Raw genomic sequence first — 72089 nt, forward strand, 5'->3', positions numbered from 1 at the left:
GACCCGGCTACGCGATTCAGTTCACCAGGAGCCTGCCCCGGTTCAGTGGCGTCTGCTTCACTTCGGTGAGGGGCGAGAGATCACAACCCTTCTGCGCAAGGGTGTGATAGAGCCTGTCCCTCCAGCCGAGATGAAGAAAGGGTTTTACAGCCCTTACTTCATCGTACTGAAGAAAGGCAGTGGGTTGCGGCCAATCTTGGACCAGCGAGTTCTGAACCGGGCCACGCACAGACTCCTGTTCAAAATGCTGACGCCAAAGCACATTTTGCCGTGTGTCCGGCATCAAGATTGATTCATGGTGGTAGACCTGAAGGACGCGTATTTTCACGTCTCGGTTCTACCTCAACACAGACCCTTCCTTCGGTTTGCTTTCGACGGCCGGGCGTATCAGTACAAGGTCCTCCCCTTCGGCCTGTCCTGTCCCCTCACATCTTCACGAAAGTCGTAGAGGCAGCTCTTGCCTCGTTAAGGGAAGTGGGTGTCCGCATACTCAACTATCTCAATGACTGGCTGATTCTAGCTCACTCTCGAGAGTTGCTATGCACACACAGGGACCTCATGCTCAGGCACCTCAGCTGGCTAGGGCTTCGGGTCAACTGGGAAAAGAGCAAGCTCTCCCCGGTTTAGAGCATCTCTTTTCGTGGCATGGAGTTAGACTCAGTCTCGATGATAGCGCGGCAGGTCGGTGCTGAACTGCCTGAAGTCGTTCAATCAGAGAACAGCGGTTCCACTGAAACACTTTCAGAGGCTCCTGGGGCATATGGCATCCTCGGCGCCGGTCACGCCACTAGGGTTGATGCATATGAGACCGCTTCCGCACTGGCTTCAGACTCTAGTCCCGAGATGGGCATGGCGCCACGGCACACATCATGTGGCCATCATGCCGATCTTCCACCACTTGTTCAGCCCTTGGACAGACCTTGCATTTCTATGGGCAGGAGTTCCCCTACAGCAAGTGTCCAAGTGAGGCTGGGGCGCCGTGTGCAATGGGCACGCAGCCGCTGGCTCCTCGACAGAACAGCAACTGTGTTGGCACATAAACTGCCTCGAGTTGCTGGCAGTATTGCTCGCCCTGCGGAGGCTTTTGCCGTTGATCTGGGGCAAGCATATGTTGGTCCGGACGGACAACACAGCGACAGTAGCATATATAAATTGCCAAGACGGCTTACGCTCACGTCGCAACTCGCCCGCCGTCTCCGCCTATGGAGTCAGTGGTGACTGAGGTCGCTGCGGGCCACTCACATCCCGGGCAACCTCAACACCACAGTGGACGTGCTGTCATGGCAGGTGACACTCGGGAGAGTGGAGACTCCACCCCCAAGTGATCCAGGAGATTTGGAGTCGGTTCGGCAAACCACAAGTAGACCAATTTGTTTCCTTAGAAACCTCCCACTGCCCACTCTGGTATTCTCTGACGGGGGCCCCCCTCGGCCCAGATGCGCTGGCACACAGCTGGCCCCGGGGGCTGTGCAAGTATGTGTTCCAAGGAGAAGGAGCAGGTCACCCTCGTGGCCCTGTATTGGCCCACCCAGTCTTGGTTCTCAGACCTCACGCTCCTCGCGATAGCCCTGCCCTGGCGAATTCCCCTGAAGAAGGACCTTCTTTCTCAGGGATGGGGCACCATCTGGCACCCGTGCCCAGACCTCTGGAACCTCCACGTCTGGCCCTTGGACGGGACATGGAAGACCTAAGTGGCCTACCACCAGCAGTGGTAGACACGATCACTCAGGCCAGAGCTCCCTCCACAAGGCGGCTTTATACCCTGAAGTGGCGTCGGTTCGTGAATTGGTGTTCTTCCCAAGCTGAAGACCCTCAGAGATGCACAGTAGGGTCAGTGCTTTCCTTCCTGCAGGAGAGGCTGGAGGAACGGCTGTCCCCCTCCACCTTGAAGGTGTATGTGGCTGCCATGGCGGCACACCGCGATACAGTGGATGGTAAGTCCTTAGGGAAGCACGACCTGATCATCAGGTTCCCGAGAGGCGCCTGGAGGCTGAATCCTCTTAGGCCATGCCTGTTCCCCTCATGGGATCTCTCAGTGGTCCTCCTGGGCCTCACGGAGCCCCCTTTGAGCTGCTAGAGTCAGTCGAGTTGAAAGCCCTCTCCTTGAAGATGGCCCTCCTGATTGCGCTCACATCCATCAAGAGGGTTGGGGACCTGCAAGCATTCTCTGTCAGATACCTGCCTGCAGTTCAGTCCAGGTGACTCTCATGTAATCCTGAGACCCCGGCCGGGCTTTGTGCCCAAGGTTCCCACAACCCCCTTCAGGGATCAGGTGGTGAACCTGCAAGCGCTGCCCCAGGAGAGGCAGACCCAGCCCTGTCATTGCTGTGTCCGGTGTGTACTTTGAATATCTACTTGGATCACACGCAGAGCTTTAGACGCTTTGAACAGCTCTTTGTCTGCTTTGGCGGACAGCAGAAAGGGAATGCTGTCTCCAAACAGAGGCTTGCCCACTGGATCGTGGATGCCATCGCTATGGCATACCAGGCCCAGGCCATGCCCGTCCCATCGGGAATACGAGCACACTCCATAAGGAGTCTGGCATCCTCGTGGGCACTGGCCCATGGCACCTCTCTAGCAGACATCTGCAGGGCAGCAGGCTGGGAGACACCCAATACCTTCGAGATTTTACAATCTCCAGGTTGAGCTGGTTTTGTCCCGTGTTCTGTCAGGTACGAACAGGTAAGTTCAGAAATACGGACAGCTGGCCGGGTGTATCGCTTGCGTATAGCAACTTTTCCCTCTAAGAGGCGAAGATATGCGCTTCTTTTCCCATGCGTGTTCACGAACCGTGAAGCCTTGATGTCCTTCCTCCCTAACCCTGTGGCTCACGAATTCAGCGGAGGAATTCGCAGCCGGAACCTGTACGTGTGCTAATATGTCCTTACTGAGGTAGGTGCTCCACAGGTGCCAGTTACTCCAGTAACCGCCTGTGATGTATTTTCCGCAGTACGGCCTCCCTGTCGGCAGACATGTCTCCCTTCAACAGAGCCCTCTCTGTCCAGGTCGCTGTGTTTGTAGAGCTCCTCCCCTTTCAGGCAGGACCTACCACCGCGCCTCTTCCATGTGCTGCTCTGAGCCCACATGATGTGCTTGCCACATGTTACCTCCCCTCCGGGGAGGATGTGGTCTCCGTGGGGTCTTTTCCCCCTGAAAGAATAGGATAGGAAAAGAACACCTTCCCCAGCGCATATACTGAGTGTTAAAATGGCCCCAACCGAATAACTGAATACTCTGTGGAGAGAAAACTTAGAGCGGCTGGTGTGGCCTGCTTCCATATTAGATATGTCCCCCCCCCCCCCCAGGGATGTGGGGAACTATACAATGTTTTTTCGGGCGTTGGGGGAGGCTACGTGCTACTACGCACGCAGCAGCTTGCTTGCACCGGCAGTCCACGTAACATGGTTCAGCTAGTTGTGGCGTTTCGTATAGGGACCCCTAGTGTCACTACATCGACATAACGTCGAGTGAGTGACAGAAGGAGAACGTCTCGGTTACTGTCCTAACCTCCGTTCCCTGACGGAGGGAACGCGACGTTGTGTCCCCCCTGCCACAACGCTGTATTACCCGCTGAAATGGCCGGAACCCTATCACTAGGCTCCTCAGCACTAAACCTGAAGAGTGGTTGCAAGCCAGCTCCTTTTATACCCGTATGTCCGGGGGAGTGGCATGCAAATTCCACTCGCCAATTCTCATTGGCCTTTTCTCAAAGATCTGAGGTGTTCGGGGCTCTCGAGCGACCCCTAGTGTCACTACATCGACACACATGTCTCGTTCCCTCCATCAGGGAACCGAGGTTATGACAGTAACCGAGACGTTCATCTTCCAATAATCACATCATTGTGAGGATAATTTATAAAACTGACATTTTAGCATAATAATGCCAGATTTATCATTCAGTCTGATAATAGTGATTGTGCTATTACAAGTGATGATGGTAATGATGAAAGCATTTACATGTATATTAAAGTTAACCAGCCATCTAGACATTGTTTATTGATGCAACATTGAACATTACACTAATTTTTACAAAATTGTACAGCTTAAATCGCAGAGTGAGGCTTCTCAAAATGAACTTTTCCTCATTTCTTATTAATTTTGTTTCTTGCTTTTCAAAGGGCTCATTATTGAACAAAGAATTCAATATTTTACATATTGAATTCTTTGTTCAATAATAAATCATTTCAATTACATAGAGTGTCCATGAAGTCATATTATTGCAGACAAGGTTTTATAGTGCATTTAGTAAGACACTGCATTCAGATGAAAAAAAAATATTGTTCTCTTCAAGGGAAATACAAATAAATGATAAATAATATCTTTCATGAAATATTATTGTAAAGCTGATTTTTAGTAGATTACTGCATGAATGCATTTACTTTTAATACAGTTCCTTTTGGAAATAAAGTTTTCAATTAAAATGAACCAGAGCTAACTCAGCACTGTGCTTCTCATAGCAATTAAAATGAATAATTCAAAACCATTTGAAAGAAGTTTTTGCCTATCCAGACAAAGTTTTAAACAATTTGTGTCAAAACAAGTTTTTCTGCAATCTTTCTATATTTCTCCAAATTTTAGAATAAGCATGAAATTACTGGTACCTTCCTGAGAAGCCTTGCAATTACAATAAATAAATAAAAAATGAATTTCTAAAGAGTTTTAATATTGCATGTCTTTTTAGGCTGTCCTTTTTTAATATTTTTGAAATATGCTGCTGAGAACATTTTTAATGCAATTATTTCTGCAATGGCATCTTGTACAGACATGTTTAAATAATTATTTTTTTTAATCATCTGAGACACATTTATGAAATCCTTGCTTTACTCCCAAATCTGAAATCTGGGTGAATATCAAACGTTCAATGCTACTGTTGCAGATTTTCTTCTGGGACCATCTCTGCATACCCGAAACAAAAATCTAAAGCCAGTTTCTTTGAGTCAAAAAACACAACTGTAGGTCGCCCATACCCAAATCACAGAACGTATGGGGAACCTTGAGGGTTAATCCAGCCACTCTTTCTGTACATTACCAGTAGACATGGCTTTTACGCCCAAGAAAGACCATCTGTTTTTGTCCACCAATAACAATATGCATGTGGAGAAACCTTACAGATATTTGGAGTCCTAAGTTGGCCAGGATTGATGTGAACACTTCATTCCAGAAGCTTGTAAACGAAGCCATCTATTAGCCTCTGTGGTTACAAATGTCTTTGAACTCACATCCTGGCTTGTTTCGGTCAGAGGACCACACTAGCTGTGGCACAGTTGTTAGCAGGTATCCCAATGCGTCGATGGCAAGTAAACATCTTTCTCAACTCGGCCCTGAAACGATCGTGCAACCACGCATACAAGAAAGGGTTACAGCAAGAAGAACTCATTCCACATAAGTGACATAACAACTGGATCAACAAGAAATAACGCTTGTCAATCAGGTCAATATCAATATCCCGAAGAACATTGAACACGCTTATTGGCAACCAGCAGATCCCAAATGCGGCAACGACCAATGACACCAGGCGAAATGTCTTCCGTTTCCGAGCCCGTTGGGCTTCAGCTTGACTTTGGGTACGATAACCTGGCACCACGCAATTGCGAAGCTTGACAGAAATGCACAAATAGGAAATGCAGAGAGCAGAGAGAGGAAGAACGTATGTTATGAAGAGGGTGCTGTAGGCATAGGCTAGTCGCTCTCGTTCCTGACCCATCCAGAACTCCTCGCAGATGGTGAAACCTTCATCTTTGAATTCTACATGGTAGGTGTGGGCCACAGCAGGAGCTACAAGACCACATGAGAGAATCCAGATGCCAGAGAGAAGATACGTGCAGGCCAGAACTGAGATGCGCTTCTTCAGAGGATGAACTGTAGCGTAGTATCTGCAATTTGAAATGACAGTTTTTAGGCCACATACACACTTATATGCTTTCGTTTGAAACTTTTGTCACTGTTTTCATTTTTCCAAAAATTATGTAGAGTTTGGGTATATAATGACCTGAACCTGACAACACATGGACCATAATGGAAGTTATTAAATATTTAAGGAACTGCAATTATGGACGACATATCCTGTAAGTGTGAGTTGAAAGTGGGAGGTTAAACTGACAAGTTCTATTTATCCACAGTTTTCCTGACCAAACATTAGTGGCGCCATGTTGACTGTTTTCTGTTTCCAGTCTCCATTAGAAGCAATGTAAAAGCTACCAAAACGATCAATAAACAGAACAACATACATTATAAGTTTTATTTGGAGTGAAAATGAGTTCAGGCTCAACTATTGCTGTTTTTGGCTGTAATAACAACTCGAAGTAGTTAATTATATCAATGTTACTAACCTTGGGCCACTCCTTGAACTTTAACTAGTGAGGCACTATCAAAGGACGGTCAAAGCGACTCTGTAAGTATCGGCATTATGGAGCCGCATGCTTTTTTATTTGGCTGTTTGTACAAATGTAATATGCTTAACATCACATTATCTGCTAAAAACATATGCCAATGCAAGTGAAAACGTCCTGGTTACTTGCGTAACCTCCGTTACCTGATGGAGGGAACGAGACGTTGTGTCGATGTAGTGACACTAGGGGTCACTCTTGGGAGCCCGAGACACCTCTGGTCTTTGATAAAAGGCCAATGAAAATTTGCGAGTGGTATTTGCATGCCACTCCCCTGGACATACGGGTATAAAAGGAGCTGGTATGCAACCACTCATTCAGGTTTTATGCTGAGGAGCCGAGACAAGGTCCGGCCATTTCAGCGGGTAGTTCAGTGTTGTGGCAGGAGGGACACAACATCTTGTTCCCTCCATCATGTTCTCCCTATCTGTCACTCACTCGATGTTGTGTTTATGTAGTGGCACTAGGGGTCCCTATACGAAACGCCACAACTGACTGAACTGTGTTACGTGAACTGGCGGTGTGTGATGGCAGACCACTGTGTGCCTCGTAGCCAGCACACCAGGTCGACACATAACCTCCCCCAACATAGTTATGAGTGTCGAACGGCCCTTTGGGGACAAGTTGACTACCCAAAAGATAGAGACAGGCTAACCCAGTCGTGGCCTCTTTTCCCCTTCTTTTTTTCCACTCCCTAAAAAAGAAGGGGGATTATCTGACTGGGCCGCCAGGTCTAGTCGGGGGGTGTCCCTCCCAAGGGGAGGACACCGTGGAGACCACACCTCGCCCAAAGAGAGGGGGGGATATTTAAGTGGAAAAATATGTCACATGGTCTTGACGAGCATGTGGAGAGTCTTCAAGGTAGATCCTACCCAACGGGGGAGGAGTTACTACAAACATGGAGACTGGGGCAGAGGGGCTCTGCCCAAGGATGACACAGTTTGCCAACAGGGAAATGAATTGGCGGAAGATATACATCGCATGGGGTGTGCCTTACAGGGAACCGCCACATGCGGAGCACCTACCCCAGAACAGGGCTCTTAGTTAGCACGTGTACTGGGCCGGCAGCGAGTCTCTCCGAAAACTCGACTGCCACAGGGCTCGGAGGAAGTCAACCAGGGAAGAGAGTTTGTGAACACTACTGGGAATTAATGGCGCACGTCTTCAGCTCAAAAGAGGTGGAAGGCGCTATGTGCAAGCAATACACCTGGCCGGCTATCCCAGGCTTATCTGCTTGTATTGCGTGCCACTACCTGGGATGAAACCGGTTCCACCCGGAGGTTGTAGAACCTTGCAAAGATGTTGGGTGTTGCCCAGCTCGCTGCTTTGCAAATGTCTGTTAGAGAGGCACCCCTGGCCAGGGCCCAGGAGGCCGCTACACCCCTGATAGAATGGGCTCGTAGCCCTACCGGGGGTGGCATGTCCTGGGCATGATATGCCATAGCTATGGCATCACTGAGCCAGTGGGCGATCCTCTGCTTGGAGACAGCGCTTCCTTTCCACTGTGCACCAAAGCAGACAAAGAGCTGCTCAGAGATCCTAAAGCTCTGTGTGCGATCCAAATAGATGCGTAAAGCGCACACCGGACACAGCAACGATAGGGCTGGGTCTGCCTCCTCCTGAGGCAGCGCTTGCAGGCTCACCACCTGATCCCTAAAAGGGGTCATGGTAACCTTGGGCACATAGCCCGGTCGGGGTCTCAGGATCACGTGAGAGTAGCTCGGACCAAACTCCAGGCATGTTTCGCTGACAGAGAACGCTTGCAGGTCTCCTACCCTCTTGATGGAAGTGAGCGCACTCAGGAGGGCAGACTTCAAGGAGAGTGCCTTAAGCTCAGCTGACTGCAAAGGCTCAAACGGCGCTCTCTGTAGACCCTGAAGAACTACAGAGAGGTCCCATGAGGGAACGAGGTGCGGTCTGAAGGGATTCAGCCTCCTGGCGCCTCTCAGGAACCTGATGATCAGGTTGTGCTTCCCTAAGGACTTACCGTCGACTGCATCATGGTGTGCTGCTATGGCGGCAACGTACACCTTCAAGGTGGAAGGGGACAGCCTCCCTTCCAACCTCTCCTGCAGGAAGGAAAGCACTGACCCGATTGCGCATCACTGGGGGTCTTCCCATCGGGAAGAACACCACTTAGCAAACAGACGGCACTTAAAGGCATACAGGCCTCGCAGTGAGAACATGAACCATCCACGAACACTGCCTCCGTGTGGGTCATGCCCAGTCACGAAAGACAGCGATCATGACCATCCAAAGTTGAGAGATAACGACCGCAACCAGGAATAACACACAATCGGAAAGGCATCTTTAAAAAGATGCGTCTTTAAAAAGATGTTCCGTGTGTGTCGCTCTTTTAGAGAAATAAACTCTTTCAGTAAATATACTCTCTTTCTTCTGCCAAAGCGCCCAGGGGCGTTCTCTGCAGTGCACCAGTGCAGAGGAGGGAGAAGCCGCTGAAATGCGCCGTCAGATCCAGCAGAGTTGAATGAACAGTAGTAATTCAGCTCAGTGAGCATGACCGTTTGGCTCCGAAGAGAAAATCTGAATGAGTGGTTGCATACCAGCTCCTTTTATACCCGTATGTCCAGGGGAGTGGCATGCAAATACCACTCGCTAATTTTCATTGGCCTTTTATCAAAGACCAGAGGTGTCTCGGGCTCCCAAGAGTGTCCCCTAGTGTCACTACATCGACACAACATCGATTGAGTGACAGATAGGGATCTCTGGAGGCCGGAAAACGAAACCAGGCTTCCGTAATGATTTGTGGAACACTTTGGCATTCAGGACAACGGTTGATTAATTTAGTCACAAAAAATTTGGTTTGACATGCCAAACATGCAGACATACCTCTAATTGCAGTTTTTTTTCTTTGTTCTAAAATGAGTTTGAACCATTGGAAGTATTGTGATGCTTTGCTTGAAAAGACATAATTTGTATTGTGTGCAGTATGTGCATGCTGCAGTGTTCTGGCTTTTTAATAGACACACGTTTCCTCACCTCCTATCCAGACTAGTTGAATGGGTCTGGAAATAAAAACCCAATGATAATATCATAAGGTTTCACAGACAGTATTCATGCATGTTTCACCACGGGTAAAAGCAAAAACAAACCAACAGACCATTTACTAAGATGACAGCCTAGTGCGCTTAATGTCTTCAACGTCTGATTTCAGGTAAAAGGTTTTCTTAATGCACCTATTATTTTACAAAGCTTATTTTCTAGGTCTCACAAGCTGTAACTTTATCGATCACAGACTCTGCACAAACACCTACACAGGGAATTTGATGGTTAAAGGATCAACCAGTCAGAAAAGTATTTGTCTTTTCACTAGAGTTCGGCAAAATTGGTTCTATTTTATTTATAAAATTGTCCATAATAATAATTTTACATTTATAAGTGCAAAATGTTGAAACTACATTGGAATTATAATGTAAAACTTTCCGCTACTTATCAGCAAAATGTTGCACTGTAACTCTATGTCAAAAATAAATATATGTATACTTTTTGCGATACCTGCCAATTGTGAGTACACTGAGAAAAGTTACCGGCAATACATTTTTCTCACCAGCCAAGACAATGTATTTTGTTTTATTTTTAATAAAACATATTTTTGTTCTTATGACAATGGGATTATTTCCTTAGTGACAAATAGGATTGGATTATCACGATACCAACATTTCAGAAGTTGGTACCAATATCAGTAAAATTTCACAATTCTCAATACCAATTTCAATACCACAGGGTGATATGCTACTAAACAAACTCCTTAAGCCTATATAAAAAATTAAATATCAAGGTAAATAATAAATGCTTCTTTCCCTCAAGTGTTTCTCAATTAAGTGAGCATTGCTTCAAGTGTTTTTTAAGTCGGACCAACTGAAATCTGTTTTGTTTTTCCCAAATCCTTTGTTTTCCATTTTATTTATTTTTTATGAATTTCATCTTTTAAAGTTTAATTCAATTTCATAATCAAAATTATGTCTAATCAAATTAATTCATAAAACTTTAAACAAATGAAAACAGAGCAATTACTTTTCAACAAAGCATTGCATTTTTTTTTTTTTTTTACCAGATGAAGTGATTCTGTTAAGATCCTCACAACATAATCTAAAACACAACAATGCTCTTTTTTTGTCAAATAAAGTGTTCAAAAGAGCATCAAAATATAAATGAAAACATTGATGAAAATTTTAATTCAGTAAAACAGCACTTTTGCTTGTATTGTACTGCATAAACATTATTATTATTAATTTATTATTATTATTATTATTGTTATTATCACTGTTGTTGTTATTACAGTGAATAATACAGTATACTGATATATTTATGTTTTATTTTGACGTGAGCCTTTATTCTGGTGGATGATTTTGACGGAAGCTTCACACATATAAGCAGTTCGCTACATGGCCCTGCCCCAGTGTAATTTTAAACAGCAATGCTGCAATTTTATTATATACACTGATGAGCCAAAACATTATGACCACCTGCCTAATATGCTGTTAGTCCTCCACGTGCCGCCAAAACAGCGCTGACCTGCTGATGCATGGACTCTACAAGACCCCTGAAAGTGTCCTGTGGTATCTGCCACCAAGACATTAGCAGAAGATCCTTCAAGTCCTTTAAGCTGTGAGAAGGAGCTGCCGTGGATTGGACTGGTTGGCCAGCACATCCTGCAGATGCTCAATCGGACTGATTAAGCTCCCTGTTCTGTCATCTCCTACAACAGTGGTTCTCAGCATTTCTTGGATGAACGCCCCCCCTACTTCATTACCTGACCTCATGCCGCCCCCTTCCACCCCCATACCAAATTATGTGACATAATCTGAAAACTGAGACTTTGTAACTTAGTTTAATAATTTTACAGTTTTGTTAATAAATTCAGCAGGCTTTCGCACTATTAATGTGAGACCAAACCTTGAGTTTCTTGAATTCAAACAAATGAGAGCTATATCTGGGCCCTATAAAATGAAAATACAAAGACAGGAAATAATAATGAAAGATATATTATTAATTTTATATTAAAAAATAAGTGAAATGACCTTATGGAAATTTACCATAGTTTTCTTTTTTTCTTTTTTTTTTTTTTTTTTTTACTGTGTTAACATAGTAAGCACATGGAATATGGATTTTTACTACCATGGTTAGATTAACTTGATTTCAATAAAACAAACTATAGCATTTTTTGTAATTATAAACCATAGGCCTTAACACATTTAAAAACAATAAATGCAAAAAATAAACATTTATAAGTTGTAACAAAAATTTATGATATTCCCTCACTCCCCTATGTTGCCTATTACAAATTTAATAGAGCTGAAGTAGTAATATGATAATATGTATTATGAATCTATTTCATGTTACTATATTCAAGGAATGGAAGGATTATTTGATATGAGATTCTGCAGAAAAAAACAGCATCCTAGATAAACTTCTGGTGTTATATTTTCAAGGTAAAGTCATTATAAGATGCACAAATTGTGGCAGGTTTTTTTCTTTAGTAATTGTTTTGTATGTATTTAATTTGAATCACCTGTGTCGCTTATATCAGCGAGGGTCAAGCTATCATTTATAAAGTTCGACTTAGACCATGTATTACAGGGGTCGGCAAACCTATGGCATGCGTGTTATCATTGGCACATAGAGAGGTAATCACTGTCAGAGAGAGGAGGAACTAGTATTTTATTTATATGAAGTCTCTTGCAACTGCATGCCATTCTACCTCTTGATATAATCCTTCCTTATTATCATGCAGCTTGTTTTATGTGGTCATAGACTGAATGAGAAGCTAACACTTTAAACACTATTAAAGTGTGACAAAACTGCACTAGTTAGTGGACGAGCACAGCACATGCAAACTATTCGCACATCACAAGCCACTAATACGAAGACACATATCAATTCAGGAAGCACTTATAAATACATCTGCTTTGTGTCAATCATGCTGCTTGGTTGAGCGGATGACATCCTTCATATTCTTGTTATATTTACTGCATTTTGCTTTCAAAACAACACGATGTAGGAAAGAAGATACACAATCAATGTTTTGAGATTTCCAACCCAACAAACACACTACTGTACAAAAACCACAATGACGGTCAGGCCCGGCTCCATAGGGGGGCCTGGGTGAACCTGGCCAACCCAATCATAAGCTTGGCGCACCTTGGCAACCACACTTCCACCTACCCCTCCAACTATCTGGCCCACCAGAGGGTCCTGTGGCACACCTTATATCTTGCTGGAGCCAGGCCCGATGACAGTGACTCTCAAACTAAAACTAGTTTATTAAGGGAAAAGAACAAACACACACAGTGTGGTTCAAAAGTCTGATTCATGATAAACCTGGAAATGAACAAAGTTTCTGGATTTTGATAATTGTATAAGAAATATTTAATATTTCAAACAATCTTGATATATAAGAGGCCATTCTACTATAAAAACATAGTGTAAATTTCAGAACTCAAAACTTATTCCCCAATGCAATAAAATAAATTATTGAAACCAAGCTGTTCTCTACTTCTGCGACTACCCAACGTTATTTGGGGGCCCATTCATTCATGAACATCTCTACAGTGAAAAAACATCAACAATGAGAGAAAGAGCAGGACAAACAGGCCTAGTATGGCCTAACTATTCCTGAACACCAGAGGGGACCCATATGGACTATTTGAATTATTTTTGTATACAAACATGCACTAGAAAGATGTCTTTGACCACTGTCATGTGTCTGGTGCTGCTTTTAAAAGACACAGTGTCAAGTTACAACTCTGAAAAGGAGAGACCATTTGGTTTCATCAGCTGCTCTGGGTCTTGCTGTTTTGAGCACAAACTCGTTCTTTCTCTCATCTGCACTATAATTGTTGGTGTATGTAAACATGCAATAGATGGACATCTTTGACTGTTTTGATGTGTTTTCAGTGATGTGATACTGTATGTGTGTATGTCTGGACTATGTATGTGCAATTTTTTTGGCTCATATCAGCGTGGATTGTATATTTTTTTGGCTCATGTAGAAGTTTTAAGGAGGCGCTTAGGCTAAAACCGAGCGTTTCAGACAGAGGGCCAGAGACATGGTAGAAAATTATCATATTTTACAAATTATGACTGTTTTGGTGCAAAAAAACTTTACTAACATTATCAGTGAACCTCAGGGAATATGATTAAATTAAAAAAGAGCACCCCTTTAAATTAGAAAAAAGTCAAATATAAGCATTTTTAAGAGTGCACTTAAACTTTTGAAACACATACACACACTGACAAAATTTTACCTAAAAATTTGCTTTATATGGCATGATGAATAACAAGGAAAATTAAAAATGGCACTTCATTTCAAAAAGGTTGCCGACCCCTGATGTATTATCTTGCAGTTCCTAATAACGTTCCCGACCACAATCTTTACTTCCATTTGGCCTAAATGCATATTAATTTAAGACCCTAGATTCAGGTACAGTACAGCCCTTCTTCTTGTAGTTAATACATAGACATGCATCAAACATGCAATACTAGTAAAATATCTTGATACAATTATGAATTTCTCAAATAAACACAATCCAAAATACACACAAATGCGTTACTCACCTGTCAACCCCAATCGCTGTCAGTGTGAACACTGACACATACACTGTCACGGGTTGAATGAGGAACACCAGGTAGCACATGAATCTCCCAAACACCCATCCTCGAGGATTGAACGCATATGCCAGGGTAAAGGGCACGCAGGTGGCACACATCAGCATGTCGGAAAATGCCAGGTTACCGATGAAAAAGTTGGTCACGTTGTGCATCTTTTTGGTATGGCAAATGACGTAAAGTAGCAGGTAGTTACCAAAAACTCCAACCAGCACTACAAGAGCATAGCAAGGGATGATAAGAGGTTTAAAAGACTGAAGAAGCTCCACACCGACAAACTGTGGGTTGCGCTTAGTCGTATTTGTTGACTGAAGCATAACTTCGTAGATTTGACCCATGCTGGAATTCTCCAAAGTAGCGTTGTCCAGGCAACAAGAGGGCATGGGACTGCCAATCGAATCGCTACCACTGTCATCCATTCTTACAGTTGGAATAGTCCTCTTGGAGACCTAGAAGGGTCGGGGTTGTGGGATATTAACAAAGAAATATGTTTTGGTTAGGTTGCCCCTGTTCAATAATGGTAAATATACTAATCTAAAGATATTTTACTCTGCAAAGAAGCTGCATCAAAGTGGCAAATATACAGTTTGTTTACACAGACATTTTTGCCGCACAGATGCAGCCTAAAGGTATTTTCACTGGAATCAGGAGTAGCCTTTTCCAGTCCAACTGCTTTTCTGTTATGTGAAGGAAATTACCTGAATTACCTGGAGCTCAGTCAACATGAAAACACCATACAGTCATTCGCATAGAGACGTTTTCCAAGAACATATCATGCAATTTTTTTTAATATAAATTAGTCTACAAAAAGGAAAAATCTACTTTCTAAATGATAGATAGATGAACAGAAAATATTTCAGCACAGAAAAGTTAAAATTTAGATAAAAGTAATTAAGAGAGGTCTAAACTGGCCAAAATAAATAACTGTCTATTCCCATGGAAAAAAATTGTGGTACGCCACTATTCATAACCAAATCAACTCTTTTACTCAATTTGCAATTCAAAGTAGCAGATGGATTGAAATGTCTGTGATGAGGAAGTGAGCCAACTGAGACAACTATGTCCTGAGGGGGCGAATGGTGAAGTGTCAAACTCTGCCAAACATGCAATTAGCACCATCTAGGTGCTAGATTGTCACGAAAGTCGAGTTGGCTCAACATAATGAAGTTTAAAGTTTTTCAAACTTTAATGAGCACAGTCATAATTCTTCATACACTTTCTTCAACAGCTGCATCCTTTTCTCAATACCAAACTGTTCTCAGCACAGCAGTGTTTCTGAACATCAAAGGTGCACCAGTGTTGTCTATAAGCCCTTCATTATCTTGTCTTGCCTTGCTTATAAAGGCTGGTTTCTGTAGCACTTTATTGGTATAAACGAGTCAGCGGGACTCAAGAATTGTCTTCTCTCAATACATGCGCTGTCAACACAAACAGCAGTAAACAGAAACTTCTATGGACACTAATAAAAGCAGACATGATGTTTGAGCTTTCTGAGTCAAAGATGCATCTCGGCCGCAATCACACATGCGTTTTATGTGGTGCTTGGTGTTGAAATGCATATGAGCCTCATTCATCAGTGCCCCATAATTTAGTGAGAAAATGGCTCATAGATTTGGAGTAATTGCTCTTTGGTCTTTCCTGTAACAAGCTACTGAAAAGCAGTGATTGTGTTTTCTATTTTTTTATCTTTTCCTTCTATTAGTCACGTTCACACATACAGCCTTTTACATAAAATTACCTACAATTTCCAGTTTAGAGGTCATGTGTGAACACGACCCTTTTGAAAATACTGGTAAATGTTACTGTGGGAATTTTACTTAATGTGAAGTTACCTATAAATTTCCTTACTGATGGTATATGTGAACAGAGCTAGAAGATTACTGGTTTGAGTTCGTACGAGATCAGGGATTGCTGATGTAAGAACATTCTGACGAAGATGATGCAATTATTCTGCACCGTGAACACCGGTGACTCAGAGTCAGAAGTAAGAAAAATGTCAACAAACTGGTCAGCAGCACTTCTCTTCATCCGAGCAGATGAATAAATTTCCCAGCAGCTGAAAGGAACAGTTAGCGATTTTGCCATGTATTCTCTGATGAACCCACATTATTCGTGCAGACCTCTGCCCTCGGATGCTAGCAACAGCATTTTGTTCTCTGTAGTTCAACAAGTCTCAATTGAAGTCTTTGCATATGGTGTCGTTGAGTCTCAAGCAAGTGAATAAATGAAAACATTCACCAAAAGACTGAAAAAACACCAACATTTCCGACTGCATACGTTCAGCTACAAAATCACACCCTGCAATGTTTTTAAACTAAAAGCCTACGGCGCAGCCGTGTTAAGGTCATTTCCAGCAAACAACCTCACATAGTTAAAGGGCATTTGGTGCTAATGTGTAAATGGTAGCAAAACAGAAAAAAGACGGATAGTAGTAGCAACTCAACGTTTTTCCTGTAATTTATCTGGTTGCATGTGTGAATGGGGCTAATGTCTATTAGTGAGTTATCAAGTTTGTTACAAGAAAAACAGTGAGAGTCACTCTAAACTAAAGTGTAAGAGCAGCACAGATGTGTAAAAGATTTAGATATGTGTCTTTTGATTTTTCTCTGTGACATTAAAGATTTTAGCAAGCAGGTGGTGACAAAAGACCATTTTTGTGTTATGAGTGAGTTCAACTGTGACATTCATTTAAGTCAGCTTCCAGTCACCGAGCAGTTTCCTTGAAGTCATCGGCAATTGCCTCTCACTCCATGATCGCTCGGATTACTACTAGACTACAACTGGGAAATACAGCTTCAGCATTAAAGCTTATCACAGCTGAGAGACACAACAGACAAAGTAATCACACATGCTCAAAGTGCTTACCTACCAGAGTTTCTGCATTTGGAGCAGAATTTAGATGTAAACATTCAACATGGCGCAGGAGAGAAACTAACCGGCTACCGCGAAATACTCAGGGAAGACCCCGCTCAGAAGGCTATTTTTTACACAGGCAAAATTATCTTCAGCAAGCTGACTAACACTAAAGATGAGGAATAGAGTTAAACAGCTATAGCTATTCTGTTCATCTCTGCTTGGGAGGCGTGACAGACCCAGGTAATCGCACACGCTCAATCGCTGTCCCTTTCTCTCTCTCAAACACACACACACATAGTTTAGATGTGCACATCTAATTTGTAAGGTAATCTAATTTGTTATGCCTAACTTTTATAAGCCTAAATCACACACACACACACACACACTCAAATACACAGTTGCTTGTGTGATATATATATATATATATATACACACACACTACAGGTCAAAAGTTTTGAAACACTCATTCTTTATTATAATATTTTTTTTCACATTTTAGAATAATAGTAATGCCATCAAAACTATGGAATAACATAAATGGAACTATGGGAATTATGTTGTGACTAAACAAAATCCAAAATAAATCAAAACTGTGTTATATTTTAGCATCTTCAAAGTAGTCACCCTTTGCCTAGAATTTGCAGACATGTACTCTTGACATTTTCTCAACCAACTTCTTGATGTATCACCCTGGGATGCTTTTTAAACAGTATTGAAGGAGTTCCCATCTATGTTGGGCACTTATTGGCTGCTTTTCTTTATTATTTGGTCCAAGTCATGAATTTCAAAAAAGTTTATTTTTTTTATTAAATGTTAGTTTTATAATGAAATAAATTAATATGGTGGCATAATTATATTTTTGTCTACAAAATTAATTTCAAACATTTAAGCATACGCCTTCAGATCAAAAGATTTTTAAGATCATGAGGAACATTTCAGTCAAGCGTTTCAAAACTATTGACCGGTAGTGTATATACGAATATATATATATATATATATATATATATATATATATATATATATATATATATATATATATATATATATATACACTACTAAATTTGGGGTAACATAGAAATGTTTCTCATGATCTTAAAAATATATACTGTATATATATATATATATATATATATATATATATAATCTATATTTACTTAAAATTCACTAAAACATTTGAAAACAAATATTCCATTATCCATGGACAGGACTGTTGGTATATATTGAAACTGACACAAATGAGAGCTAAGTAGATATTTTAGGTCTATTTTTAAAACATCATTGGCAAAAATGCCAAATTCATTTTTGTAAATCATGTCTTTTGAATTCTCCACTGCAATGAATTGGATTACAGGACTGATCCATCCTTGCTTTTAAGCAATTAGTTCGTGTCATTACTCCTAGGTGGTTACAGAAGTTGCTGCAGGGCATTTTACCTTTTAAAATGTTTTAGTAAAAAACATATGATGTAATTATCAGGGCTGTTGATTTAAAATTTTAACTTAGTGCGTTATAGAATAATGTCACGTTAAAAATGACGTAATTACGTATGCAATTATGTAAACATGCCTCCTGACACATATGTTAATTCCATAATAAGCCTTGATGTATTTGCGTTCCGCAGTCAGCTGGGGGCAGTCAGCTCAGCCTCAGCTTGGGGCTATACCATAGGCATAGGAAAGAGCAGTATTGCCAATTGGGGAATTTGTCACCAAACTGTGCGACTTTCTCATGGTTGCTGAGATAAACTTGGTGATTTTTGGTGATTTTGGTCGATTTTTATTATTATTATTGCAGTAACTATTATATTATTATTAATAATTATTAAACACACATGCAAAGTCATACTATGTGATAAATATGCATTGCCACATCGCAATTGCAAAACCCTTTCTTCAATCAGAGGCAGGTGCAAATGGACTCATTTGCATCACCTAGGAATCTGTCTGTTGCTGAAACTGAATGCACCTAAATGTACACTGGACCAAAAGCACTGCTTTGATGATAAAAATAAATAAATTAATTAATAAGATTGACCCACACTTTATTAGTGAACTTGTGCCCATTTTCTATACTTTTTGTAATATACACACACATTCGTAGGCCTATAGAGTATACAGTGTGTTTCCTGATTTTTTTAGAGGGAGGACTTTAGATGAGTTTGGCCAACATAGTCTCTTAAATGAACATTTCTGTAACTAAATTTTTGCCAACTGAGTTCTACATGCTACATTCTATATTATGCCACAGTTTCCTGGTGAAATAAACACTAGAGGTGCTACATCAACAGTAAGTTTTATTCACCTTCACATGCATCACGAGTGCAAGGGCTGATTATTACCTTATAAACACTTTTATTCTTACGGCTCATTAAAAAAACTATACAATTTAATGCTTGTATAACAGACCCACCTATATTAATACACTTATTCCAACGTAATTTGCTTGTGAGTAAGCTCACCTGTTAGAGCATGAAGACTGAGTCTCTGAGGATGACCGAGGCTCCAGCCAGACAAAAGTGTCATAGGAGCAACATGAAATGATGTGGTTGTTTCAGAAAATGAGTTTTTCATGTTGCATTTGCTTTTAGGACAATATCTGTAAGATTTAGTTGTTGGTTAAGGATAAGGATGTCTGTTTTATTTACCTTTCATTTGCTTTAAAGACACTATTGGTTTAGTTTAGGTGTTGGTTAAGTGTAAGGATGTCTGTTTTGTTCACCTATCATTTAAGACACTATCGGTTAGATTTAGGTGGTGTTTTAGGGTGTGTTCACACTTGGCAGGTTTGGTTCGATTAAAACAAACTCTGGTGCGATTGTTCTGTTAGTGTGGTTCATTTGAACAAGTGTGAACGCTGCATTCCGAACCTTGGTGCGCACCAAACAAGCGGACCGAGACCGCCTGAATAGTGGGTCTCGGTCCGCTTCCAAACGAACTCTGGTGCGGTTCGATTGATATGTTAACACAACATGGACCAAAGACGTCTAAACGGACCAAAAACAGGAAGTAATTTGCCTAATACTGACCTCAAGCATACTTGGATCTTCTCATCATAGGAGCTATGTTGCCCATTACAGTTCAGTACAGGTGTTGGAACCGCCGTCAGCCATCCTTGCAGCATATCTTCGTTTGTGTGTGCAACGGAGGAATTCCTGGTGCTGTTTTGACACCTTTACAGATTTTATTAGCTCTTAGTTTGTTCTCAGCTGGTAAAAATACCACTATATATACATATATAAATCTAACGAGCACATTTCACCCAGCAGCCAGCATTGTTTTGGATGTTTGGCAAGTGCCGTCGCAAAATATACATCATAAAAACTGTCCAATCAGGTTGTGACTTTTTCCTGATGTCTTTTGTTTCATATCTTTAGTTTATGTATTAAAAATGGCAGTGTGAACGCTAAGCGAACCAGGACTAAATGTATCATTTTCTTTTTTGGTCCGGACCAAGAGGACCAAGAGAACCGAACTACAAGTGTGAACACACCCTTAGGGTAAGGATGTATGTAATGTTTATCTCTCATTTGCTTTTAGGACAATACTGGTTAGGTTTAGGTGTTGGTTAGGGGTAAGGATGTCTGTTTTGTTTACCTCTCATTTGCTTGTAGGTCACTATTGGTTAGGTTTAGGTGTTGGTTAAGTGTAAGGATGTCTGTTTTGTTCACCTCTCATTTGCTTTTATGACATTATCGGTTAGGTTTAGGTGTTGGTTAAGGGTAAGGATGTCTGTTTTGTTTACTTCTCATTTGCTTTTAGGACACTATCGATTGGGTTTAGGTGCTGGTATGTGGTAAGCATGTCTGTTATGTTTACCTCTTATTTGCTTTTAAGATACTATCAGTTATGTTTAGGTGTTGGTTTAGGTGTTGGTTTAGGGTACGGACGTCTGTTTTGTTTACCTCTCATTTGCTTTAAGGACACTATCAGTTAGGTTTAGGTTGTGGTTTAGGGTAAGGATGTCTGATTTGCTGCCACTTTAACTGTGGTTTTCTACCCTGCCTTTTTAATCATTACTCGCCGAAGCAGATCCTATTGCATTGAGGCTGCCACTGCATCGCCATATACCAGTGCTACCGCTTCATATGGCTGTGCACAGTTCCTTTCATCTAAAGAGTCTACATTTCATTCCCACACACTAGATTGTTTAAATCCTGTTCTAGTGCACAGGTGTTTCCTCTTAGCAGCGCTTCAGCGGTCTCTCTCACTCGCTCTCTCTCTCTGATTTTCTGGGGGTAGTACAGAGGTAGTATGGAGAATCTCCTCACAAAACTATTTCAATGCAGATACATCAATCATGCTAGACATATATTGTATAGCAGGTGGCAGTCATGCAATACTCCTAAGGAGCGAATGGCCACAAGTGAATAATGATGCAAGTCCATTTTCTCCATTTGCAGTGCAGAGCTAAAGCTCTTTTATTTCTCAGATAATTTCATGCTGTTTTTCACATTGTTTTTAAAGCTGTATTTTCCAGTAAGCCCTCTTTGCAGCCCTCTTTACTCTTAGATAATTGTATGCTTTTGATCACATTACTGTTTCTAAATGTCACTAATATTCATTTTCTCTTCTCTCTAGACTTATTTCCCAGAAACTTCGACCGCATGCTTTCCCCTCAAATAAGCATTAGCAGAAGTTTTCCCTCTACCGGCGCAAGTGCAGCCCACTCTCCAGTGGCCATGGATCTAACTTTTCACAGATTATTTCTTATTCACAGGGTTGTGAAATGTCTTCCTAGTATAAGTTTCACCTAAATATGACTATTTTGTCTACAGCAATGCCTGAAATTATGCTTTCCGCAGGGGTTTCACCAATGTTACTTCCAGCAGCTCTCTGCGAGAGCCCATTTAAATTCCTGTCACTGGATTGTATGGAGATTTACCTCCCGCTTTCTCTATCTAGGTGTCTTTCCAAGAATTCACCATTACCTACCGAGGAGCCAAAGATGGCAAACATTTTAGTTAAGAAAGCACAACTGTGGTGTTCCTGCCATTGGCTCAAAAACATCCCTAAGCAGCACAAATGTGCTGTCAACGTGCCACAACTGCGGCATCTTTCAGGTGATGCAACAACTCCCATAACACCACAAAGCAGTGCAAAGGTGCTGTACAGGTGCCGCAATGGCGGAAACTATCAGGCCGTGCCTAGATCTCCCATAACACTACAACCATGTTTCCTGTTTCCTCTTATAAAAGTCTAGGAGCATAGCACATAAATATATACCCATCGCAAACCGCAATTTGGCAAGGTTCTTTAATCTGCACCACCCGCCATTCGAATGACGTGTGGGCTCTCGTGTTCGGACAGTGTGAGCCTATGCAATTTGTCCACAGGTTCTCCTGTTTAAATCGCAATGTGAGCTTTCCCGTCGAATTGCAGTGTGGGCTCTCCCGTTCGAATGCAGTGTGAGCCTCAGCGCATTGGTCGCAGGCTCTCCCATTCGAATCGCAGTATGGGCCCTCCCATTCGATCACAGTGCAGGCTCTCTCGCTCTAATCGCAGGGTGGGCTCTCCCATTCGAATGCAAGGTGAGATTTCACGTCATTCACTCCGTGGGCTCTCCCGTCCGAAATGCTGTATGAGCTCTCCCGTTCGAGTGCAGTGGTGGTGCAGTAAAAGCTCACGGTTAAAATGAGCCCAACACATAATAAATAGAGCCTGATATAACCTCCAAAATAACCTTGTGCTTTCCTTACAGGCATGTGTAAATGTAATAAAGCCATGTGTGCCTCACTTGATTCTGCCGCAGCAGCGCCCTACTTGGTACCGCCACAGTAGTTTTTTTTTTACTATTCCATCTCCTCTACTCCACTGCCTTGACTCTGCTCCTGCAGGAGGCTCACTTTACTGTGCTGCCGCAGCAGTATTTTACCATGCTTCCGCTAAAGCCCTTTGTCTTTGTTTCACAGCAGCTGTAACGAGCATTACAGCTGTGGTCACCATCTTCTCCTGTTCATTTTAAGCACCATATTTCCCTGTCTCTGGGTAGACCATCGAATGAGGCTACTGCCGCAAGTGAGTTGATCTGACAGTATACCTATGGTACAACTCCCTATTGTTATACACATGTCCTTTAATCTAAACCTTCCACCCGGATCGGGCCCTTACTTACTGCCTCCGTAAGCTGACTGATTAGATGCAATATATCAATGGTACAGCCCCTATGGCTGCATAAATGTCCTTCATCTAAACCTTCCACCCAGAACAGGCCCTTGCGTGAGGCTGCCTCCACAAGCCGGCTGCTTCAATGCAGTTTACCAAAATCTAGCTCCTGTAGTCCACCCTCTTAGACAACTCCACACCATATCTATGGGTTCAATACTAAAAGCCATCTCTCCCAGAACACTGCAAACTTACTGGACAGCTTTGAGTTCCTTCAAAAACTTCCACAGAGCATACAACTTAGTTTTTCCAGATTTTACCCTCTTCTCCATATCCCCTGTCATATCCCACCTCCATAATACCAAATCAATTCAGCCAAGAACAATCAAAGTCTATCTCAGCAGCGTACATTTCTTCTTTAAACTCAACCACGGCCAACAATGCCCTTCCATTACAAACCCCAGATAGCTCTCCTTATCAAGGGTTTACACAAAATGAATCCCACCCGTCCGGACACCAGACAACCACTAACCATCGACATCCTAACCAAATGCCTTGTTACTCTTCACTTCGGTCTATTTTACCCCAACAAAACAAGAACCCTAGACGCCATGTTCAATTTGGCTTTCTTCGGCTTCCTCAGAGTCTCAGAACTCACCATTAACTCCACCTTCAACCCAGCCATCCACCCCACCTTCTCCGACCTCGATTCTTAAATCATGACACAATCCATTTCAACATCAAACAGAGTAAAACCAATCAATTGAAATGTGGAAATTTAGTTTTCATTTTCAATCTGCCAACCCCCATTCAGTCATACCAGTCCCTGGCCTTTTTTCTACTCCAGAGAAACTCTCAAATCACCTCTCCTCTTGACCCGCTATTTGTTGATGACAAAAACCTCCCCGCGTCTAGACATTGGTTTCTAAAGAATCAAAAAATGATCCTCAACAGATCCAGCATTCCTACCAAACATTTCTCTTCCCATTCCTTCCGCATAGGGGCCGCTACTTCAGTCACCCAGAAAGGTCTATCTGAACACCAAATTAAAATGCTCGGTCGGTGGTCATCCCACATCTTCGAAACATACATTCGATCCAACCTCCATCACATCAGACAAGCACACCAAACACTCGCATCTTTTTAGGCTCGGACCATGCCTCCCTACTATTACGCTAACCTAGCCCTGCCGGGCTCATATCCATCTGGATGTAGCGAGGGCCCTCCCGTTCGAGTGCGCGTGAGCTACCACGCCTGGCATGGACTCTCCCATTCGAATCGCCATGTGGGCCCTCCCGACCAGATGCGACACGGGCTTTCCCATTCGATCACAGAGTGAGCTTTCCCGTTTATATATCAGGGGCTCTCCCTTTCAAAGCGCAGCAGGAGCTCTCCCGTTTGAATCGCAGTGTGACCCCTTCGTTCAGGTGCTGTGGGGGCTCTACCCTTCCGAATCGCAGTGTGATCCTTCATGTTCTCAACCATGAGGGTCTCCCATTCGGATTGCAGTGTCCTATCTGAACAGCGAGCTGGAGGTACCAGGATTTGTTTGTCCCCCAAGCGCAATGGGCCCCCATTCTCCTTATGTGATCCAGGCCCTTGCGTCAGAAGGATTGTAGCTCTGCATCTCATCTAAATAATGTAGGCTCCCTCCTTCTGATACCAGGAGGTTTTGCTTCAGATATCGTTCGGCCCACTCCATGGTGGATGAGGACCTCCTTCCCCATCTGTGACATTTGAGAGCCCATGCACTTTTGACTCATAGGCTCCATGTCACGGATGCTGTGGCGGGACATACTCCAGCTCTATTACTTTAAACCCTCCAGTCCAAACACTGCTTCCGCAGGAGCATTTTCAGAGTGTCACTACCGCAGCAGTGTATGCTCACGACTTTTGGTCGATAAATGCAGCAGTGAGATGCGTCCCAGCGCTAAGCTTATGAAATCCTAATGCAGCCCCTTGAGCTTCCTGCATTTCACACTACCGCAGCAGTACCTTAATCACAGCTTTCGCCGTAAATGCATCGACATGCTTTCCAAATGTAGCTCCCGCCAGAGCCCCTTTCAAAATTGTACTGCCACAGCAGTACCCAGCTCATAGCTCCACATGGTGGACATAGTAGAGAGACGTTGGTCCAGCCAAAGCAGCAGCAACGCATGCTCACGACTCCAGGTTGATAAAAACAGCGTCGAGATGCATTAGCCTTTCAAATTAACAAATCCCCAGTTGACACTGCCACTGCAGTACTTGCTCCTGTATACAAATATTTAAAAAACGCAGCAGCGTAATGTGTCCCAGCATTAAAACTCCATACAGCTCCCCTGCAAATTGAAACTCCCAAAATAACTACCGCCAATGCGCAACAGTTGCCCCGCTCACAGCTCCCGCAGAAACTAGGCAACAACCATCCCTCATCATATATCTTCATCCCTTTCAATTCACCATTTTTGGGGGGGTTCTTCCGTACTACCAATCCTAAGGATCATCTACATCAATTCAACCTCTAAGCATCCAACTTGCTGTCCTAAACACTTCTTGCATCTTTGGGGGGATACTTCAGAGCTCGAGTTGAAGCTGCTTCATCGATCCCCTCCTCCATGGACAGCAAGCCAAATAAGTTTAACTTTAATAGCTTAAAGATTATATGGGCAAACGAACTCGTGAAATGAAGTTCCTAAACGTAAATTCAGGAGGAGCAAATCCATCTAATCTTTCAATTAACAGCCAGAGTATATAAGCAGCTGCTTACCTCTCTTCGGTCACAGCTGTTTCCAGAATCCCTCCACCTCCCCAACTCCACCTTTATCCTAGGCATCTTGCCCCACTTAATCATCTCCTATTAATAGTCCCGGGGGGATACTTCAGAGCTCGAGTTGAAGCTGCTTCATCAAGCCCCTCCTCCGTGCACAGCAAGCCAAATAAGATTAACCTTAATAGCTTAAAGATTATATGGGCAAATTAACTTGTGAATTTGCCTTTAGGACACTATCAGTTAAGTTTAGGTGTTGGTTAAGGGTAAGGATGTCTGTTTGTTCACCTCTTATTTGCTTTTAGGACACTATTGGTTAGGTTTAGGTACTGGTTTAGGGTCAGGATGTCTGTTTTGTTTACCTTTCATTTGCTTTTTGGACACTATCGGTTGGGCTTAGGTGCTGGTTTAAGGTAAGGATGTCTGTTATGTTTACCTCTCATTTGCTTTTAGGACACTATCGGTTAGGTTTAGGTGTTGGTTAAGGGTAAGGATGTCTGTTTTTCAACTCTCATTTGATTTTAGGACACTATCAGTTAGGTTGAGGTTGTGTTTGGAGGTAAGGGTGTCTGTTTTGTGTGGGCCAGTAGGGTGCTACCAGGACACCCTGTTGCTCGTCCTCCCTGACCTTGCACAGGGTCTGTGCAAGCAGGCTCACTGGGGAAAATGCATATTTGCGCAGGCCAGGGGGCCAGCTGTGTGCCAGCGCGTCTATGCCGAGGGGGGCCTCGGTCAGGGCGTACCAGAGCGGGCAGCGGGGAGGATTCTTGGGAGGCGAACATGTGCGCCTGTGCCTGTCGAATCGACTCCAATCAGCTGGACCATCTGAGGGTGGAGTCTCCACTCTCCCCTGATGGTAACCTGTCGTGACAGCACGTCCGCTGTAATGTTGAGGTTGCCCAGGATGTGAGTGGCTTGCAGTGACTTGAAGTGCTGCTGACTCCAGAGGAGGAGACGGCGGGCGAGTTGTGACATACAACGAGAGCGCAGACCACCTTGGCAGTTGAAATATGCTACCATTGTCGTGTTGTCTGTCTGAACTAACACGTGCTTGCCCTGGATCAACGGTCGAAACCTCCATAGGGCGAGCAGAATTGCCAACAAATCGAGGCAGCTGATGTGCCAATTCAGTCATGGACCCGTCCAGAGGCCGGCGGCTGCGTGCCCGTTGCAAACAGCACCCCAGCCCGTTTTGGAGGCATCTGTCATGACCATGACGTGCCTGGAGACCAGTTCTAGAGGAACACCTGCCCGTAGAAACGAGAGGTCGGTCCAAGGGCTGAAAAGACTGTGACAGACCGGTGTGATGACCATGCGATGTGTCCCGTGGCACCATGCCCATCTCGGGACTTGAGTCTGGAGCCAGTGCTGAAGCGGCCTCATATGCATCAACCTGAGCGGGGTGGCCACCGCCGAGGATGCCATATGCCCCAGGAGCCTCTGAAAAAGTTTCAGTGGAACCGCTGTTCCCTGTTTGAATGCCTTCAAACAGGCCAGCACCGACTGGGCGCACTCGTTCGTAAGGCGCACTGTCAAGGAGACTGAGTCCAACTCCAAACCGAGATAAGAGATGCTCTGAACCGAGAGGAGCTTGCTCTTTTCCCAGCTGACCTGAAGCCCTAGTCAGCTGAGCTTTGAGAGCACCAGGACAGGCCGAAAGGGAGGACTCTGTACTGATACACCTGACTCTCAAACGCAAACCGCAGGAAGTGTCTGTGTCGAGGAAGGATCGAGACGTGGAAGTATGCATCCTTCAGGTCTACCGCCGTGAACCAATCTTAATGCTGGGCACTCGCCAGAATGCGTTTTTGCGTCAGCATCTTGAACGGGAGTCTGTGTAAAGCCTAGTTCAGTACTCACAGGTCCAAGACTGGTCGCAACCACAGCCTTTTTTCGGTACGATGAAGTAGGGGCTGTAAAACCCCTTCTTCATCTCGGCTGGAGGGACAGGTTCTATCACGCCCTTCCATAGGAGGGTAGCGATCTCCGCGCAAGGTAGCAGCATTTTCGTCCTTCACCAAGGTGAAGTGGACACTGCTGAACCTGGGCGGACGCCCGGCGAAGTGAATCGCGTAGCCGAGTCGGATGGTCCGGACCAGCCATCGCAACAGATTGGAAAGCGCAAGCCACGTATCCAAGTTCCGTGGAAGGGGGACCAAAGGGACAACGTCACCGGACGTACTGGCAGGTGGGGGCCTCGCGGCGGGGTGGAGCTCGAGGTGCCACACCACGTCGTGGCTGTACTGAGTCTAAGGACATCGAAACACTTACCTGGCTCCTTGTGACCACCCCCGGAACAGCCTGGGACGGGGGAGGAAGAGGCCTGTCCTCATGACCCGTGGAGACTGTCACATCGGGGGCGGATTTGTGCCACAGCTGGGTGCTCAGGGGCAGGAGACCGCCGCAGGAGCGCCAAACCTGCCAAATAGAGTGGTGGACGGTGGTCGTGATGACGGCCATGCACACCGGATACGTGACCAAGGGAACAAGGAAACCGCTCTTGCTGAACTCTTGAATACTGCAGCCACTTGGGCATGCAGCACAATTAAATGCAAAAGGTAACAAAAGGATGGAGAGATCTGCTTACCAGCTCCAGAGCAGCGGGTTTCGTCGTCCCTGGGTCGCCTGTCTCAAGGGTGCTTTGAAGCCTTTCACGGGTTCCGGGCGGCCACGAGACGGGTGGCGTCTGCTTCGCAGGGGGACGCCCTTGGCGATGAGTAGACGGGGTGCGGGATTTGAGCCGTGCCGGGGCAGGATATGCCGGCTAGCATCCGTCTATTGCTCCACCGTCAAGAACTGCTGGGCAAAGTCCTTGATGGTGTCGCCGAATAGGCCAGCCTGGGAGATGGGGGCAGCAAGGAATCGTGTCCTGTCGGCCTCACCCATCTTGACCAAAGGTGGCACTCCTGGACCACTAATGTGGACATCGTCCGTCCGAGAGACCGTGCCGTGACCTCCGTCGCTCGGAGAGTGAGGTCAGTTGCCAAGCGCAGTTCCTGCATCAATCCCGGGGCTGAACTACACTCGTGCATTTCCTTTAGCGCCTTGGCGGCTTGCAGGAGAGCCATGGCGTGCAGGGCGGAGGCGGCTTGTCCAGCGGCACTGTAGGCCTTGACCGTCAGAGACGACATAAACCTACGGGCCTTGGACAGGGGATTTGGGCACCCGCGCCAGGTGGCAGTGCTCTGCGGGCATAGGTGCACCGCGAGCGCCTTTATCCACCGGGGGATTGCCGAATAACCCTTGGCCGCCCCTCCATTGAGGGTAGTGAGGGCAGGGAAGCTGAAAAGATCGGGACCGGGCAGTAAAAAGTGCCTCCCATGACCTTGTCAGCTCTTCATGCACTTCCAGGAGGAAAGGAACGGGGGCGGGGCGTGGCTTTGAGTGGTGCCACGAGCCCAGGAACCAATCATCGAGCCACGAGGGTTCAGGGAAGAGCAGAGGGTTCCACTCTAGCTGACGCTCGCGGCTGCCCGGGAAAGCATGTCATCATCTGTGGGTCAGCCTGTGACTGGGCAATCGTCCCCAAAGGGAGGAGCCCAGCTGAGGCTTCCGACTGGATGAGCCCGCTCTCTGATGCTGCGCTCGAGAGCTCATCACTTTCGCGGGCTCCGAATAAGAGGTCGAACTCGCTGTGAGACGAGCCGGCGGACTCATCCGGAAGCCCGATCGGGGCAGATGAGCGTGCTGGGGAATGGGGGGGCGGGGCGTGGCTTTGAGTGGTGCCACGAGCCCAGGAACCAATCATCGAGCCACAAGGGTTCAGGGAAGAGCAGAGGGTTCCACTCTAGCTGACGCTCGCGGCTGCCCGGGAAAGCATGTCATCATCTGTGGGTCAGCCTGTGACTGGGCAATCGTCCCCAAAGGGAGGAGCCCAGCTGAGGCTTCCAACTGGATGAGCCCGCTCTCCGATGCTGCGCTCGAGAGCTCATCACTTTCGCGGGCTCCGAATAAGAGGTCGAACTCGCTGTGAGACGAGCCGGCGGACTCATCCGGAAGCCCGATCGGGGCAGATGAGCGTGCTGGGGAATGGGGGGGCGGGGCGTGGCTTTGAGTGGTGCCACGAGCCCAGGAACCAATCATCGAGCCACGAGGGTTCAGGGAAGAGCAGAGGGTTCCACTCTAGCTGACGCTCGCGGCTGCCCGGGAAAGCATGTCATCATCTGTTGGTCAGCCTGTGACTGGGCAATCGTCCCCAAAGGGAGGAGCCCAGCTGAGGCTTCCGACTGGATGAGCCCGCTCTCCGATGCTGCGCTCGAGAGCTCATCACTTTCGCGGGCTCCGAACAAGAGGTCGAACTCGCTGTGAGACGAGCCGGTGGACTCATCCGGAAGCCCGATCGGGGCAGATGAGCATGCTGGGGAATGGGAGGTCCGCGGGAGGATACCCGGCGGAGGCGGTCCCATTGGGGTCCCCAAATTGGCCCCAGTGCTAGCCGCGCTGGCCTCATACCTGTGGGAAAAAGAACCGAGGCAGGGAGCCTCTGGGGTGGCTTGCTTTCTTACGAAGGCGAGCTGCGATCGCATCGTTGCCATGGATATGTCCTCGCAATAAGAACATAACCTTCCACGAATGCTGTCTCCGCGTGAGCAGTGCTCAGGCACGAAAGACAGTGATCATGACCATCAGAAGGCGAGAGATAACGAGCGCAACCAGGAATAATACACAATCGGAAAAGCATCTTTAGAAAGACGCGTCTTTAAAAAGATGTTCCGTGTGTGCTGCTCTTTTAGAGAAATATACTCTTTTAGAGAAATATACTCTTTTATTTCTGCCGAATCGCCCAGGGGCATTCTCTGCATTGCACCAGTGCAGAGGGGGGAGAAGCCGCTGAAATGCGCCGTCAGATCCAGCAGAGGTGAATGAACAATCGTGGGTATTCAGCTCAGTGAGCATGACCGTTCAGCTCCGAAGAGAAAATCTGAATGAGTGGTTGCATACCAGCTCCTTTTCTACCCGAATGTCCAGGGGGGTGGCATGCAAATACCACTCGCCAGTTTTTACTGGCCTTTTATCAAAGACCAGAGGTGTCTCGGGCTCCCAAGAGTGTCCCCTAGTGTCACTACATCGACACAACATAGAGTGAGTGACAGATAGGGAACATGCCTTGACTGTTTTTCAATTAGAATTTTACTTTTAGTTTAATTTTTAGTTATTGCATTAAACATTTTTAACCCCTTTGGCAAAGTGGCTGTTTGGTCCAAATTGATATTACTCTGGAAATAATAATAATAATAATAATAATAATAATAATAATAATAATAAACTTTAAAGCTATTATAAAAAATAAAATAAATAAAAATCGAGACATTTAATGAATATTATCAAAATGTCAGAGGGTGTGAAAAACAGGACCCAAATACAGAGGACAATGTTAATGAGTTTATTAGTTACAACACAAAAGTTATTTTCAAACAAAGTCAAACCCAGGTGACGGTTTCCCCCGACACGCTGGCAGAAATGAGGAATCCTGGGAACTGGGAACTGGGCGGTGGGGCAATGATCTCCCCCAACATGCTGGCAGAGAAGACAAGCGAAGGCGAGCTAGAAGGTAACCACACTTCTAGAAACAGGCAACCAACAGACACACGAGAGATCTCCAACTTGGAAACAAGAGAGCTCGATTAACATTTGACAGCAAACAATACATTCACACTGACAATCCCAATAACAATTATCCGACCTTGGACATGACACATGAGGGAATTTAAATAAGCGGGGAAACAAACACGGGGCAGGTGCTGCTTGCAGCTGAAGGTTGTAATGATCAGCGTTCCCATGGAAACAATCAGGGTTTCCATGGAAACGTTGATTCAGCATGCCAGCGGCACCTGAAACACATAAGGGCAAACGTAAACACGCTTTGACAAAAACAGACAGGGAACGATGATGCCACGGTCCTGTCAGGCAGAACCCCAACCTGACAAGTTGACCGCACCGTGACACAAAAGTGTTAACAATATTGAGATGTGTTTGTTTAGATATATAACCCACACCAAATTATAATCTATTCAACAGCAACATGAAACACTCCTGATGCAAACAGCAAGTCATATCTATATTAAGTTTAAATAAACAGCCAGTCTGTCTCTTTTGAGTATGGTATGGATTTATTCTTTGCCAGCAGCATACTGTGAGTTTTCTTATACCGCACTGGGAGTCAGTGTCCCCTCCCTACAAGAGCTCCCACTACACCCGGCAGGTACAACACACAGACTAATGAAAGTACTGAGGTGCTCTTTGGGGCTCATGTTAGAGCTGAAAGCTCAGGTGCACAAACAGAACAAGTGCTCCTGTGGTTTATTGTACATAAAATATTACTGAAACACACCAAAAAGCATGAATGTAAATCTACAAAAACACTTGAGAGCAATGGATTGCAAAGCATATTTGTGTATCATTTAGACGTTTATGATTTATACTTTAGGATTCACAGTGTTTTCATTTTGACTTTCATTTATGGTTTTTGGTATAACTTCTTAGAACATAATTAATTACCCTTTATCTTCCAAATTGCTAATGCAACATAGCATAATCTGAGTTTGAAGTTCAGACTATAGATATTTATCTCATGCTTTACTACATACCAAATGTGTCTGCCACAAAATGCATTCTTTTTTCTTTTCTTCTATATAAAAATCTCATACTCAGATAGGGCTAGGTGATATATCAAATAATAATCACATATGACTTTTCAATATAAAATAAAGCAACACTGTAAATATTGAGATTATTTCTAAATAAGGTTTTTATTCTGCCATTCATTTTCTAAAAACATTATCATGTTAAGAAATTAGATGTTTTAATAGCGTCTCTCATTTAAACCTCACTAGCAAAAATGGCGTTAGAGTTGGTAAGTTTGATATAATTTTGTGTATCAGTACTAACTATTCATTTCAATTAATTGATTTAAAAATTTGATTCAATTATTAATTTGTGCCAACACTTACAGATTCTTTGAACATCTCCATTGCATTTTTAATTTGTTAAAATATTTTAGTAAAAATGTTCATGCATTGTAATATTGTTGCATATAAGTGAAAATTATTTAATAGTCTTCTTTTAGTTAATTTGGTGAAAAACTATAGTGTATAAAACATGTTTATTATTTTTAACTAGATTTACTGTATTATACTTGCATTAAACAGTCAACTTGACTACATTGGTTGTTTGCTTAAAATGATGAATTACAATTTTCTGTTGAAAAAAAAAACATAATAAAAAAATAAATATCAAGCGCTACTATATATTTCATATATATTACAACATATCAGAAGTAGAGAGCTGACTTTTAGAAAAAAAAAAACATTTAAGACTTGTGAAACGGAAAGAATAGTGACCTTCAGTGTAGGGCTGGGCATTGATGCAGATTCTGATTCACAAGATCTTGCGGAGGCTCCACACCAGAGACGGGCCACGGGGGCGGGCTGCGGCGGAGCCAGTGTTGTTGCTGCAGGAGGGCGCCCTTGGCGATGAGCAGACAGGGGGTGGGGTCTTAAGCCGCCAGGGCAGGATATGTTGTAAAACCTCCGTCTGCTTCTTCACCGCAGAGAACTGCTGGGAAAAGTCCTCGACGGCGTCACCAAACAGGCCAACCTGGGAAATGGGGGCATCAAGGAACCGTGCCTTGTCCGCTTCTCCCATCTTGACCAAGTTGAGCCAAAGGTGGCGCTCCTGGACCACCAGGGTGGACATCGCCTGCCCGAGAGACCGCGCCATGACCTTCGTCGCCCGGAGAGCGAGGTCGGTCGCCGAGCGCAGTTCCTGCATCAATCCCGGGTCAGAACTACCCTCGTGCATTTCTTTTAGCGCCTTGGCCTGCAGGGCGGAGGCGGCTTGTCCAGCGGCACCGTAGGCTCTAGCCGTCAGGGATGACGTAAACCTACAGGCCCTGGATGGGAGTCTCGGGCGCCCATGCCAGGTGGTGGCGCTCTGTGGATACAAGTGCACTGCGAGCACCTTGTCCACCTGGGGGATCACTGAATACACCCTGGCCGCTCCGCCATCGAGGGTAACGAGAGTGGGGGAGCTGAAAGACCGGACCCGGGCAGTAAAAGGTGCCTCCCACGATCTTGTCAGCTCCTCATGCACTTCCGGGAAGAAAGGAATGGGGGCGGGGCGTGACCATGGGCGGCGCCCCGTGCCCAGGAACCGATTGTATAGCCACGAGGGTTCAGGGGAGAGTGGAGGGTTCCACTCTAGCCCGACACTCGCGGCCGCCCGGGAAAGCACGTCCGTCATTTCCGCATTGGCGTGAGACTGGGTGACCATTCCCGAAGGAGGAAGCCGAGCCGAAGCCTCTGCGTCAGACTGGACAATCCCGCTCTTCGATGCTGCGCTCGATAACTCATTGTCTTCCAGAGCTCTAAACGAGAAGTCGAACTCGCGCTGAGATGAGTCACCGGTCTCGTGCGAGAGCCCGATCGAGGCAAGCGAGCGTGCTGGGGAATGGGAGGTCCATGGAGGAAACCTGGCGGAGGTGGTCCCATCGATGTCCCCAAATCGCCCCCAGTGCTAACCGACGCGGCCCCAAACCCATAGGTAGAAGACCGATGCGGGGAGCCGCTGGGGTGGCTTGCTTTCGTAACCACAACATCATCGACACAACGTCGAGTGAGTGACAGATACGGAATGTGCATTTTCTGGTGTTTTAAGTATTCGCTGTCAATATGTGATTTAAATAAAGTGCACATGACCGTTGTAATCTCAGATAATCATGATTAAAGCAAGTCATTGCGGTCAGGCAATTATATATCTTAATAAGTTCTAAAATACATATCTTATTCTTAAGGCATCAAGGTGTACTATCTTACTGCTTGATTTTAAGGATTGATCAGCACAAGTGGGTTTCTTACAATATTTATAGTAGCATTGCAATTCATCTAAGCAAGTACTGTATGACTTTTTTAGATTTAACATTTTCTTGCTAATTTGCAACAATGCAATATCAGTAGCAACATCGAAGTAAAAATATAAGCGAAACGACTAACTGAAATAATAATAATGAAACAATACATGTGTGATTTTTAATCTTCTACAGATTAAAGCATGATTAATATAGTTATCCATTCATGTCAAAATGAGGAACATTTTTGGAAAGAATAAAACTTTGTTGTGTGTTTTACATTTAAAAATGTAAATAATAAAGAAGATAAATAAATGTCAGAAAATGACTGAAATATAGCATAACGCTGCACTCTGACAATTTAAGAATTTGCCAGCTATCATGTCTCTGGTGTTATCAATAATTCACTGTATTTTATCTGTTGGAACAGTTCTCTGGGTGATAATTGAGAGTTTCTTACTTCACTCATACCTCTTGATACCAAACCTCTGTTTCATGTTTTCATGGAAATATGGAACTCATGGCATATGACAGCTGGCTGGATTGTCACATCCCATGTAGTTATACTGAATGCAAACATCCTGCAGAAACATTTCTTCAGAGAATTCTCTCATTGCTTTCCTTAGACATCACAATTGTGGTCTGTCGGTGCCGAATTCTGCATTGATCAACATAATCAAATACTCTCATTTGATTTGTTACATGATAAATTCACTCTTAATCATTTAATTGTCAAGTTATTTAACTTATCCTGCCACTGCATCAGCCAGCCATTGCCACCGCTGGACTTGTTTTGCTTACAAAAAGGGCACTGGCGCTGTTGCGTGACGTCAACGCATTCTAAGATGATCTGTTTTGATTTAAAATGATTTAAAAATCGATATTGAGATCGCTTAAATGAAGATCGCAATGCATCGAAAATCTATATTTTTACCCAGTCCTACTTCATTGTCTACCTCAATGGCACAGCAACTGGAGATCATGTAGGGTATTTCCTATTAAACATGGGATGACAGTAGGATCTATAGTTCAGATCTCAACTGAAAATTGGTTGGATCCATCCATTCGCATCAGAATGTCAATTGTATTCCACAAGGATTTGATGCTGTGCGTCTCATGTCAACACTCACAAAGGTTCTGTATGTGAAAAGCTACCAATATTACCTCAATATCACAAATTCACAGTGGGATATTAAAGGGATATTAAAGTATCCAAATTAAAGGAATTAAATAATATGTCATTATTCTTAAAAATTTTGTAAATTATGGAACATTTCCACAAGTTATCGCAACATCTGGTGCAGTCTTTTTCTCCCAAGGTTTCTTTCTTATCGACTTAAACATCAAGGGAGTTTTTCCTTTCCAGTGTTACCTTTGGCTTGCTCACTAGGGGGTTTGTAAGGCACTATTCTTTGTAAAGCTGCTTTGGAACAATATGTATTGTAAAAAGTACTATTCAAATAAAATGTATTTGTACTGAATCCATACAGTATTTTAACCTCACCTTGGCCAGGTGTTTTCTGTACATCAGTCTGAGTACAATGTGTTTCAGAATTTTGTCTGTGCAAGCATCAAACAGATGGCTGTTTTTTATACACCTCATGCTTTACACTTTTATTTATAGTGAGAGTGGAGAGAGAACAGTAAACGGTGAGTAGAAGGTGAAGGAAGGGATTGGGAAATGATGCAAGGTGGAATGGAACTTGTGCTGCCGATGTGAGCATCAAAGCTTAAAGTGACTGAGAATGTGCATTCATCGCTGGGCCAGAGCTCTGACATAGCTGTTTTTTTTTTTTGTTTTTTTTTTGTTATTAACATTTTTATTGATTCATAAATTAACACCAAAAATACAACAACATCTATATAATGGATCAAACACTTTAAACATTAAACCCCCACTATATCCCCTCCCCCTACCAAACTCTCAACCCACACTGACCCCCCCCACAAACACCCCTGTGGTCAGTAGAATATAGAAACACACACAGAAAACTAAAACAACAACATAAAATAACATACAATAATCAAGTATAATAAAAAAAAAAAAAAAAACTCTAAATTACTTCCTCCACTGCCCCACCTCGAGATTCCCTCAAAAATGCTAAATAATTGCCCCATTTCTTATTGTAAGATTCCTAACCCCCATCCTAATGCTCGACCCCTCCTCGAAGGCAGCCACCCTCCCCCTGCGCACCACTCCGGGAACGAGGGTGCTCCATCCGACTTCCAATTCCTCAAAATAACCTGCCTACCAATCATCACACTGGTCAAAACCCAGTCCTTCATGTTCTTATCTACAAAATCCATGACCTCCCTATCTCCCAAAATACAGAGTCTGGGGCAGAACGAGACCTGAGTGCCCAACAAATCACACACAAAACTTTGCACCTTCAGCCAAAATTCTTGGATCTTAAGGCACCCCCAAAAAACATGGATGGTGTCTCCATCTTCAGTATGGCATCGCCAGCAGATGGGTGTGTCCTTAAGACCAAGTCTATACAATCTAGAGGGGGTCCAATAAAATCTATGTAAAATCTTAAATTGTATAAGGTGAACCCTTGCATCTCTAGATGCAGACTTTATGTTTTTTAGAATCCTTGCCCACACTCCCTCCTCCAATAACAAGTTTAAATTTTTCTCCCATAATCTTTTGAGAGAATTTAAAGCTCCGTCCCCCAGACTCTGAATCAACAGGGAGCAATACACCGATGCCTCATGACCCTTCCCAAAAGCAGCAATCACCACTTCCAGAGTATCTGCTGCTCTAGGGGGGTGTATGCTACTCCCAAAAACAGAGCAGAGCAGGTAGCGTAGCTGTAAATACTTCTAAAATTGAGATCTGGGAATCCAAAAATGTTGACTCAAATTTTCAAAAGATCTCAATACTCCACCCTCATACAGGTCACCAAGTGTATTAACCCCCCTCACAATCCAATCTGACCAACAGAAGGGGGACTTATTAATACATAGTTTAGGGTTCAGTCATATGCTCAAGGCTACGTTTAAACAAATATCAGAATTAAACACTCTGGACACTTTTGTCCATATCGAGTGCAAATGCAAAATAACGGGGTGCGACTTAACCTCTCCATCTAGTTTAATCGAAAGGCTTTGCAGTGGTGAGATAGGGGCAAGAACTTCCTTTTCAATACAAAACCAGGGAGGAGCTCTCTCAGGTGGAAGTGACCAATGAACCAAATGTCTAAGACTGAATGCATAATAATAAAATAAAATCTTGGGTAGGCCTAACCCACCTTTGTCAATCGGCCTATGTAACTTACTGAAATTTAACTTGGGACGTTTACTATTCCAAATGAAGGACTTCGCTATGCTATCAAATTGCTTGAAATAAGAGAGGGGTACATCTACAGGGAGAGATTGTAGCAGGTAGTTAAATTTTGGAATACAATTCATTTTAATAACATTAACCTTCCCAATCATCGATAAGTGTAATGAAGCCCACCTGTCCACATCATTCGAAAACCATTTTATTAAGGGATCAAAATTAACTCTGACTAAATCAGACAAATTTGCTGGGAATAAAATTCCCAAATACTTAATTCCCTGTTTGGGCCACTGGAAGGCACCCGGCTGGAAGGCCGTTACTGGACAGTACGCTGTCAAAGCCAAAGCTTCGGATTTAGACCAATTGACTTTGTATCCTGAGAATTTGGGAAAGGAGTTAATAATTCTGTGGAGGCAAGGCATAGATCTAGTAGGGTTGGAGACGAATAATAAAATATCATCTGCGTTAAGCAGAAGCTGATGTGCCACACCTCCCGCCGTCACCCCTGGAAAATCATCTTCCTTTCTTATCGCGGCTGCTAATTTTTCCAGAGCAAGACAGAACAATAATGGGGAAAGAGGGCAACCCTGCCGAGTGCCCCTATCCAGAGTAAAATAATCTGAATTAACCCATTTGTTTGCACCGCTGCTACAGGGTGTCTACTAAGTAACTTAATCCAACCAATAAATGCACTCCCAAACCCATACCTTTAGAAAATCTTAAAAAGATAATCCCATTCTACCATATCAAACGCCTTTTCGGCGTCAAGAGAGATGGCAGCAACCGGAGATTGATCATTCGCTACTGACCACATGATATTGATGAGACGCCTAATATTATCAGAAGAGCTACGGCCTCTAATAAACCCCACCTGATCTATATGTATAAGTGATGTCATAACTTTACTTAATCGATTAGCCAGAATTTTGGACAAAATTTTTACATCTAACTGGATCAGGGAAATTGGGCGGTAACTTTTACACTCGCTTGGATCTTTGTCCTTTTTTAGAATCAGACTGATCCGGGCTTGTGTCATAGTTGGCGGAAGCTTTCCGTTCTTTAATGATTCCATATAAACTTCTAACAAAAGTGGAGCCAGTTCTGTAGCATAAGATTTGAAAAACTCAGAGGAAAAGCCATCAGGCCCTGGAGCCTTGCCTGTAGGCAAGGCTTTAATTACCTCATCAAGCTCCTCCAAGGTTATCTCAGAATCAAGAGAATTTTTTTGCACAGTCGTCAGTTTAGGGAGATCTAATGGTTCCACAAAGTTCCTAATATCTTCATCAGTGGATGAAGACGTGGAACCATAGAGATCAAGATAGAACTCTTTAAAGGCATTATTAATATCAATAGCCGAGGTAAATATTTCACCTCAAGCAGATTTCACTGAGGGAATGATAGAAAAAGACTCTCTCTACTTTATATATCTAGCCGAAAGTTTTCCTGCTTTGTCACACGACTCAAAGTATGACTGTCTTGCCCTGAATAACCAAAACTCCACTTTCCATGACAAAATAGTATTATATCTATATTTCAATCAGGTCAATTCTCTGAGGCCATCAGATGACATACGGCGCTTCAGCTCTGCCTCGGTACTTTTAATATTTCCTTCCAACTCCACAAGTTCTTGTGCTTTGGATTTTTTAATGAATGAGGCATACTGTATGATCCGACCCCTAAGAACCGCCTTAAGTGCCTCCCAAGCCACGCCCACAGAGGATACTGAGGACCAGTTGGTCTCCATATGAACACTGATTTCAGTCTTTAACATTTGTTGGAAATCAGGATTTTGCAAAGGGACACATTAAGGCACCAACTATATGATTTCTTTTTCTCTGTATATGGCAACACCTTTAAACTCACCAGAGCATGATCTGAGACTAAGATATTTCCAACTGAGCAATCAACAACAGATGAAATGAGGGATTTGGATATAATAAAAAAAAAATCTATTCTAGAATAAATCTTATGGACTGATGAAGAAAATGTATAGTCCCTACCAGATGGGTTCAAAAGTCTCCAAATATCTGTAAGACCAAGATTTTTACACATCCTGTGAAGCGTCAGTGTTGCTCTAGGGGACTTACACACTTTTGTTTCACTATGATCAAGGACTGAGTCCATCAAAAGATTAAAGTCTCCTACCAATATTATATCATGAGGAGTGCCAGCAACTTGCAACATCCCTTCAAGATCTATAAAAAAGCCTTGATTATCAACGTTAGGTGCGTAAATATTAGCCAAAATCAACCTTTGCCCTTGAATTTCAACTAACACAATAATTACTCTTCCTAATTTATCTTTAATAATTTGAATTGTAGATGTTTATTTATCAGTATAATGACTCCCTTGCTCTTACTTGAGCCAGCACTAAAAAAAACATGTCCACCCCATATCTTCCCAAATTTTTCAGCTTCCTGTGGGAGAGATGTGTTTCTTGAAGAAACACTATATCATATTTCTTACGTTTAAGAAAAGAAATAACCTTTCTTCTTTTTATGGGGTGCCCCAACCCATTTACATTCCATGTGGAGAGAGATAGTACACTCATATTAACAACTGACATATTGATATAATAAAAAAAAATAAACTGTGTGTCAAAAACAAAATTATACAGACCACATCCCCATTAGTGAAACAATCAACCCCCAAACATCCCCCCGAACAAAACAAACAGAAAAAAGAAAAATGTGCGCATTAACCCCGCGCATGAAAGCGCCAACCGGCCACAATCCCTCTAAACTCAAAAGGTCCATGAACGCCCACGAGCCCCCACGATAACTTTGCCAATGGATTGCTAAATTTTGCCTCACAAATTTGTGAGGCAAAATTACATAACAGAAAATACTTTGTAAAATAAACCCAGTCAATAGGAAGAATGAACACAAAGAACGTTTAGATTCATTCACAGAACTGTCTCAAAGGTGTGTTCCTCCACAAAACAAATTCCAGCTGATATAAAACCATTCAGATTCCTCAGACAGATAAACGAATGTTTAGTGAGCTGGCTGTTATGAGTTCAGCGGATGACATAATCATTCCAATGTTTCATAAAAAAAAACTCAACAAAACAAACTACAGCCAGCAGGAGGAATAAGCACGAAGAACGAACACATTAATCCACAGCTGTTCCAAAGGAGTGTTATTCAATGGAACAAGCTCCAGCCGCTAGGCGGAACCAATACAAAAAGAAACAAAACCGGCATCCCGATTCCCCGGATGATCGAGTCAATTCACTCGGAGGCCGCATAAAAGTATATACCATGACTTACACAATCCGTCAGCTTTATAAAAGACATCCTTTGTGTGAGCATGTAGATATTTTGCGGTCATCCATAGTGTCCACTCTCAATCTGTCCGGGAACTTCAATGCAAAAGTAATCTTTCATCAATGCAAAAGTTTCTTTAAGGAAAATTGTTATTCACAAAACAAGCTCCGGCCGCTCAGCGGAACCAATGCAAAAAACCTAAAATGTCGCCCAGCTTCCTCAAGAGTAAGTACAGCGAGTCAGACCCACTCACATGAGAAACATCCAATGGTTTACTCAGACATTGATTCTATAAAAGACATTGCCAGATTTGGACATGTAAATACTTTGCGACCTTCTATTCTCAATTTGGCCGGGAACTTCAGAGCAAACAAGATCTTTTTCTGATGTAAGAGTTTCTTACATTCATTGAACCGATCGCGTCCGGGAACAAGAAAATATTATAGTTCTTCCAAGAAAGCTTCCCTTTGCTCCTTGCCTGGCGCAACACAAGATCTTTATTGGATGATCTCAAAAATCTGGCCAGAATCGATCAGGGCCTGTCTCCCTCAGCAGATCTATGAGCTGGGACTCTGTGAGCTCGCTCGATTTCCAGCTTATGGCCTGTTATGTCGAGCAGACTTGGGAAAAACTCGTCTAGGAATTTCACCATATCTCTGCCCTCCTCATGCTCAGGAATTCCAATAATTCGAACGTTATTCCTGCGGCTTCTATTTTCAAGATCTTCAAGCTTTTCAAGGAGATGTTCCAAATCAACTTTGGTCGCGGGTGGATTAGCGGTTAATTCCCTCTCCGAAGATTCCAAAAAATCAATTCGTTTTTCAACATCAGTCACTCTTGTACCTAACTCAGAGAATTTTATTTCCATCGCCGTAATCGATGATGTATTACAGCAAGATCCTCCAACTCAGCAAGAATCTTTGTCAACATCACCGACATGTTGGACAACTGACGCTGGATCTCCTCTCCCACTGCGCCAACCAAATCGAGTCCCCGGTCTGTAGGCCTGTCGGGGCTTTCATCCTGAACACGTAAGTGTCTTTTAATGTCTCCAGAACCCGAGGATTTTGACTTCTTTGCCATGTTTTGCAACAAAGGGCAAATGTATAACTGGGTGTTTCAAATTTCACCAGATTATAACATGAGAATAATCGAAAATTCAGCAAAGTGCACAGAGCTCGTCGCTAACACGTCTGCTCCTTGCAAGGTGTCACGTGACCCTCCTGACATAGCTGTTTTAACAATTTTGTTAAGTGCCTCCTTTTTCAATCCTGACAAGGCAACTTAAATTCAATCTAACACTATGGTTTAAACAAATACAGAAAGACCTTGAAGTAAAATGCATGATTGGCTATTGATTAAAAAAAACGATAGAATGAATAACTTTATGGTATACCTTTAGTTCCCTATCTGTCACTCACTCGACGTTGTGTCGATGTAGTGACACTAGGGGTCACTCTTGGGAGCCTGAGACACCTCTGGTCTTTGATAAAAGGCCAATGAAAATTGACGAGTGGTATTTGCATGCCACTCCCCCAGACATGTGGGTATAAAAGGAGCTGGCATGCAACCACTCATTAGATTTTCTCTTCGGAGCCGAACGGTCATGTTCACTGAGCTGAATTCCCATGACTGTTCATTCACCTCTGCTGGATCTGATGGCGCATTTCAGTGGCTTCTCCCTCCTCTGCACTGGTGCACTGCAGAGAATGCCCCTGGGCGCTTCGGCAGAAATAAGAGTATATTTCTCTAAAAGAGTATATTTCTCTAAAAGAGCGGCACACACGGAATGTCTTTTTAAAGACGCGTCTTTTTAAAGATGCCTTTCTGATTGTGTTATTCCTGGTTGCGCTCGTTATCTCTCGCCTTCTGACGGTCACGATCACTATCTTTCGTGTCTGGGCACTGCTCACACGGAGACAGCATTCGTGGATGGTCATGTACTCATTGCGAGGACATGTCCATGGCAACGACGCGGTCGTGGCTCGCCTTCGTAAGAAAGCAAGCCTCCCCAGAGGCTCCCCAACTCGGTCCTTTTACCCACAGGTATGAGGCCAGCGCGGCTAGCACTGGGGGCGATTTGGGGACCCCAATGGGACCGCCTCCACCGGGTATCCCCCCGCGGACCTCCCATTCCCCAGCACGCTCGTCTGCCCCGATCGGGCTTCCGGATGAGTCCACCGGCTCGTCTCACGGCGAGTTCAACCTCTTATTCGGAGCCCGCGAAAGTGATGAGCTCTTGAGCGCAGCATCAGAGAGTGGGCTCGTCCAGTCAGACGTGGAAGCCTCAGCTGGGCTCCTCCCTGCGGGGACGATTGCCCAGTCACAGGCTGACCCACAGATGACGACATGCTTTCCCGGGCAGCCGCGAGCGTCAGCTAGAGTGGAACCCTCCACTCTTCCCTGAACCCTCGCGGATCGATGATTGGTTCCTAGGCTCGCGGCACCGCTCAAAGCCACGCCTCGTCCCCGTTCCTTTATTCCTGGAAGTGCATGAAGAGCTGACAAGGTCATGGGAGGCACTTTTTTACTGCCTGGTCCCGATCTTTTCAGCTTCCCTGCCCTCACTACTCTCGATGGTGGGGCGGCCAAGGGCTATTCGGCAATCCCCCGGTGGATAAAGGCACTCGCGGTGCCCAAAGCCCCCGTCCAAGGCCTGTAAGTTTTCGTCATCTCTGACTGATGGCTAAGGCCTACGGTGCCGCTGGACAAGCCGCCTCAGCCCTGCACGCCATGGCTCTCCTGCAGTGCGCCAAGGCGCTAAAGGAACTGCACGAGGGTAGTTCCGCCCCGGGATTGATGCCCAGCCCCGGCATGGAGCCCACTGCAGGAAGCAGACGCCACCCGTCTCGCGGCCGCCAAGAACCCATAAAAGGCTTCACAGCACCCAGGGACGACGAAACCCGCTGCTCTGGAGCTGGTAAGCAGACCTCTCCATCCCCCGGTCAAAGGCCGGGAGGAGAATCTTTTTGTTCGGTTTCCTTGTTCTCTGGGTCACGTATCCGGTGTGCATGGCCATCAACACAACCACCGTCCACCACTCTATTTGGCAGGTTTGGCGCTCCAGCGGCGGTCTCCCACCCCTAAGCGCCCAGCTGTGGCACAAATCCGCCCCCGATGTGACAGTCTCCATGGGTCACGAGGACAGGCCTCTTCCTCCCCCGTCCCAGGCTGTTCCGGGGGTGGTCACAAGGAGCCAGGTAAGTGCTTCGATGTCCCTAGACTCAGCATGGCCATGACATGGTGTGGCACATCGAGCTCCGCCCCGCCGCGAGGCCCCACCAGCCGGTACGTCCGACGATGTTGTCCCTTTGGTCCTCCTTGCGCGGAGCTTGGACGCGTGGCTTGCACTTTCCAATCCGTTGCGATGGCTGGTCCGGACCGTCCGACTCGGCTACGCGATTCAGTTCGCCAGGCGTCCGCCCAGGTTCAGCGGTATCCACTTCACCTTGGTGAAGGACGAAAACGCTGCTACTTTGCGCGCGGATATCACTACCCTCCTACAGAAGGGCGCGATAGAACCTGTCCCTCCGGCCGAGATGAAGAAGGGGTTTTACAGCCCCTACTTCATCATACCGAAAAATGGCGGTGGGTTGCGGCCAATCTTGGACCTGCGAGTACTGAACCGGGCTTTACACAGACTCCCGTTCAAGATGCTGATGCAAAAACGCATTCTGGCGAGCATCCGGCATCAAGATTGGTTTGCGGCGGTAAACCTGAAGTATTCTTCCACGTATCGATCCTTCCTCGACACAGACCCTTCCTGCGGTTTTCATTCGAGGGTCAGATATCAGTACAAGGTCCTCCCTTTCGGCCTGTCCCTGTCCCCTCGCATCTTCACGAAGGTCGCAGAGGCAGCCCTTGCCCCGCTAAGGGAGGTGGGCATTTGTATTCTCAACTATCTCGACGACTGGCTAATCTTAGCTCACTCTCGGGACATGTTGTGCGCACACAGGGACTTGGTGCTCTAACACCTCAGCCAACTAGGGCTTTGGGTCAACTGGGAAAAGAGCAAGCTCCTCCCGGTTCAGAGCATCTCTTTTCTCGGTTTGGAGTTGGATTCAGTCTTTTTGACAGCGCGCCTCACGAACGAGCACACCCAGTCGGTGTTGGCCTGTTTGAAGGCGTTCAAACAGAAAACAGCGGTTCCACTGAAACTTTTTCAGAGGCTCCTGGGGCATATAGCATCCTCAGCGGTGGCCACCTGGCTCGGGTTGATGAATATGAGACCACTTCAGCACCAGCTTCGGACTTGAGTCCCGAGATGGGCATGGCGCCACGGGACACATTGCGTGGTCATCACGCCGGTCTGTCACCGTCTCTTCAGCCCTTGGACCGACCTCTCATTTCTACGGCCAGGTGTTCCCCTAGAACTGGTCTCCAGGCGCGTCGTGGTCACGACGGACGCCTCCAAAACGGGCTGGAGCACTGTTTGCAACAGATACGCAACCGCCGGCTTGGCACATCAACTGCCTTGAGTTGTTGGCAATTCTGCTCACCCTGCGGAGGTTTCGGCCATTGATCCAGGGCAAGCATGTGTTAATTCAGATGACAACATGGCAACGGTAGCATATGTCAACCGCCAAGGCGGTCTGCGCTCTCGTTGTATGTCACAAGTCACCCGCCGTCTCCTCCTCTGGAGTCAGCAGCACTTCAAGTCGCTGTGAGCCACTCACATCCCGGGCAACCTCATCACTACAGCAGACGCGCTGTCACGACAGGTTACCCTCAGGGGAGAGTGGAGACTCCACCCTCAGGTGGTCCAGCTGATTTGGAGTCAATTCAGATAGGCACAGGTGCACCTGTTCGCCTCCCAAGAATCCTCCCCACTCCCCTCTCTGGAACGCCCTGACCGAGGCACCCCTTGGCATAAACGCGTTGGCACACAGCTGGCCCCCTGGCATGCACAAATATGTGTTTCCCCCAGTGAGCCTACTTGCACAGACCCTGTGCAAGGTCAGGGAGGACGAGGAGCAGGTCATCCTGGTAGCACCCTGTTGGCCCACCCAGACGTGGTTCTCGGACCTCACGCTCCTCGCGACAGCCCCACCCCACCCCTGGCGAATTCCCCTGAGGAAGGACCTTCTTTCTCAGGGACGGGGCACCATCTGGCACCCGCGACTAGACCGCTGGAATCTCCATGTCTGGCCCCTGGATGGGATGCGGAAGACCTAAGTGGTGGTAGACATGATCACTCAGGCTACGGCCCCCTCTACGAGGCGCCTGTATGCCTTTAAGTGGCGTCTGTTCGCTAAGTGGTGTTCTTCCCGACGGGAAGACCCCCAGAAATGCGCAGTCGGATCAGTGCTTTCCTTCCTACAGGAGAGGTTGGAAGGGAGGCTGTCCCCTTCCACCTTGAAGGTGTACATTGCCGCCATAGCAGCACACCATGACGCAGTCGATGGTAAGTCCTTAGGGAAGCACGATCTGATCATCAAGTTCCTAAGAGGCGCCAGGAGGCTGAATCCCTCCAGACCGCACCTTGTTCCCTCATGGAACCTCTCTGTAGTTCTTCAGGGTCTATAGAGAGCCTCCCTTTGAGCCTTTGCAGTCAACCGAGCTTAAGGCACTCTCCTTGAAGACTGCAATCCTGACTGCACTCACTTCCATCAAGAGGGTAGGAGACCTGCAAGCATTCTCTGTCAGTGAAATGTGCCTGGATTTCGGTCCGGGCTACTCTCACGTGATCCTGAGACCCCGACCAGGCTATGTGCCCAAGGTTCCCACGACCCCTTTTAGAGAACAGGTGGTGAACCTGCAAGCACTGCCTCAGGAGGAGGCAGACCCAGCCCTGTCGTTGCTGTGTCCGGTGCGTGCTTTACGCATCTATTTGGATCGCACACAGAGCTTTAGGATCTCTGAGCAGCTCTTTGTCTGCTTTGGTGCACAGCGGAAAGGAAGCACTGTCTCCAAGCAGAGGATCGCCCACTGGCTCATTGACGCCATAACTATGGCATATCACGCCCAGGACATGCCGCCCCCGGTAGGGCTTCGAGCCCATTCTACCAGGGGTGTAGTGGCCTCCTGGGCCCTGGCCAGGGGTGCCTCTCTAACAGACATTTGCAGAGCAGCAGGCTGGGCAACACCCAACATCTTTGCAAGGCTCTACAAGCTCCGGGTGGAATCGGTTTCATCCCAGGTGGCACGCAATACAAGCGGATAAGCCTGCGGATAGCTGGCCGGGTGTATCGCTTGCACATAGCGCCTTCCACCTCCTTTTGAGCTGAAGACGTGTGCCATTAATTCCCAGTAGTGTTCACAAACTTTGTTCCCTGGTTGACTTCTTCCGAGCCCTGTGGCAGTCGAGTTTTCGGAGAGACTTGCTGCCGGCCCAGTACACGTGCTAACTAAGAGTCCTGTTCTGGGGTAGGTGCTGCGCATGTGACGGTTCCCTGTAAGGCTAACCCCATGCAATGTATATCTTCCGCCAATTCGTTTCCTTGTTGGCAAACTGCGTCTTCCTTGGGCAGAGCCCCTCTGCCCCAGTCTCCATGTTTGTAGTAACTCCTCCCCCGTTGGGTAGCATCTACCTTGAAGACTCTCCACATGGTCGGAAAACCATGTGATGTATTTTTCCACTTAAATACCCCCCCCCCCTTTGGGAGAGGTGTGGTCTCCGCGGTGTCTTCCCCTTGGGAGGGACACTCCCCGACTGGACCTGGCGGCCCAGTCAGATAATCCCCCTTCTTTTTTAGGGAGTGGAAAAAAAGAAGGGGAAAAGAGGCCACGACTGGGTTAGCCTGTCTTTTGGGTAGTCGACTTGTCTCCAAAGGGCCGTTCGACACTCATAACTAAGTTGGGGGAGGTTACGTGTTGATCTGGTGTGCTGGCTATGAGGCACACAGTGGTCTGCCCACCACACACCGCCAGTTCACGTAACACAGTTCAGCCAGTTGTGGCGTTTTGTATAGGGACCCCTAGTGTCACTACATTGGCACAACGTCGAGTGAGTGACAGATAGGGAACGTCATGGTTACTTGTGTAACCTCTGTTCCCTGATGGAGGGTATGAGATGTTGTGTCCCCCCTTCCACAACGCTGAACTACCCGCTGAAATGGCCGGACCTTGTCTCGGCTCCTCAGCATAAAACCTGAATGAGTGGTTGCATACCAGCTCCTTTTATACCCGTATGTCCGGGGGAGTGGCATGCAAATACCACTCGCCAGTTTTCATTGGCCTTTTATCAAAGACCAGAGGTGTCTCGGGCTCCCAAGAGTGACCCCTAGTGTCACTACATCGACACAACGTCTCGTTCCCTCCATCAGGGAATGGAGGTTACACAACTAACCATGACATTTTCCCTTTAAATGCAAATGTACAGTTGATCAGTTGATCTATTATCAGAAAATACTTTCTCAGAGGGTTTGAAATGTTTTGTCTAGCTGCATGGGCACATTCAGACAGTGAAAACATATTTCATTAAGGAGGAAGATGAAAAACAGGAATTATTTGTTTACCAAAGTGGTGACGTAAATCAAAGAATGGGATTAGAATCCTCCAGAATCCGATTATATTGCAGGGATATCCCACTCACATATTAATGCACTGACATAAAGACGGCATGACTGCTAATAATGCATGCATCTGACAAGCTGTCAGGAGAATAAACACTATGAAATTTTCAGTGCCCATGAGATTATGAAACATATTTAAATGATTTCACAATATTTTTACTCTTTGAAATGTACAGTGTAGGTAAGGCAGCATCCTTAAGCCTCCCAGAAATAATGACAGGTTCTGAAAACATATATAACCCCAAATTACAAAAACAAAACTTTGCAATGCCTAATTCTGTCAAAATACAATATATAAAGTAATATGGTTTTCTGAAATCAAGTGGCAAAATTCTATTTCGTTTTATTATTGATGCAATAATATGATGATGCGAATGATATTCAAAAGCTATGCCAAAGGGTAAAGTAAGATTTTCAGTAAATAACGACTTAAATTTGCGGGCTGTACGTCACCCAAAGCTAGACTTGCAAGAGACACATGGACTACTTTTAAGGTGCTTTTATGGTGCTTTTTATCATCTTTGGAGCTCGAAAGCCACTTTAGTATATACTTGTATGGAAAAGATCAACATAAACTCTTTGCAAACTATCTCCTCTACATAAGATATATAAGCTCTACTGCAGAATAAGAGTAGTAACATTTTACATTAATATTCCTTTTGTTAAGGTTTTATATTTATTTATTAATGATTTATAATTCATTTACAAATGCATAATAAATCCTTAATATGTGTTTATAACAACATGCATAAAAAGGGTGACTTTCATGCAATATCAGCCAAACATTGAGCCATTTTACCTCAAATGTTATAAATGCTTAATAACTAGTGCTGTTTTTTTTTTTTTTTTATTATTATTTGTATTATAGTTAATCGTGATTAATTGCAGATTTTGAAGTGGCTGAAATTTGATACTATATATAATTATTTTCCTGTCAGAATGCATTTATTTCCATCTATAAAACAATATGTAACAATATAATGCCTTATTATCATTTTTCAAACAAAGCCTTCCACAGTGTAAAGATAGAAATGTATTAAAATGGCACAAATTCAAGTAAAATTAAACGTTTCACAAAGTCTAAGTGGGAGTTTGACTAACTGAAAGAACTAGTCCCACATAGATTGCATTTTCATTGCAATGGGCATTAAATCTCTTAAACTCTCATCCTCCACAATATTAATCTGCTGGTAGACTGTGGCTATCCGCTTTTTTACAGCAATCATTCATGATTTCCATCAGGGTATCAGCGCCAGCATCAATTGCCGCTTTGAACTCCACAAGAAAAGCGCTTGCAGACAAAAACATCTCATTCTACGTTTTGGTGATAGTTAAGACTTGGCATGCTTCTGTGGCAAGGGCATAGATTCGTAGGGTTGTATTGTGAAGTGGGGTGTGGGGGCGTTGTACTAGTCTTGATTATTTGGGGGTAACATCTCCCGATCACTCCCAGAATCTACGCCCCTGATCTGTGGTAATTAAAATGAGCCTTACATAGACTAAAAAAATACTTGATTTTTTTCACAAGTTTCATCTGGGCTTTTTTTGTACATCAAATAGTGTTGAGAGGTCTTTTCTCCGTCATTTTATCACTGACTCAGAAGCGCTGTTGTATGTGTGTTTGTGGTGTGTGTTTCAGAGTAATGACTCCGAGCAGACACATCGCAAAGGTTCTGCCCTTCCAGCAAGTGTTTATGCTGGTTTACTTTGTATTAAAAGTAAATGCGTTAAACGCAATTAAGAAAATTTAATGTTTTTTTTTAATTAATCACGTGTTAACGCATTAATTCTGACTGTCTCAGATGTGGAGGCAACTGGGATTCGTCCTCTGCCACCCGGATTGAGGTGAGTCACTACGCCACCATGAGGACTTAAAGCGCATTGGGAACTGGGCATTCCAAATTGGGGAGAAAATAGAAAGAAAAAAAAACATTTAATAAATACTAACAAGGAGAGTACCTGCACTTTTTTTTTTCCAGTCACTAGAATTTACTTGAATGGTGCCAAAAAATACATTCTGTGTACAGTTCTGTGGACAGAAATGCCTTGTTGATGAGAGAGTTCAACAGAGAATGGCCAGACTGGTTCGAACTGACAAAGTCTACCATAACTCAGATAACCGCTCTGTTCAATTGTGGTGAGAAGAATAGCATCTCAGAATGCTAACGCAATTAAGAAAATGTAATGTTTTTTTTAATTAATCACATGTTAACACATTAATTCTGACATCTCTATTAATAACACTTATTTAACATAAGTTAGCTGTGAAAATATACCTTAATGTAAAGTGGACACATGTGAAGAATATTTTAAAGTGTTGCCAACATTAGAAACCTATGAACATAAAGTGCATATAGTTTAATGGTTCAGGCTTTATTGTATAATATATGCTGTGAATAAGCATGAAGTGTTTTTACAGAGGACTTAATGTAACTAGGACTAATTGGGGCACCACTCAGGTAGCACCAATCTTTTGACATCAACGTGACATTACAAGTCAAAACATTACAGTACTGAATATTATAAACACAAAGCACACTGTAGCAAATGACAATCTCTCCTTTTAATCTTACTATAATAGCCTATTTTTGCTGCATTGTGAAATAAATCATGAATTATAAGGACATTTTATGTTTTTGATAATTACTGGAAGTATAAATACAAGTAATTATTAAGCATTTATAACATGTAAGTTAAAATGCTCACTATTTGGCAAGTATTGCGTGAAATTCACCCTTTTTATTCATGTTGGTATAACTGCTAAGATTTATAATGCATTTGTAAATGATGTATTGGTCATTAATTAACCCTTTTATAATCCAGTAAATGTAAAGTGTTGCTAACCATGAAAGTTATAATAAGGATTTGGAACAACATGATAACAGGATTTTCATTTTTGGATTGACTATCCCGCTGAATAGCCTACTTATCTCCCAGATAAATAAAAATAAAAGAAGCAGCATGGATTAGTCTCACTCCAAGCAATTCAATGAAACCATCAGTTTTTTTCTGGCTTTCTGTTTGATCAGCCAGCAACTGCTCAAAAAACATGCAGTGAAATATATTATGACATCAGGTCGGAACATAACGCACAGTTTTCAGTATACACTCGCGAATACGCAACTCTGTCTGTCATATACACGCACTCACATACACACAGTTTGCGCACTATTGTTTAATCAAGCTGACGGGAAAGTATTTATATCAGATACATTTTGGTAATCACTTCCATTAATTAGACTATTGCATTATAATGCATATTAACGTATTTATATATATATATATATATATATATATATATATATATATATATATATATATATATATATATACTGTATTGTTCCAACGTCTAATTACACTTCTACAACTTTTACTGATTTATCAAGTCGTTTTGGGAACGTGTCTTAAACTTTTCTATAATACTTATATTTTATTCGGTAGGCTATATGCATTGAGAAGTTTTGTAGGCAAAGCAATAAAACAGAATTGCTAGATGTAACAGACGATAGTAAAGAAGACGTCTCACCTTTAGGAACAGGGATGCGGTTTAGGTTTTCCCTCACAGACGAGGAGACGCTCAGTCAGTAAACTCGCGCGCGTCCGTGTATCATCACACGCGCTATCGGACCTGAGTGAGAGCCTCAGCTTTATATTTCCCTCTGGAGGGGCGGAGTAGTATAAAGATTATTTCCTTTGAATTATCGGAGAAGAGAATAAATTCAATTAATTAATTCGTGTTTTTTTTTATTATATATTTGTATGCATATAAGTTGTGTTTTTATGTTTAAATCTGATTCATTTATGGCACTCAATGGAATAGTTTACCAAAAAAGTGAATATTCTGTCATTATTTACTCACCCTTATATCTTTGCAATTTTTTTGAAAAATCTTCTAACGGCTCTTTTCCATAGAACAACAGTTAACAGTGTCCAAAAAGGACTAACATTGTTTTTTTGTTGTTGTTGTTGTTGTTGTTGTTGTTGTTTTGTTTGTTTGTTTGTTTGTTTGTTGTTTGTTTGTTTGTTTGTTTGTTTGTTGTGCTAGACAGATACACCGATCAGCCACAACATTAAAACCACCTGCCTAATATTGTGTAGGTCCTCCTCGTGCCACAAAAACAGCGCCAACCCGCATCTCAGAATAGCATTCTGAGATGCTATTCTTCTCACAACAATTGAACAGAGCGGTTATCTGAGTTATGGTAGTCTTTGTCAGTTCGAACCAGTCTGGCCATTCTCTGTTGACCTTTCTCATCAACAAGGCATTTCTGTCTACAGAACTGTACACGGAATGTATTTTTGGCACCATTCAAGTAAATTCTAGAGACTGGAAGAAAAAAAGTGCAGGTACTCTCCTTGTTAGTATTTATTTAAAAACAAATTCTTCCCTTTTTCTCCCCAATTTGGAATGCCCAAATCCCAATGCGCTTTAAGTCCTCATGGTGGCATAGTGACTCACCTCAATCTGGGTGGCAGAGGACGAATCCCAGTTGCCTCTGTGTCTGAGACAGTCAATCCGTGCATCTTATCACGTGGCTTGTTGAGCGCGTTACCGTGGAGATATAGCGTGTGTGGAGGCTTCACGCTATTCTCAGCAACATCCATGCACAACTCACCACGCGCCCCACTGAGAGCAAACCACATTATAGTGACCATGAATAGGTTACCCCATGTGACTCTACCCTCCCTAGCAACCGGGCCAATTTGGTTGCTTAGGAGACCTGGCTGAAGTCACTCAGCACACCCTGGATTTGAACTCGTGACTCCAGGGGTGTTAGTCGTTGTCTTTTCTCACTGAGCTACCCAGGCCCCTCTTGTTGTTAGTATTAAACTTGAATTTGGGGGGGGGGGGAGAATATACTCTTTGTTAAAATAGACTTTTTGCTTGCAACATATGTTTATTTATAGAAAGAATATTTAGATCTGCTAAAGTCTGTATCTTTGTCAGTATCAACACACATAAGAGAACAAAGGCAATCTAATGTAGAACTGTCTTTTTACACAAAATAAATGTAGCTTAAAACTGAAAAAGAGCATTATGTCTGTTTTTCCTTTTTTTTTATTTGTATTATCCTCCCATTCAATGAGGGCAAAATTTGCCTTCCTTATCCTGCACACATTAATTTGCACACAGGAGCCAGATACTTGTGCAGATAATAATAATTAGAAATGGTGAACAAACTGACTTGATGATGTTCAGGTTTGAGAACGATGTAGAACCAAACACTGTCAGTATATATGCATAGGCAAGTTCAATGACAATTCACATAATCTTTTTACGAGCACTACCGAAAAGAATGGAGAATAAAAGCAAATTTTCCTATGTATTTTCTTTGAAGGTTCGGTTTTCATAATTGTTTTTGCCTCTTGTGAAAAAAGGCTGTGCATATGAGCTGACATCACTTCTGTAACAGCATTTTTTTAAGTCTGTAGTTTTTTCTGCACCCAGCAGCTAATTTGCATAAATACATTTGAGTGAATAAGACGCAATGAAATGTGCTCCCCCAAAAGTTGCTGGTTCATGTTTTGTAGAAGAATGAAACTGAACTATATCCAGACAAGCTTAAACACTTGCGTTCCTCTGGAACTGGACCACGGATAGCTTGACGAGCACCAATGCTGTTGCATGTGTTGAGTGTTGTTAAACTCACGGCTGAGTTTCGCTCAGAGAGTGTTTGGATGTTTACCGAAATTTTATCAAGATCATTTGGAAGGTCAGATAAAAGTGATTGGCGGGCCGCATCAAATCACTGACTTACATTAAATAAAGACATTACATTGTACCGGGAGACTCTGAGAAGTGGTGGTACGTAAGAAAAACTGACGGTACTCTGTAAAGTAAATTATGGAAGTGCAGGTATTGCATACCGCTGCGTACCTCCCCACTTCAAGCACTGCACACAACAGTCTCTAGAATTTACTCAGAATGGTGCCAAAAACAAAAAACATCCTGTGAGCGGCAGTTCTGCTGATGGAAATGCCTTGTTGATGAGAGAGGTCAACAGAGAATGTCTATGGTAACTCAGATAACCGCTCTGTACAATTGTGGTGAGAAGAATATAATCTCAAAATGGGGGGCCCAGTCGCGGCATCCTCCATCCTACACTCCCCCATCAATGTTTGCGGGAGGACGCATATGTAAATGTGTTCAGCAGAGCTGAGTCAGTGCACAACGGTGAGCCTGTCCATGTAGCACATGGTCATATAGTAACAACATATCATTTTTGTGTGAACATGCAGGCACGCATGAATCAAGCACAGGGATGTGTAAATGAGCTTCTCTCATGAAGGTGCATAAGAGATCTGGTCTTTTTACTAAAATAAGGACTGAAGTTTTGCTTTGTATCTCAACCAAAGCAATTGTATTGCTTCAGAAAACATGGATTAAAACACTTGAGTCGTATGGATTACCTTTATGCTACCTTTATGTCCTTTTTAGAGCTTTCAAGTCTCTGACCCCATTGATTTACTTTGTGTGGACAAAAACACATCATAGAGTATTACCTTTTTAAATATCTCTGTTGGTGTTCCGCAGGCTTTTCAAACCTCTCCAAGAACAGTTCATGAGAGGACAATACAGAGTAGGCCACTGCTGTTCAAAAAAACATTTGCACTTCTGAAGTTTGCAGAAGAGCACCTAGATATTCCACAGTGCTACTGGAAAAATATTCTGTGGACAGATGAAACCAAAGTTGAGTAGTTTGGAAAAAACACACATCGCTATATGTGGAGAAAAAAAGGCACAGCATACTAACATCAAAACCTCATACCTGCAAATGGCTTCCCAAAATAAATTCCCAGGTTTATCAGGGCATTGAAGGAGAATGTAAGCCTGTAAATCAACAACAGAATGGCATCAAAAGGAAAAAAAATTACCTTCTATAGTGCCCAGTCAGAATCCTGCCTCAACCCAATTGAGATGCTTTGACATGGCCTCAAGAGAGCAATTCACACCAGATATCCCGAGAATATTGCTGAACTGAAGGAATGGTGTAAGATTCTTCCTGACAGTAGTGCAAGTATGATCCGCAATTACAGGAAATGTTTGGTGGAGGTTACTGCTGCCAAAGGAGGGTCAACCAGTTGTTAAATCCAAGAGTTCACAGACTTTTCTCAACCCACACTGTGAATGTTTTACACAGTGTGTTAAAAAAAAAAAAAAAAAACATTCAATTGTCTGTCTGTTGGTTTAAGCAGTCATGTTTGTCTACTGTTGTGACTTAGTTGAAGATCAGATACATTTTTATGACCAATGCATGTCGAAATCCAGGTAAATCCAGGGGTTCACATAATATTTCCTGCAACTATAATTTTTCCAATACAGAAATGTGACATACACACATATAGAGTATGAAATATGATCACATATGATTTTCACTGATATTAAAAGTGACATACCTCATGAAAACGTCTCCGGTTGCACATGTAACCTTGGTTAAGTGAGATAAAGGGAATGAGACATTGCTGTAAGCAGTATGGGGAAATCCTTTCCTCGACAACCTAGTTGAAACCCTTGTACAATAACGGGAAATGTCTGATTGGCAATGGTGATTTGAGCTCTGCCCCTTTAGGCGCGCAGCAGTCTATATAAGCGGGCGCTCAGTCACCATTACTTCAGATTTTTCTGACTGAGGGACAGAGGGCATTACTCTTTCCTCAATTCACTGAAGTAGTAGTGCAGCTAGCTTTTGCAATGTCTCATTCCCTTCATCTCAGGGAACTGAGGTTACATGTGTAACCGGAGACGTTCCCTATCGATTCAGTTCACTTGACATTGCAGTAAGCAGTATGGGGTACGGAACACAGAGATAGTTGCTACATAAACTTTAAGTGTAGACGGGGTAAGACCAGCATCTAATTGCTCTTGAAGGAATGTAAGGATCTCAGCTATGGAGCAATTTACTGCCATGCGAGGAGCACCAGTATGCAGTATGACTTGCCATTTTAGCGCATAGAGGCATCTCGTGGATGGTGCTCGAGCCTGTAAAATGGTGTTCATTACCGACTGAGCTCCATTCAAGGGCCACACATGTAGGTTCAATTGCTCTGGCTGAGGATGCCAAATCGTGCCCTGTGCTTGAGAGAGGAGGTCCCCCCTCAGTGGTATTTCCCATGGAGGGGCATCCAATACCTCTATCATCTCCGGAAACCAGGACTGACTGGGCCATATCGGTACCATCAACAGAACCGTTTTCTTGTCCACTCAGACTTTGCTGATGACAGAATGAAGGAGGTGTACTAGGGGAAACGTGTATTTGTGTTTCGCAGGCCATTTGTTGACCAATGCGTCCATGCCCAGCAGGGCTTGGGGGCATGGTGAACCTGAGGGGACAGTGGGCATTTCATGCAGAGGTGACTTAAGTCGACTTTTGCTTTGCTGAATACTTCCCAAATCCTCAGAACTGTCTGAGGGTAAAGTCTCCATTCCCCCGGTAGTGCTCCCTGGTGTGACAACAGATCTGCCCTGTAATTCAGGTGGCCCGGAACATGTGTCGCACGTAGGGAGAGGAGATGACACCTGCTCCATGTTGGAGTTGTGTCATGCTCATTAATTGTGGCTATTTTATGTATGCCACCACTGTTGTGTTGTCCGAATGAATCAGAACGTGGTGATTCACAGTGTCAGAATGAAATTCCCTCAAAGCTAGAAAGACAGCCAGTAGTTCATCGCACACCGCACCTCAAACTATGTTGGACACGTCTGTGGTCACCACTTTTTGTCTGAATACTTGACCCAGAATAACACCTTGATTTTAGAAGGCTAGAGCTGTCTAAGGTGCTAAAGCAGCCAGACAGTGGCAATTTACCCCAATGCGCATGCATTGTGGTACATGTTGTTTGAGCTAATACTGGAGAGGTCATGCTCACAGAGTTGAGTTGAACCCCTAAAAAGTAGATTTGTTGGCTGGGGGAAAACGTTGCTTTTCACCGCTCATTTCCAATGGGGCAAGTGCTGTATCGATACATTTCGCGAGCCAGAGACAGACCAAAAGAAAGGACTTTGAACAGATACACAGTTCCCTTGAATGCAAATCTCAAAAATCCACCTTTAACGTGATGCAAAAACCTGCACTTCAGGTCTACTGACACAAACCAGTCCCGTGGATGGATATGCGATAGGATTTGTTTTCTGGGTTAACATTTTGAATGGCCGCTGCGTAAGCGCATGATTCAAGCATCTCAGATCTAAAATGATCCGAAGCACACACCTTTCTTTGGAGTAAAAAAATAGCATCTGTAAGCCCCGCTGTTGGCGTCACAGTCTGGGACAGTCTCCATCACGTTTCTCATGAGGAGATTGTGAATTTCTGTGCACAATACAGGCGCGTCTTGTGGTGGGACCACAGATGACAAAATGGAATTGAAGCGGGGTTGCTGGCATATGAGCTGAATCGTATACCTATATATAATCGCCATGTTCCATTGTTCTCAACACCCAATTTAACACGCCTGTGAGAGCTTGCCATGCGTCCGTGCAGCAGGACAGATGGCTTATTGATTCACTCACTGTAGGGGACAGAGCGCCGCTTACCATAGGGAAGTCATGGTGTGGGGGTGTTATAGACTTACACGCCCGTTAGGGCTCATGCACAGCGAGAAGTGGGCTTATTGATTCGCTCGCTATAGGAGACCACAGGAAAGCAGTTGATCAAAATGCGTGGGGTATGATAGACTGACATGCCCGTGAGGGCATCCGTGCAGCGAGATAGCTGGGGCTTGCTACAGGAGACAGAGCGCCGCTCATCACAGGGGAGCGGTTGATATAGTGTGTGTTAAATGTTTATGTGAACACCATACACAGAAACAAATTTGTGCGCTATCACTGCGACCTACTGCGGGGAATAAGAAGCACGTTAATATGTGTGTCTTGAACAGGCAACGAGAATATCTCTGACAGAATCACACAAAAACAACATAGACGAGACCTCCCGGTGAACACCAGTGGGGAGGAGAGTGAACAGTGAACTTTTCTGCTCACGTGAGAACACAGTTTATGTGGACAAAATCACACAGAAACCACATATGCATATTCTCCCGGCAAACTCAAGCAGGGAGGGCAAATGAATGGCATGTAAATGTGTGTGTGTCTAGAGAAAGTACAGCAAGAGTGGACACAACAAGCTCTTTCTCAATTGAGTAATAACATTGTATATGTGAACACAACACACACAGAACGACATTTGTCATCCCGGCATTCCTGCTTCTTGTGATTACATTCTTGAACATAACACACCAAAAAACACATTCGTCTATAATCCCGGCACACTCGGCGGGGATGAGCAGTGTGTGATGAGTATCCTCCGTGGACCACTCACACTGAGGCTGTGAGAGACATGGCATTATCCCCATTGTCAGAACCGCCGAACGTGATGAGGCCATGCGTTCCCACAGAGGGCCGGAGCTCATCATGCGCATCTCGTACCAGTGAGGATCTGCGTTGGAGGATTGAGGGGTTCGCAGGGTTTGTACCGCGCGAGATCCTCCTCAAATCCATCTAGCTCAACCTTGCGGTCCCGCCGTGCCCCCTCAAGTGGTCCCTCGGGTATCTAACACAGAGGAAGCAGGTGGGAGGGTGCACAAGGCAGAATCGTCCCTCAGAACAAGGGCAAATCTTGAGCAAAGCGTCCTGAGGCTCATGTTCTGATGGCGGGATGTGTCGCCCACATTCGGAACACTTGCGGAACGACATCTTTAAAAAGACGCGTTGCACGCAAGCGGCTCTTTTTGTGAAAAAGCCTGTAAATAAAATACAATATATATAATGGCTGCTTCGACTCTGTATACATGTAAAACAGCTCTCCACGACTGCTCATATGTTCTCTTATCTAAACTTTCCACCCGGAGCGGTCCATCATGTAAGCCTGCCTCCGTGAACGGGCAATTCTCCGGCTCATGCCTCTCAAGTTCTATTACAGCTTCATTTTGAACATGAGGGAAACAAAATATTAACAATAGAATTCAATCACCATTCCAATGCTCCCCAGTGTTTCCATCTGGTTCTCCCACACAGGTGATTCCTGTCAGCCTCATTACCTAGCCGCACAGCACGTTTATGGCGTGATCCATTCAGCGATTCTGTTTGTCAACTTCTCACATAGCTGCTGCACTGCACTCGCTCTGACAATTCCACAGCACACTGCAGTTATACACAGCCTCTGTCCGAACAGACATCGAAATCGGCTCTGCAAGGGGTGGATTACGTGCCACGTCCCAACTCATTCATATTCATTCTGCAAACTTTCCTCCTCTCAGCATTTGAGCTCACCTCGCCGCACAGCCCTGATAACATGAAGCAAGTGCTGCTACAAGCTTCCATTCATCTCTGCTCTATAACATCACATTCCCTCTTTCCGTCAGGACAAACGCTTCATGGAGGTAAAATCAATTTATTTTACAGACAGTCTTCTAGGTAATCTAGGTAATTTAATCCAACCAATCACATCACTAGAGTAAGTGTATATAAACAGCCACTTACCTCTACATGGTGTTGAGTCTTCCAGCATCCCTCCACCTCCCCTTTCTCCTCTTATCTATTTATTAATAATTAATCTAAGTATGGGGGGTATTCGAGCTCAGGTCGAGCCTCGAGCCCTTCACCCAGGACAGCGAGCCACAAATGTTTTACACTATCCTCTAAGCAGTGTTACATTAACTTAAGAACTACTGAACTGTATATACAGTATATATATGAAAGGATACAATACCCCTGCCAGAATTCTGTGAGAAAGCAGGTCAGTGCTCGCTGAGGCGCTGCATGGTCAGCGTCTGAAGAGAAGACCCATTCACTGCGAGCGTTTTCGACTGCGAGGTGGTGAAAACTTCACCGGAACACACAGGGGAGCAGTAATCCTTCTTGCTGCAGGCACAAGAGCACAGGTGACAAGTCATCTTGTTCGCATCTCACAGATAAGAAAAGTCAGCTGAAATTGCATCTCGACCGCGAAGAGGAGAGGGTTTCCTAGACGAAGTCGAATGTTTGTAGTCGTGAAGGAAGAAAAATCTGAAGTAACGGTGATTAAGCGCCCGCTAATATAGGCCGACTGAGCACCTAAAGGGGCAGAGCTCAAATCACCTTTGCCAATCAGAAGATTGGCGTTATTGTACAAGGGTTTCAACTAGGTTGTCGAAGAAAGTATTTCCCCATACTGCTTACAGCAATGTCGAATGAACTAAATCAAAAGAGAACATATATTTAATAAAATACTACAAAATTATATACACTAACCGACCACTTTATTAGGTACACCTGTACACCTACTTATTCATACGATTATCTAAACAGCCAATTGTGTGGCAGCAGTGCAATGCATAAAATCATGCAGATACAGGTCAGGAGCTTCATTTAATTTTCACATCAACCATCAGAATGGGGAAAAAATTTGATCTCAGTGATTTCCACCGAGGCATGATGAGCTGCAGCCTCAGCTTTCTGTTCTTGGCTGACAGAAGTGGAACCTGATGTGGTCTTCTGCTGTTGTAGCCCATTTGCCTCAAGCTTTGACATGTTGTGCATTCTGAGATGCTATTCTGCTGACTACAATTGTACAGAGTGGTTATCTGAGTTACCGTAGCCTTTCTTTCAGCTCAAATCAGTCTGGCCATTCTCCATAGAGCTCTTTTATCTATAAGCCGCAGGCTTCTGGTATGAATGTAGCTCTGCAGAAATGATTTTAGGTATGCTGGAGCAGACCTAGTGACTGTTCTGTATGCCAGCATCAGAGCCTTGAATTTGATATGTGCAGCAACCGGCAGCCAGTGAAGAGAGACAAGGAGTGGTGTAACATGCGCTCTCTTTGGTTCATTAAAGACCAGAGGTGCTGCTGCATTCTGGATCATTTGCAGGGGTCTAATTGTGCATGCAGGGAGGCCTGCAATGAGAGTGTTACTGAAGTCCAGTCGTGTTATGACAAGTGACTGAACAAGAAGTTGTGTGGCATGTTCAGAGAGGAAGGGTCTTATCTTCCTGATATTGTAGAGTGTAAATCTACGTGATCGTGCTGTCTTTGAGATGTGGTCTGTGAAATTTAGTTGGTTATCGATGGTTACCCCTAGATTTCTGGCCGTTTTGGAAGGCGTTATTGTAGTTGAACCCAGCTGCACGGTGATGTTGTGTTCAACAGCAGGGTTGGCTGGAAAGACAAGGAGTTCGGTCTTGGCTGGGTTAAGTTGCAGGTGGTGTTACTTCATTCAGGCTGAGATGTCTGCCAAACAGGCAGTGATTCGAGCAGTCACTGTGGTGTCACTGGAGCTTCATGCGTCTCTCTCTCTCTCCTCTGCCACTGTCTCCTCTCCTTAAATACTCCCGCCACATCTCACTGGAACACAAGTCCGGTGTGGCACACAGGTGGACCTCATTCACCACTTATCTTTCCGACCTCGCTCTGCCCAGATACCGCTCGGCCCTGCCCTGCTTGCCACATAATCCCATCGCCAAACTCAGGTTGGGGAATTCTCTGACCTGTGACCTACCCGCCGCATGGTCTCCGGGTCCGACCCGCACATGCCTAGCGGGGGAGGGAGGGGAGAGGGAGAATAGAGAGAGAGAGGAGAAAGCAGAGAGAGGAGAGAGAGACGGGCTCGCCGGCCACTGACATGCCTCAGCTCGCTGTACTGCTTCCGTCCACGATGCCAGGCAATAGCACTGGACCCCTCAGCCATCCCTTTTGGTTGCCGGTTGATGCAGTGTTCCAGCACCACCAGATCGAGCACTCCCTCGGCGTCGCAATCCTCAGTCAGCGGCGAGGACTCTTTGACGGAGCATCCTTCCTCCTTCCTGGGTTTCAGCACCAATGTAACAAGGTTCACGATGGGCAAGGAGGAGGCGGGAACTGGCAGAACAGTCAACATAACTTTAATGATATAAATAAACTTAAAGAAACATAAACACACAGACACACACACACACACACACAGTGACCGCGTGTGTCTCTCTTTCTCTAACTGGCACCTCTGGATCATCTTTATTCCCCCTCCCAGCTGATTAGGACAATTCAGCACTGGGCGTGCATCCTTACGCTCCGGCCACGCCCTCCTCCTCGTCACACAAGCAAATCTGGCACCAATAATCATGCCACGGTCTAAATCACTGAGACCACATTTATACATATATATATATATATATATATATATGCTAAAATATAAAAAAAACTAACCATATACCTGTATATGTTAATATATATTCATATATAGCCATATATCAGATTTCTGCATTAGAAATGCAAATGGTGCATTTAATAAGAGCACACTGGAATCTCATCTGCCCTACACGTAATGAGGGTCAAGTAAAAATGTGATAATGTGACAAATCTAAAGACGTGATGGTCTTTGCTGCTGGCCCCTGGTGTCAGTGCTAAGTATGTTTATTTTTCCATCTGATGTTTATTGAATGCAAACACACGCAGGGCTCTACCCTTTGACCAAATCTCTCACAAGCAGAGCTGCAGTTTGAAAAGAGATTTGAGTTGAACTTAGAGGTTGAGAAAACAATTTAGATTAATATATTTTCTTTGATCTCCATTGATTTTCTGAAGCTCTCACTTTTGTTGTGTGATTCATTTACACCATTATCCACTAACAATTCCATCGCCTTCTTTGTCTTGCCTGTAAACCAAGTCACACTTTCTTTTTCACTGTAATAGGTTTAGAGATATAAGAGAGAAATACCTCAAAAACTCTTAAGATTCATTCCAGATTTTCTACAATTGTAAGAAAAGAGAGGACACACATGCATCTGTTGCAGAAAAAAAAAACATTCTCAAGTCATACAAATATGGAACAACATAAGGGGGAGTAAATGTTGACAGAATTGTCATTTTGGGGGGTAACTATCACTTTAATGTCTCGTTGAATGTGTATTGTGTTCTACTTATTTTTATTGGATGCTGTATTTTATCGGCATCTTATTTTTCCCTTCCTTTTCTTTCTTATCACTTTCATTGTATTTAGATGCTTTGGAATAATGAAAGCATTCATGCCAATGAAGTACTTTAAAATTCCATTTGAAAATGGGGTCTTCAATGAGACCATGAATCTAAAAAAAGAATGGAAAACTGATTTACCTTCTTAATATTCTCCTTCCTACATTTCTCATCGATTTGCTCTATTATTTGTGTTGTTATTCATAAGTGTTCTCAGACACATCTGTTATTGCAAGGGTATCTGGGAAATGTATTGAAGCTCTGGCCTTGGGCCTGGAAAACAAAACAAAGAACACCTTTCTGCTCTGTGATCATTCAGATGTGTTTTAAGTAGACTCTCCCCCTGATAAATGTGGAAGGCAACACAATCAATCACAGCAAACAACTTACCTTCAGTTTTAGGGATTGTTTGGTGACTGAATTATTTTTATAACACAAACTGTGACACTCCAAACCATTCGAGATGAACTGGTCACTTGGCATGCAAAGTGGAAATGGCTACTGATTTTGGATCATGACTCTTGTGAATTACATAGAGGGTGAATGGACAAAGCAGACTTTAAATTACAGACGATGGTAACCGTGGTGACAGGCATATTCTAGTTTGTACAGCTCTCTAGAATAGGAAGCAGGGGCAGATCTACCAGGGTGGCAAACGGTTGCAAGTGCCACCCTAAGAAAAGGCATTGCCACCCCATCTGCCACCCAGTGTAAGTATAAAAATTTATAAAATATAAAAGTAAGATGCTGACATTATGTAGGGGTTCATTCATGTCGAACTTCCTCAACTCTCACTGGACGCACAGATGACTTCACAGACTGATCGTGTGATTGATGAGAGCGGCAGCCAATCATGTGTTAAATTGTGTGATAGGTTAAAGAAGCGGCCAGTGGCGTGATGGGTTACAACAGTAGCCAATCACGTACTTGCTGCTGCAGCACATGTGCAGTGTTTAGGTACTCGAGGACTTAGGTTTTTTGAGCTTATTTCCTCAACCACAACAACAATATGACAATATGGACAAATACATGGAGAAAAAAGAGGTAAGAGATTAATTTCTCTTTTTTTCCCAAAGTCTTAACTGAATGATTTTTCGATATATTGCCATCAGTTGAGACATGTCCTCAGAACTTTCTGAAATAGCTTTCGTCAGGTATGTGTATAATCTAGATGAAACATCTCCAGTTCTTGAGTAGTAGTTTCTATTTAATCTGATCTGTGTATGTTTTGATTGGCGCTGGAATGTGTTATTTAGATTTTTATGCTAAATGTTTGTTATGGCTATTATCAGTGTCATTTAGTGTCAGCAGTTTTTTCTTTAGCTCATGCTCTTTTCTGGGAGATAGAAAAACAAAATATATCCCCCATTATGATGTCCTTCTCGGCCATATTGTTTGTGTGCATGTAGAGTGTATGTTTTGTCTTTGGCTGTGTCTCGTTTGGAAGGACGTGTCCTCCGGAGGTCACATTTCTCGGCCACATCTCAGCCATTGAGGCTGTCTCGTTTCAGAAAAGCGAGTAAGACACTTCGAATGCAGCCTTCAAATGTGACTTTCTTTCACGGGAATTCGGAGGATGCATGAGGTGTATCCTTCGTGGGCACTCACAACCCACAATTCTTTGCTTCAACGGAAATGTCTAAAAAAATGTAACGCCAATTTGCCCCGTAAATATGATGTTCAAATGCGAGTAATGTTAATTCCCAAGTTGAAGTACCTCAGTAGATGGGTGCAGATTATATAATATGTATAATTATATTAATATATAATGAAAATAAAGTATTAGACTAAAAGTACACCTGTAAAATCTATGTATTTTTCTCTCTACATCTTTATAACTCTCCTAAAATGTACCTCATGCATTCCCTTCCAGAGGGACTTTGTTCCCTTCTCACTCAAAGTGCTCGTGCTTGTTAAAAAGTGGCGTGCTGTCATAGCAACCATGTTACATTCCGTTTCTGTTCATCCAACTAAGGCCGTCTCATTTAAACAAGACTTGTTAAAAGAAGGACACTCGGTATACTGCATCCTTCAAAGGATGCGACCTCCGGAGGATGCATCCTTCCAAACGAGACACAGCCATAAACTCCCTCTCTCTTAATCACTCTCAGGTGTGGGGTAACCAGGTGAGCTGATTGTTAATGGGGTGCACCGGTGCACAGTGTGTTTCCTTCTTATTAAACCTGAGTGTTCCATGGCTGGGTTGTGCGATGGGAGACTGGTGCTCGTGAGCTGTGCCATCTTGGTCACCGATGCTCTCGCGCAGAATCCTGCTGCTGGAGAGTTTGTGGTTGTCGCTGTCTGAACTTCAGAGTTAAATGTTTTTAAAAAAAATACAAAACAGTCAATAAATGTGTCTGTGTTTCCGCTACTCTCGTCTCCCTGCATCTTTTATTGCATTTTATGTTTAAAGTGTAACACCCATCCACTGACATACAGATGCAATCTTGGTTTATTACAATAAAAAGATATATTTGGGTGAATTAGAAACCAGAACCTCTAAAAACTATATGCAAAAAGTAACCACTAGACCAATATGTCATGTTCTTGATTAAATTGCTGATCTATGTGTTCATCTACTGACTAACAAAATCCCAAGACTGATAGTGGCAGATGTAAAAACGAAATTAGCATATTATGTGAAATATCTATTTCAGTGCTTGAATCGGTCCTTAAGAATGACTGTTTATCAAAATAGGTGATTTAAAAGAATATTTTATTGTGCATGAAATAATTCATATTCATGAGTTTCGCAGCACTGCCACCCAAAGTACAGTTTTCCTAGAGTTTATTTTTTATTTAGAACTAACTTTGTGTTAATGTTCCCTTTCAATTGGCTTATTCCATCTGTTAGGAAGTTGATAGGCCTTCAGGTTTTATTAGCAGAATAACATTGGGTATGAATGCACTCTCCATCCATGGGTACACTTAACAAAATAAAACAGTTTGGCCTATATAATGTGGCCCCCCTTGCCACCCCATGGAAAAATTTCTAGATCTGCTCTGATAGGAAGTTAAGGGACCGGTGGAAGTTTACTTCAAGTTTGATCTCATTCACATTCATTTGTATCTATTCATAAAGTGAATATGATGCCTTTATGAACATTTGGAAAGATGATTAAATGTTCATTATCAATTTACTGACAACATCTAAAATGTAAACCATTTACATAAAATAATCAATTTAACATTTGAGATAAATCTTTACAAATCATCTAAAGACTTATCCGATCTGAAATGGAGTTAATTAACAGAGGTTCGGGAGGAGCATGTTAATTGTAATCTGACAAATCACAGCCCGCGAGAAGGAGTATATAAGCCACTGCTTACCTGCTTCCTGTGACTACTCTCCTGACATGAAAGTCTTTCCGGAATTTGGCCCTGCCCATTGCCCATTGCCCATGAACAGACCTAGGCAGTCGGATCATCGGATGCAACTTCGCTGCAAAGCATTCGGCTCTACCAGAACAGCTCTTCCATCCAATCAATCTCGTTATTCAACAAAAGCTGCCACAGCAGCTCTTTTGTTTTTGGCAGTGTTGACGGCTACCATGTTAAGTGTTATATTTTTTACCCTGTCTTTCTTTCTATGCTCCATTCGCCAAAGCAGTTTATAGCATTAAGTTGCTTCCGCAAACTGACTGCTCCGGCTCTTTAAAAATGAGAATCAGCTCTCTACGACTGCTCATATGTTCTCTTATCTAAACTTTCCACCCGGAAATCAGTGCGAGCTTCCTCCGCGAAAGGGCACCATTCCGGCTTCATGCCATTAGAGTTTCATTTTTTTTGAAAGCAAGAGAAACGAAGATTAACTATTCAATCCAACTACCATTTCAACCCCCAGCATTTTCAATCAGGTTCTGCCACACAGGTGATGCCTGTCAGCCTCATTACCTCGCCGCAGCTTGTTTAGGGCGTGCTCTATCCAGCGATTGTTCATCATCTTCTAACATGAATATAACGATTGTTTCTTCCTCCAAAGTGCCCTTTGGAGAGTGATTTATTCTGAACACAGAGGCATCACGCAACAGAGAACTCCTTCCAATCAACCGATATTCTAATGACAACTTCTTTTCAAACCAACGCAGACATTTTAACACAAGCTCGCTTCCACGCAGCACTCGCTCTGACCATTCCACAGCATACTGCAGTTATACACGGCCTCTGTCTGAGCAGACACGAGCCGAATTCGGCTCTACAAGAGGCGGATCATGCGCCACGTCCCAACTCATTTATAATCGTCCTGCAACGTGTCTTGCATTATTGACATATATTGATGTATATTGTACAGCAGGGGGCAGTCATACTCCTAAGGATCGAATGACCACAAGTGAATCCTTCAATGATTATTGCAAGTCCATTTGAGGTATAGAGCCAAAGCTCTTATTTCTCAGATAATTTTATGCTGTTTTTTTCCACATTGTTTATTAAGATGTATGGTATTCCCCAGCACATTTCTCCTGCATTTCCGTATGCATTGCAAAGCTTCAACTCTCTTTTCATAGATCATTATGCTTCTGGTCACATTTTTTTCTAAATGTTACTAATATTTATTTTCTCTCTCTCTCTCTAGACTCATGTACCCAAAATGTCGACTGCATGCTTTTCCCTCTAATAAGCATTAGCAGTCCACATGTTTTCCCCTCAAATAAGCATTAGCAGCCTGAGGTTACCCCTCTACCGGTGTAAGTGCAGCCCACACTCCAGTGGCTGTGGCTCTAACTTCTCACAGATTTCTTAGGGTTATGAAATGTGTATGTTTCACCTAAATATGTATACACTATATTGCCAAAAGTATTCGCTCACCCATCCAAATAATTGAATTCAGGTGTTCCAATCACTTCCATGGCCACAGGTGTATAAAATGAAGCACCTAGGCATGCAGACTGCTTCTACAAACATTTGTGAAAGAATGGGCCGCTCTCAGGAGCTCAGTGAATTCCAGCGTGGTACTGTGATAGGATGCCACCTATGCAACAAGTCCAGTCGTGAAATTTCCTCGCTACTAAATATTCCACAGTCAACTGTCAGTGGTATTATAACAAAGTGGAAGCGATTGGGAATGACAGCAACTCAGCCACGAAGTGGTAGGCCACGTAAAATGACAGAGCAGGGTCAGCGGATGCTGAGGCGCATAGTGTGCAGAGGTCGCCAACTTTCTGCAGAGTCAATCGCTACAGACCTCCAAAGTTCATGTGGCCTTCAGATTAGCTCAAGAACAGTGCGTAGAGAGCTTCATGGAATGGGTTTCCATGGCCGAGCAGCTGCATCCAAGCCATACATCACCAAGTGCAATGCAAAGCATCGGATGCAGTGGTGTAAAGCACACCGCCACTGGACTCTAGAGCAGTGGAGACGCGTTCTCTGGAGTGACGAATCACGCTTCTCCATCTGGCAATCTGATGGATAAGTCTGGGTTTGGCGGTTGCCAGGAGAACGGTACTTGTCTGACTGCATTGTGCCAACTGTGAAGTTTGGTGGAGGGGGGATTATGGTGTGGGGTTGTTTTTCAGGAGCTGGGCTTGGCCCCTTAGTTCCAGTGAAAGGAACTCTGAATGCTTCAGCATACCAAGAGATTTTGGACAATTCCATGCTCCCAACTTTGTGGGAACAGTTTGGGGATGGCCCCTTCCTGTTCCAACATGACTGCGTACCAATGCACAAAGCAAGGTCCATGAAGACAAGGATGAGCAAGTTTGGTGTGGAAGAACTTGACTGGCCTGCACAGAGTCCTGACCTCAACCCGACAGAGCACCTTTGTGATGAATTAGAGCGAAGACTGTGAGCCAGGCCTTCTCGTCCAACATCAGTGTCTGACCTCACAAATGCGCTTCTGGAAGAATGGTCAAAAATTCCCATAAACACACTCCTAAACCTTGTGGAAAGCCTTCCCAGAAGAGTTGAAGCTGTTATAGCTGCAAAGGGTGGGCCGACGTCATATTAAACCCTATGGATTAAGAATGGGATGTCACTTAAGTTCATATGCGTCTAAAGGCAGATGAGCGAATACTTTTGGCAATATAGTGTATTTTGCCTTTTCTACAGAAATGCCTGAAATTGCTCCATCCGCAAGGATTTCACCAATATTACTTCCAGCAGGTCTCTACGAGAGCCCATCTAAAATCCCTTCAACGGGATTGTTCACAGGTTTTCCTCTTGCTTTTGCTATCTAGGTGTCACTCCAAGACTTCACCGTTACCTTCCAAGGAGCCAAAGACGGCAAACATTTAAGTTGCTAGAAAGCACACCATGGTTCTCCTACCATTGGCTGAAAACATCCCTAAGCAGCACAAATGGGCTGTCCAGGTGCCAACTGCGGCATATTTCGAGCTTTGCAACAGCTACCCAACTGTGGCATCATTCCTGCAAATGGCGCAAATGCACTGTCCAAGCGCTGCATTCATGGGCTTGTTTTCATCTTATCAAAGTCTGGGGGCGTAGCTCATAAATATATATACATATCACAAACCACAACAACCCAACAAGTTCTGTACTCGGCGCCACCTGCCATTCGAACGCAGTGTGGGCTTTTCCAATCAGACGCAGTGAGAACCTATGCAGTTTGGGCCACAGGTTCTCCCATTCGATTGCAGTGGCAGTGTAATAATCTTAAAAGCCTTTTAGTTTTTCCTGTTAACCTTCGCATTGGCATTTCATTTGCTTATGGTCGAAATGAGCCTGACACACAATAAGGTGTGCCTAAATGTGATAAAACCATGTGTGCCCTATTTGATACTGTAGCCACAGTACCCCACCAGATAATGTGCTGCAGCGCCCGCCCACGATAGATACTGCCACAGCATTACCCGCATACTCTCAATTATGCCACAGCAGCACCCCTTTCGCATTTTGATACTGCCACAGCAGTGCCCTGCCATGACAAACGTAATAAAGTTGTATTCTTAACTAAAGTTTTGCTTCCCTCAAAGCTGCATATAAATGTAATTGACACATTTTCATAAGTAACCTTTTGCTTCCCTTACAGACGTATATAAAGGTAATAAATTGACGTATTCCTAACTAACCATTTGCTCCCCCTACAGGTAAATACAAACTAACCTTTGCTTCCCTTATAGGTGTTGATAAATCGAATGAAGTCTTTTGCGCCCTACTCGATACCACAGCAACAGTGCCCCACCTGACACTGCCGCAACAGTGCCCCATCCATGCCAAATGTGTGTACGTGGTTATTAATATTTTCTTCACAGGCACTGCAGCGGTCCCACGGGAGCCCCTTTACCATGCCCCCAAATACTCAATCCACTGAGGCAACAGTACTCTAAACTCTGCTCCTGCAGGAGGCCCACTTACTCTACAGCCGCAGCAGCATTTTACCATGCTTCCGCCGAAGCCATTTGTCTTCGCTTCTCAGCAGCTGCAGATAGCATTACAGGAGATAGCGGTCACCACCTCCTCCTGTTCTTCTCAAAGCACCATATTTCCCTGTCTTGAGTGAGGCTACCTTTGCAAGCAAGCCCCATTCGATTGCTTGCTGGGCTTACCCGTTTGAATGCCGTGAGCTCTCTCTATAGAGCAGTCTCCCGTTCAAATCACAGTGTAAGCCCTCCCTTTCGAATGCAGCATGAGCCAACTCTCGTTTTCACCTTCCCTGTTTGCATGCTGTGAGCCTATCCACTTCTACGACGAGTGGTGGTCTCCCGTTAGAATCGCAGTGTAGCCCTCTCGACCAGCCATCGTTCAAGAACGCACCTTCAAACACATGCGTAAAGCGCTCCCTCTATACAGATTTTGGGGGGAAGAACAATTCAGAAGTATCCGCCAAGCCAATTTACCAAATAGAATTGTTGCTGGCTCGCTGTCCTAAATACTTCCTGTCATAGTCATGGTACCGATCTTTCATCTTAACACGTTTTTGGGGGGGTAATCAGGACTCAAGTCGAGTCTTGAGCTCCGTGCCCTCCAGTATCAACACAAGATTACATTAACATATGAACTACTGAAATGGAGTTACTTAACAGAGGTTCGGGAGGAGCATGTTAATTTTAATCTGACAAATCACAGCCCGCGAGCAGGAGTATATAAGGGGGATAATCAGGACTCGAGTCGAGTCTCGAGCTCCGAGCCCTCCAGTATAAGGACAGCAAGCCAAATACATTTACTGCTTCAACACAAGATTACATTAACATACGAACAACTGAAATGGAACACTATGAACCTCAAAGGGTTTGTAAATATTTGTACATCAAAATTTGTTCATTCATACAATTTACATAAAGATTTTTAGTTTTTAGATGCTGCCAATGATCTGATATTTGAAGTATCAGTGTCTATCCAACCATATTTGTATGAATACCAAAACAAAAGAGACCATATTTTTACTTCAGATTGGGGTATTCTGTGACTTTATATTCTTGACACTTTCCCCACTATGCATCCATTTCAATGTCACTTTTCTCTGGTGTTTTTAAAGGTCTTTGTCATTTGGTGCCACCCAAATCACAAATAATTATTTGATTAGATGCTACAAAGTCAAACTATTGTTACTTTTTTAACAATAAATCTTCCTTTGAAATAA

General features: G+C 44.0%; 1 protein-coding gene across 1 annotated transcript; it reads right to left on the reverse strand.

The window, feature by feature from the left end:
* Positions 1 to 5236: 5236 nt before the first annotated feature.
* Positions 5237 to 52238, reverse strand: LOC127415475 (prolactin-releasing peptide receptor-like). Its single transcript, XM_051654249.1, has 3 exons — positions 52162 to 52238; positions 13965 to 14464; positions 5237 to 5873 (listed from the first exon to the last, which is right to left on the reverse strand). Exons 2-3 carry the CDS (start codon positions 14432 to 14434, stop codon positions 5237 to 5239), a joined length of 1107 nt encoding a protein of 368 aa, XP_051510209.1. The 5' UTR covers positions 14435 to 14464; positions 52162 to 52238.
* Positions 52239 to 72089: the final 19851 nt, after the last annotated feature.

Source organism: Myxocyprinus asiaticus, chromosome 24 (genome assembly GCF_019703515.2).
Source record: "Myxocyprinus asiaticus isolate MX2 ecotype Aquarium Trade chromosome 24, UBuf_Myxa_2, whole genome shotgun sequence".
Taxonomy (NCBI): Eukaryota; Metazoa; Chordata; class Actinopteri; order Cypriniformes; family Catostomidae; genus Myxocyprinus; species Myxocyprinus asiaticus.

Coding starts and splice junctions, on each gene's coding strand:
- LOC127415475 (XM_051654249.1), bottom strand. CDS start 14,434: ATGGATGACAGTGGTAGCGATTCGATTGGCAGTCCCATGCCCTCTTGT. Junction 5,874..13,964: donor ACAGCGATTGGGGTTGACAG/GTGAGTAACGCA, acceptor TTCAAATTGCAG/ATACTACGCTACAGTTCATC.